Below are 60,948 nucleotides of genomic sequence, written 5' to 3' on the forward strand. Positions count from 1 at the left end.
TGGCACAGGCGTAACTGGCTTCCTAAATTCTTCCCAGGGGAGAGGTGACGTCGTCCAAGGCCGCTTCTCTTTTCCCAGAGCTGCTGGGGCACCCATCTGCCCCTGGCATGGAGTGAAACCAAACAAAAAGTTGGTGGCAAAGGGGGCGGAGCAGAGGAGTGAGAGGTCGGCCGTCCTGGGCTGAGGGGGAGCCAGCCGGTCCCTGCATGGTGCCATTGCTAAGGGACTGTGTCATTCCCGTGTGTCCTCCGCCCACCCCAGCCCCCGCGTGGCTCGGGGCTGGTCTTGGGTCTCACCTGCCCGCCAAGCCACATGCTGAGTGGGTTTGCTGAGAGAGGCTGACAGCTCATGTCAGGTGACTGACAGAGTTTCAAGTTAGTGTCTGTTTCCTAGGGCGGCCACACAAATCACCACAAACAACAGAAATTTATTCCCTGCAGTTCTGGAAGCCAAAATCTAGAATCAAAGTGTTCCTTTTGGAGCCTCTGAGAGAGAATCCATTTCACACTTATTCCAACTTCTGGTGTTCCTTGGCTGTGCTAACATCCCTCTAGGCTCTGCCTCTGTCTTCACATGGCCTTCTACTCTGTGTCTCAAATCTCCCCTGCCTTTCTCTTGGAAGGACACTTGTCATTGGATTTCAGCTAAATCTATGATAATCTCGTCTCAAGATTCTTTACCTAATGATATCTGCAGGGACCCCTTTTCCAAATAAGGTCACATTCACGGGTTCTGGGAATTAAAATGTGGACATAGCTCTCTGGGGCGAGGCCACCATCCAACCCACTACAGTGTCCCCCCCAAAGACTGTACTTTGGCAGCTGTCTCCGCCCCCAGAAGGGTCTTGTGCTATGTGTGATGCAATGTGGAGGAAAAGCACTGGCTTGGGGTTGTAGAAAGGACCTCTGAGACTCCGCTCTGCCACTCACCAGCAGCAGCTCCGGGCAAGTCACGCAGCCTCTGTGAGCCTCAGTCTTGTCATCCTTACAGTGGGGCGACAAGAGGGTTGACTGCTCCTCTGAAGGAGTGGATGGGCAGATCCCAAGAGGCAAAGGACAGAAAACCACTTTGTAGAGAACCAGATAGCTGTGAAAAGTTATCGTGATTCCACTTGCAAACAGATGAGAGCAGATGCAAAACCCAGCCACGCCAGCAAGTAATCAGAAGTATTCACTCTTTCTGAGTCATCTCGTGATTTCTCTTCGCTGCACTAAGAGCAAAAACTCTTTGTCCTGGACTACAAAGTTGGCTTCCACAGTTCCGTGCTGTCCATTATTGCCTGTTTTCCAGAAGGTCTCCAAATCTTGTCTCTGCTTTCACATTGCCCGCCCTCTCCAGGCCTAGCCTCACCCCTAGCCGCAGTGCTGGAACGTGAACGGGAGTCCAGAAGTCACCAGGGGAGTCCTGCACTGAACCCTCTTGCCAACCCAATCCCAGTGATGCCTGCTTGGCTCACCGATTTCCCAGACGGTGGGGGGTGGGATGTGGAAGAAATAATCCTCTGCCATAGAGGCCCCCCAGGGTCTTTCTTGGGGCAGGAGGGGCTCGCAGGGCAGCCTGTCAAGGTCCAGGACTGGCAGGTGCAAAGCATGTCTACAGGCCCTTGGAAAGTAGTAAGGGGTACAGATTCCCCATCCTGACCACCCTGCCCCTTCACCTTCAGCACCTGTGGCAGCCAGTGGACAGCTAAGACCCGAGACAGTTGGAGGGTCCAGGTGTCATGTGACTGGCCCCACAATTCCTCAAGAGTGCTTTGCCAAAATGGGCCCAGGTCCAGCCCCAACTCCAGCAGGACCCAAAGTTAAGGCTTCTGGTATGATACGACCTGGAATGAGGGCAGGGGTAGGTGGGAGCAAAAGAGTGCAGAAAGGGGGCGTCTGGTCACAGGGATGTTAACAGAGCACACGGATGGAATGTAGACCAACAGGACAAATGTTTACTGAGCCATTGCAATATTCAGGGCCCTGCAGGAGGCTTGCAGGTGATGCGAAGAGTTTACTGCGGGGTGGGGGGGGCTGCACGAATAGCATAAGAGAGGTACAAATTATACCAAAAGTTGGGGGGCGGATGGGAGGACTTTCAGCTCAGAACCTCCGGGGAGCCAGTGGGGGGAAAGTGGAACATCTGAGATGGGCTAGGTAGGCAGGATCACGACGAGACTGAACGCACAGAGATGAGACAGCAGCCTGCCAGGCAGAGGGAGCCAGCATAAGTGACCAGTCATGGCTCCTAACTCAGATCCAGATGGTGGCAGCCTACAGATCTGGCAGCAGCCCGAAGCCCAGGGCTCTACTGAGCACAGATCTGAGAGGTGTCTGGCTCATGGCTTGTGATTGGTGCTCCTTATAAGAAGGCAGCTGGGCTGGACTGTTCTCAGGAGGCCTTGGCCATGGCGATGGGGCAATGCAGACAGGAGGCTCTGCCACTCAGGAGGCTCTCAGCTTGACCCAAGGCCCCGGAGCGTCACGGCTCCCCATCAGCTCCCATCCACGGCCTGGCAGGCTGCCGGACCAGCAGCTCGAGAGCAGAAGCACCGTCGGGGGGCCAGCTGCTCTGGGTGTGGCTGCCCTGTCTGCAGGCGAGGGCGGGTGACTCATCAAATTACCATCGAGGCTGTGCGGGGCTGGGGTTGGGGCTGGGCAGGTGACACTGAGGTAGAGATGGGGAGAGCACGACTGCCCAGCTCTTGGGGCACATACCCCATGCAGCTGCCAACTTCGAGGCTCCCACAGCCTTTCCCTGGGCTGCTGCCCTGCCCCCCCAAAGGCTAGCCATTCTTCCAGCACAAAGCAGCAGAAGGGGCAGCTCCAGGAACCGCCACCTACTGGGCTCCTCTCCTGTTTTGGCTTCCCTTCAAACTTCAGGCCTATTGCCCAACCCCCTACTCCCATCCTCCCCCAAAGGGAGGAAGGGACCGTGCCCCCCATAGTGGGGGAAGCAAGACCCAGACACCCAGGCCTTCACAGGGCCATGTCACCCTGCCTCTCTGTGCTCAGCTGCCTCTTCTGACAAATGGAGGAGCTAGACCAGATGGTCTCCGAGGTCCCCTCCACCTCTGAGGTTCTGACGTTTCCAAGGGCAATCATGGCAGAGCCGCGTTGTAGACAGCAGTACTGGGCTAGGAGGGGAGGAGAGACGGGGGCGATGAGAAAGAGGTCGAGCAGAGCCTGGCAGGAGGTATGGCCCAGCTCGAAAGAGAGGGAGGAATGTGTGAGGCTCTGAGGTTAAGGAGGAGAGACGCACGCTGGGAACCAGATAGTGTCAAGTGGAGGGCAGAAGAGAGGGCAGTCCAATAAAAGACCAGAGGCACTACAGGAGGATGGAAGGAAATTCTGTTTACCATTAAGCCCCTGCAGCGTACCAAGCACTGGGTAAGATATTTTATACAGGTTTATGGTCCCAAGAGCTCTGGGAGGTCAGTGTGACTAACCTAATGTTACAAATGAAGAAACTGAGGTACCGAGAGAGGTAAAGTGTCTTGTTCAAGGTCACATGGCAGCAGGAGCAATACTGGGTGCAACATTTGCTCTGCTGGCTCCAAAGCCCCATTCCTGCTTTCCCACGGTGCCTCCCTGGAAGGGCCCTGGGGTCTCCGCTCAGCTGGCTTCTGCTCCTGCCAAGAGCGGAGGGCTTCCCGCCGTCCTGAGGCTGGGACTCCTGCCAAGGGTTTGCAAAACATCATTGCTGGCCTGGGGGGAGAGGACAGATGGAAAGGCAGGCCCCGGGATGCTCGTGTAGGGAGCACACAACTGGAATTTGGGATTGGCCGAGGGGTGGGAAGTGGAGCCCGTCTAGTGCTGACAGCAGACAGTTGGGACACGGCTGTGTTATTCATCACCTTCCCTCCCGCTCTCGCCGCAGCTCCACCCACCCCGCCCAGAGAGACCAGAATGGCAGCTCTGAGACAGTGGGTTCTGCCCTGTCGGGGAGCTCTAGGTGCACACCCTGCCTCTCCCCTTAGCTGGCCAGCCCAGCCTGCCTTGGACTCATCCAGGCCTGGCTCAGCCAGCCTCTGCACCAGACCCCCTGGTCTCTCATCTCCTCAGCAGGGCTGCCTGCCTCCTCTCCCTCCAGAGCAGAGCGGCCCTGGTGTGAAAGTGCACAGGCCACCCACCTTGCCCAGGTCACCCCCCTTGCCCAGGCCTCCATGGATGGGAAGATCCAGAGTCACGTGCTCTCGTCGTCCAATCAGAGTGCTTGCCAAAGGGCTTGGGGCGTGGCCTCCGCTGTTGCCATCCCTCCATTTTCCCCGTATTCCTGTTCAGGGCTGGGAGGCTCGCTCTCAGCACCCTCTGGGCCTTCCAGGCATAATGGTCCTGCGCCACGGACCTACTGCAGGCACCCACAGTCTGGTCCATTCGTTCCCCTGTACCCTGAGGGCAGCAAGAGTCCTGGATTCAGAACGTGTTTACTACCGAGTTTCATCCATTCAGACGCTTGGGAAGATGGCTTCCTGGGTGGGTTTCTCCCGCGATGACGGGGACAGGGCAAAGGCGTGAACACATCCTGACTTCCTGAAGTAAAAGTCCCTTAGGAGGTGAGAAAGGCAGTTTCCCTGCACTCTCATGGAGCTCAGCACCAAGGTCCAGGGGCTGCGCGTGCCTTCCCGAGAGAGTACCCCCAGCTGAGGAAGATGAGTAGGAAGGTCATAAGAGAAACAGGCCTTCGGAAAAAGGCAAAGGCTTGACCTGGGTGCGTTGAGTCTAAATCATCCAAGAGGCCCCATGAAGAACTTGCTCTGGAGCAAGAAGGGAAATTCAGTTCAACAAAACCCACGTGTCCCCGCAATGGGGACAGCAGGGAAAGGGAGCTGAACAGCACGCACATGCCTTCCCTCAGGCCGCCCAGGCAGGTGAAGACACAGGCAGGTTGAAGACAGTGACGTGGGGACAAGAGCTTTAGCACAGGTAGGCACCAGGTCCAAAGGGCCCCAGGGGAGGGTATTGATTATAGTCTGGGAATTCCTCAGCGGGGACCAATAGGAGAGACATATTGACAAGCGGCAGGAAAGCAGGAGGTGGGAGTGTCTTGTCACCTCCTTGCTTAAGGCCTCTCAATGGCCTCTCATCCTTCTCAGAAAAAAGTTCAAACCCAGACAGCAGTCTGGAAGCTCCAGCATGATCCTGTGCGGTCCCCACACAGTGGCCGCTAGTGAAACGCGGCTATCAAGCATTTGAGACACGGCTGGTGTGTCTGAAGAACTGAATTTCTCATTTCCTTTCATTTTAATGGATTTAAATAACCTGCCCAGAGGCAGAACGTTTCCCTCATCCCTGCAATTTGTAAGGGACAGCAAGCCCACCTGCCTCTGTGTCCCTCTTGTGCACACCTCCTCTCCTTCCCCATATTGGGCCTCACTGGTCTGTCAGATCCGAGAATGTGCCAGGGTCATGGCCTTTACACGACGGTTCCCTCTGCCTGGAGCACCATCCCCCGCTCCTGAGGTGGGCAGCTCCTGTCATGCAACAGGGCTCTGTTCTGCACCAGCCTCTCATTCGCATCCTTCACAACACTTAATATCATCTGTAAGCATTCTGCCAGCTCATTTACAAGTTTACTCTTAGTCTGCCCCCCTTAGAATGGAAGCTCAGAGAGAGCAGGCCCCAGGCTTTTGCCCTGGTTGTGTCCCCAGGGACTGGCACGGTGCGTAGCCCATTTGGGCGCTCAGGACACGTAAGTGATTGGCTGAGAGGGCCCCATGCAGAGGAAGTCACATGTGTGCAAAGGCAGAGGCAGGTGTCTGCACGGGGCATGTCGGTGAAGGGTTGGTGAAGGGAAACAAAATGATAAGGGAGACGATTTAAGGATTGGGGAAGTGGCAGTGTGGTTCATCAGGGAGGGTTATAAGGTGCCTGAGTTAAGCCCCTGGGGAGCCTGCTAGCTGACCAAAGGAACTCGGCTCAAAAAGGCTGGACACAGGGAGCTGGCCCCTTGGCCACCATGGCTGTCCATGAACTTGAAGGTGTCTGGAACACGGGTCAGTTACAGAAGAACTGTGGCTCCGTGATGGCAAGCTTAGGGGTCCATAAAGGAAGGTTAAGGCTTCCGACTCCCTAGGGCTATCAGCAACAGTCTGAGATAGAGGGGGAAGTGGTCCAGTCACCTGGGGGGGCTGGAAACAGAACAAGGAGAAGCTTCAGTCCAATCATTCGGAAGCAGTAGGGGCCCCAGAGGCCTCCTCTCAGCCTTCACCGGGCCCAGCCAGCCCCTCCTCCTCCCATCTCTAGATCGTAAGCTCTCTAAAGGCAGGACTTTTGTCTTCTTCACCACTGGAGTCCCCATGCCGGGACAAGCCCTGTCACATAGTAGATGTTCAATAAATATTTACTAAGGGGGGGCCTGGGTGGCTCAGGGGGCTTAGCTGACTCTTGATATCAGCTCAGGTCTGGAGCTCAAAGTCATGAGTTCGAGCCAGGATGGGCCTGGGACCTACTTAAAAATGCATCTGTAAATAATACATACACACATACATACTTGTCAAATATATAAATCCATGCCGCATTTTTTAATGAATGAAACCTGAGGTCACAGTGTGTCTTACTTCCAAGGGCACTGGAAGCCCTGAGTGTTGAAAGTGAAATCTGGGTCACGGGTAGTAGAGGGAAGGTAGCAAAGAGAATCAGAGCCCCATTCATGCTCATTCATTCTAACACCTTTGAGAATGAAAATTTCCTCATCTTGTTCCAGAATCCAATCAAAATTTACTGGCTTCAAGATGCTTTCCCCAAATCACCCCACACCTTCTAAACTCAAATTAACCCCTACCCCTTAGAAATTTTTAATCATCTAAAAACATGTTCTGAAGGTCACCTGAAAGCATTTCAGAGCTCAGTTGATGTGACACGGTCTCACTGACATCCATCTTTCACCTTAGGACTGTTACCCTCGTCTCTGGCCTGGTTCTGAAGCAGGGCCCCACACGGAGTGAGGTTCAAGCAGGCAGAGGAGAGAGGTGATGGGAGAAGCTCTGGCCTGGGGCTCAAAACCGTGCACTTGGGCCCCAACCCAATCCTTCCAGCCTGAATATACCTTGTGCGTCTCGGACCAGACAGTGTGACTGACCCTCTTCCATTCTTTCTCCCAGACAGGAAGTCAGACCTTGGTCCAAAGCAAGGCTTCACCACTGACTTAACCTTTCTAAGTGTGTTTCCACTTCTGCAAAATACTATCTCCTCAGGGGTTATTGGGAGGATTATAACAAATAACAAAATGCCAAGCGGACCTGCTCTCGGCTCTGCAGTTGTTAGCCCTCCTCTGTCCACCACTGGGCTTCCCTTCTCTCTGATGTGGAGTGGGAGGACAAAGGAAACGTTGTTCAGAGGAGCTGGATTCTCCTGGAGTTCAAGATTCTCCTGCCTTACAGAGCCCCATGATTGACATTAGAACCCCAGAGTGTTAGGGCGAGGGCCGATTGGGTGAACTATCAATGTATCTCCACTCTTTACAGACTTTGTGCCAGCCCAGAGGCAGGGACTTGTCCACCTTCATGAAGCTAGTTAGTGACCCAGCTGGAACCTGTCACCAGGTGGCCTGACTTTCGTGCCACGTGATGGAAATAGATCCTGTTAAAAGATTGATCCGTGGAAGGCTTTTGAGCCTGCTACTTGTCACAGGGAAATCACCACCATGGGGTGCCCAGACTCTGGACCCTGGATGCCTGGGTTTGGCCTCATCTCTGCCACTTACCAGCTTGGTGGCCCCACCCCCACCAAGCCTCAGTTTCCTCACCTGAAAAAGACAGATGATGGCCCTGATACTGATTCCCACCATGTAGGGTCACTATAAGGATTCAGATGAGATGGTCCCTGCAAAGGGCCCAGAATGATGCCTGGTTTATAGGCTTGCTGCTTGTGGAGCATGGCGAATGTTTGATATTATTATCAATGTATCAAAATAATGTCAATATCAAAATAATAGAGAAGTATCTAGAAAAAACTGAACTTCATATCTGGAAACAATTTTAAAGGTGATCGGTTTCGACTTCCAGGGATAAGTATGGCCTTTCATAACAATATAGGCTGTGCCAATCACCTCCTTCGGGGCCCTTCCACATGCCAGAGGTAGCAAAATTATCATTATTTAAAGACATAATTAACATTTATTATAGCTAGCATATTAGGTTTTAGATAGGCCAAATGCGTGATACAATGGAGTTGTATTTTTATGTGCTGTCATGCATACTTTATAGTACATTGGGGCCCTTATATAATCCGTGAGCACTGTACTTTAATGCCCATTTTATAGGACTTTTATAAGGGAGGTCAGATAGTGTGGAGGGAAGAGCAGTGGCCCAGGAGTCACCAGGCCTGATTAGAATGAAGGCTTTGCTGCATGTTAACTGGGTGACCGTGGGCAAGTTACCCTGTCTCCTCATCAGAAAAATTTGGAGACTGGGCTGGATGATGTCCAAGGATCCATCCATCCCTGAAAGCCTATGGCTGGAAGCAGAATCTTAAAATTTTAAGGGATGATAGAGGTGTAAAGGTGTTGAACCTTTGTATCTATGACATATTGTTGGTCACCTCTCTGACTGACTTGATGCTAAGTTCTTATGAACAACAAACCCTCAATTATAAAACTATTTCTATTGGAAACTATGATCTGCTTTACAACATGCTGCTCGGCACGTGGCTACCCCATGCATTATGGGGAGAAGGAGGGGCTCCCTGCGTGTAACACCCACTTCCCAGGAAATGAGCAAGTGACCTTCACGAGGTCCCTGAGACTGTCAATCTAGTTTTGCGATCCTTTGTCCCATAATTCCCAGGAAGCGTAGCCTCTGACCGCTCCCTCCTCTGCAGATCGAAGGCAAACTAAAAACTGAAGTATGTAAGCCATGAGAGGCAAATACAAAGGACAGCTCAAGGGACAGCTGTGAGAGGGTAACACCGCAGGGGAACTCCCCAAAACTAAGGAGCTGATGGGCTGCTCTGCTACACAGTTCAGAAATGATGTCCAGAAGGAGACTCCGGAGTCATTAAGAAGTGTGTGAATTCCGTGACTGTCTTTTGCTTAAGGAGGAAAGGCAGGGTGTGATGTCTTTTAGGAAGCGTTCCATCAACATGGTTTTTGAAATTCTCAGCTCCTGGTGGGGTTACCTGCTTGCCTGGGACCTCACTCTGTGAACGTCACTATACAGGTGCCCCCAGGGGTTTGTGTGTCTAGGAGAATGCGCACAGAAGTCCCAGAATAGTAAGTCCGTGTAGTGGGGTAGTTTTATGGGGCAGGCAGCCTTCCAGGTTTCCAGGAAGGATCTGAGTAGGATACAAGGTAGACTTAATTTACCTTAAGTTGGCTAGCTCTCATGCATCCATTCAAAAGTACTTTTTATTGAGCTCCTAATATGTGCCAGCACCATTTTACAGGCTAAGTCTGGAATTTCAGAGAGGACCCACTGTTCACATGGCGTTTTCCTCTGGCATGCCCACACATGACAGGTGTACTACTGTGTGGTTTTCTATCTCCAGTCTGGTCCTTGGGACTACACGGCTCTGCCCCCACCCCACCCCACCCCCGTCCCTTCAGGTGGAAGCTGCCTAAGACTAGAATGGTTGTCTCCACAGGACTGAGCACTCCCTTTGGACAGAGGCTGTCCTCCCCCACAGGCCATGACCTCAGGACAGAAGAAGGTGGATTTCTGGCTCTCCCGGGGGCCTGGTCAAGAAAGACTCCTTTTCCTCGAGAGAAGTCTCCCTGGGTTCCTGAGCTGAGCACATACTTTCTCCATGAGCAAGCAGGGACAGGAAAGAGGGGCGTCTCCCTGGGGGCCTCACCTCCTGCACGTCACAGGGGAGGGAAGCGAGAGAAAGGAGCGGAGGGCCGGGAGACGCCGAGGTCCCACACTCGGGACTCGCAGCCCTGCCCCCCAAGAGCGCTCGCTCCCGCAGCGGCAGCGCCCTGCAGCTCGGCCCCGGCGGCGGCGCGCAGCCAGTGGAGTGGGTGGTGCAGGGCAGGGGCGGTATATCCAGTCTGACCGAGGGCGGGCCTCGCCAGTGCCAGCAGAGGGACAAGCCGGGGCGGAGGCGCCAAGAGCCGCCGCCGGGAGCCTCACCAGGACCACTCACTCTATGGCCCTCGGGAGCCGCTGAGCGCAGCAGAGCAGCGCCCGCCCGCCCGCCCGCCGCCCGCCTGCCGCCCGCCGCCCCTCGCCGCCCCTCTCGGCTCTCGCAGGCCCGGCCCGCGCCTCCCGCCGCCATGAACCACTCGCCACTCAAGACCGCCTTGGCGTACGAATGCTTCCCGGACCAGGACAACTCCACGCTGGCCTTGCCGTCGGACCAGAAGATGAAGACCGGCACGTCGGGCAGGCAGCGCGTGCAGGAGCAGGTGATGATGACCGTCAAGCGGCAGAAGTCCAAGTCTTCCCAGTCGTCCACCCTGAGCCACTCCAACCGAGGTAAAGGTTCGGCGCCCGCGCAACCCGGGCGCCCTGGCCCCGCGCCCCGCGCCCGCGCGGCGGGGTCCCAAGGTGGCGCGCCTCCCGGGACTGCGGGGAGGGGAAGGAGCGCGGGATCTGCGCGGCGGGTCCGACGGGGTGCGGCGGCGGCGGGGGCGGGCAAGCGGCTGGCGCGAGCCCCAGGCTGGGGGCGCGAAGGCGGGTTTGCGCGGCGAGGGGAGGGTCACGGCCAAGGCCGTCTCTCCAGCGCGCGCAGAGGCTGAGGATGGCCCGCGGGCCGGTACACCCGGCCCAGAGTCCGGGAGGCTTTCTTACCCCAGGCTGCTCCGGGAACAGCACCCCCCGCCCCTCAGCTCGGTCTCCCCCGACCCCTCACTCCCCGCCCCTCCTTTGGGCTTCGAGTTCCGCGGCGCCATCGGCAGGTAGCCAGGTAGCCGGCGCCCAGGCCGGCAGGTCTCCCGCCCAGGTGGGACCAGTGTGTGGCCGCCGGTCCGGGCGAGGGAGTCACGGTGGCGGGAGCAGGAGCTCAGGAGAGCGCAGCGGGACGGGGAGGCGCGGCAGGGAGCGGGGACCAGCCCTTGGAACGCGCAGCGCGTTAGCGGGAGCCTCACGCCTGGAAGAGGCGAATCTGGTTGGAAGGTCACGCCAAGACTAGTGCGCTCCGGAGGCTCCCCCAGGCCGTGAAGGGTGGCTGCGGATGCCCTCTTTGCTCAGTAGCTAATGCAGAAGCTTTCTTTCCCACCGGATTCTCCCTGCCTCACTTGGCTTAAGTAGGAAGGAACAAGTGTCAGGAGGAGGGTAGGAAATGAGGTTGGCAAGGCTGGAAATCCCAGAAGGCACCCAGCGCTGAGACCTCATGGTGAGCACTTTTCCAGTTCAGGTGCTCAGCATGACCAGCCATCAGTGCCCTGGTCCCCACTCCCGGTGAAGAGGTCCCCCACACCGGGAGGTTAGGAGAAAGGGATAGGACTCCTGAAACTCAAGGAGGAAGGTATAATATCTGACAGGGGCATTTGTGGAGAATTTATAGACCACATACTTTAATACAAAGGATTCCCGTAAGAATTCCACTCAAACTAGCAAACTTTCTGTTTATTTGTGTGTTTAGGTAAATTTAGTAAATGCTAATAAAGATTCTACAGACTTCAAAGCAGCACGGGTCAGCCAAGACTTATTTATGGAGCCAGGCCTCTAAGAGAGAGTAAGGGGAGTGGGGGGTAGTAAAGAGGAAGGAGGCAAAGGAGACAGACCCCTGCCCATCCCACACACACACACACACACACACACACACAAACCAGCTCAAACTTCCTACTCCGGCTTGGTCTCTTCCTCTTTCTCTCACTCCCGAGTGGCCCCTTTGTAGAGCTGAGGGAGAGAAAATGGCTGGCCAAGGATTTCCCTGCACCCCGAACCTTAAAGGTCTTTGCTGCCCTTTGTGTGCCCTTTGCCCTGGCCTGGACTCCTGGTTGCTCTCCTGCCACACTTCTGCTCAATGTCATCCAGACTCCGGAGCATTTGCTTCCTCTTGTACTTAGTGCTTTGGTAGCTGCTGACCAGCATTTTTTGGAAGTAGGTTTGGGATTAAAAAAAAAAAAAGTGTCCCCATTTCTGGCCACAGCCCAGTCACAGCTCAAGACAACCTACTCTCTTCTCGGCACAAGACTTAGCTGTCCCTCTCCCACTCCCATGCCATCCCCCGCCACAGCTCCAGGAAGATCTCAAAAATCCCGGGTGCTCCAAACACCCCTTCTCCTTCCCAACTATGGGGATGCGGGCAAGTGCTCTGTTTCTGACCTTGCCCTTTGAGGGTAACACCTACTCGATGGGATCTCCTTCTCACCATCCCAAGGTCCTCCAGGGGACTCTAGCCAGGTGAGCTTCGACTTCCTTAGCTAATGCCTCCCTCTCCAGAAACACGCTTCTCCAAGGACTGACCCCGTAGGTGTGTCCCCTCTGCCCTCGGCTCTGGCAGCTTCCCACAGGGACAGTTTCCCCAGAGGCATCCTAGGTGGAAGAGGCGGTTGGGTCACTTGGAGCTGGTGTTTCTGGTTTATCTGGCTTTGTTTTCCTCAGATTTCCCCCCTCTCTTCATCAGAACCGCCCAGGCATTCCCTATTTGCTCAGTGGCCATTCCTGTTAACTTTTCTCTCTCTTTTTGTGTTGGTTTGTTTAGCACACACCTGCTCTGGTTGCTGGGAGGGGCGAGCTGGGACTTGTGGAAGGACCATACCCCAGGTCATTGCCTTAACCAACTCCCCAACCCCATCCCGGGCACACTAGAATTCTCCTTCAAGAGAGAAGAGTCGAATTCTCTAGGGAGTTTGGTTCTCTTGAAACCCCAGAATCCCACCAGGGCCCCTCGGGTTGAGAACACCCACCCCAGAAAAGGCAAGCCACACCTCACAGGTTCCCTGGCAGGTAGAAACCTCTCCTTGTACCCTGTAAAGAACAGTCAGGAATCGGCCACTGGTGGTCCCAGCAATAGAACCTGCTTTCTCCAGTGTCTGTCCCCAAGAGGGTTCTCTTCTGTCTTGTTGGCAAGACAGAAGTCCCCAAGTCCCAGTCCCCAAGGGCTGGGAGAGGAGCCCCTTGAAAGGAGCCTGACTCTCAACACCTATTTCCACCCATGCTTTCCCCAAAACCAGCAGATGAGATAAAGGCCTCGCCCTGGTCAGGACGTCCCCAGGGAGGGAGGAGGGGGCTCGGTTTGGGAGACCCTGCAGAAGGAGGCTGTTCTGAACCTGCCTGCCCATCTGGGCATTTTTCTGAACTGACCGCTAAGTATTGCTGCCCTGTGTTTCCAGAGTGTCCTTGTGTCTGCACAGCAGGGCGTCTTCTCAGACTATGGGAGGCGGAGAAAACCGAGGCGATGATGGGGCTGTTCAGCCAAAGATTTTTTTTTGCTAGGGTCTTCCCTTTGCTAGGGAAGATTTTCCCTTTGCTAGGGAAACTTGACCGGCCTGGGACGGGAAAGTCCCCACAGGCGTTTATCCTGAGCTGCCCTGGTGGGGGGGGGGGGGGGGGAGGGTCAAGGGTTCGTGCATCAGTTAGGCAGCCCACACGGAAATATCTTTCCACATTCCGGTTCTTTAGAACTTCACTCGGAACCTCTTCCTAAAGCTTAACCTGAATCTCATTTGGTCCAACTTCAGTGCCACCGTGAATACACATCCCACAGACAGTCTAACGACACCGCCTTTCTTTTTCGTATCACTTCTCATTCCAAAGAAATGTCAGCGCAGCAGCGTCATTGTCCTTGTTTGTTCCATTCCCTGCTGAGACGTCCGTGATTCCTCACTTTCAACCTTCTCCTTTCTTGTCTCTAACATGGCCAAACCTGTATTCCCCCCCACCCCATCGGAGATAGGGTTGGGGCCACGCTGAGCTAGGAAAGGTGCCTGTCCCCCACTTCGTCATTCTGCATCTGTCCGTCATAGTGCAGTTACTACTTAAGGCTGTCCTAGGGGGCAGGCTTGTGCTGGCTTGGTGGCCGTGGTGTGCACAGGTGAAGGTCCCTGCCTCGGGACCCGCCTTTGTTGGCCTTTCTGTATCTGCTTTTGGCTGTGTCTCATCATGAACCTCTGCCCGTGTGAGGTTCTGCTCATTCTACTGTCTTGAAAGTTGCCCGTTCCTGACCGCAGACCATGAACGGGCATCACTCCTGGGGTTGTTTTCTCGGGTCCAAAGCTGGCATGGGAGAGGGTAAAGGGTGTCTGAGCTTTAACTTGTCCCAGCAGCGAAACATCCTCATTAAACTGCAGATGAACCGATTCCTATTTCTTTACAATGTATCTTGGCTCGAAGCTGAGGTTTTACCAGAATTTCCGTTCGCCTGTTACAACACATAGAAAAACGCCAGGTATTCCAGAATGTTGTACAGCAAATGCTGTTTCCCTGGACCCTGCTCCTTAGTTAAACTCATTGGCAGAAGTTTAAAAAAAAAAGAAAAAGAAAAAGAAATAAATGTTTCTCCCCATACGCTAGATTGTAAATATCAACAAGCCAATGGTTTCAGGTCTACAAATCTGGAAACTATTTCTACCATGGGGATGGCCCCTAGACGGTGTGTGATGTTTGGACAAAATAAGATGGAAGAATGGTAGCTATCCTCAGGTGAAGTTCTTTGCAGACGCGCACTGCACACGCACACACACTTACATGCATATATACTCACACCCATGCACATACATGCATGTAGGCACATTCTTGCGAACACACAGACCCCACCTTGCAGTCTGTCAAGGGCAGAAGTCCAGCCTGGTGTCAGGAAACCTGAGTTCTACCTGGACGGATTGCTAGCTGGTGTGTGACCTTGGACAAGTCATTGCCTCTCTCCGGGTCTCTACAACTGTACGAGATCAGATTAGAGCATCTCAAAAGTGTGCTATGATGGTAGCCATCTCTGGAAATAGATCCCATCACTCCCTACCTCGGCAGACCGTGCCCCCACACTGTCTATAGCTGTCCTACAAAAAAACTCGTCCCCTCAGTGAGAATCCCATGGTTTCCCTCTTGTAAACATCCTAACATACCAGAAGCCGTCCACTCTGGTGCTCTCAAACCTGACTGCACACTGAAACCATCTGGGAATTTTTAAAAAGGCCAATGCCTATGTCCCACCTCAAGATTCTGATTTCACACACGTACACACACACAGGCATAAAGACGGATAGTCATCTAAGGTGGTGATTGCTGATGACCGTGTTTTAGTCTGGATCCCCAGCCTGGGAGCTGTGTCCTGTTCTGACCTTTGTCCACACGAATCCACCACCCTGCCCCCATGCCGGCTCTGTCCCCACGAGATGCTCCCACTCCCTGCCCAGGCCTTGGGTTTCGTGGTGACCAGGAACAGAGGATCAGAAAGAGAAAGGGGGGCTGTAGCAGAGCTGGGCTCGAGAGTGTCCCAGCAAAGCTGGGGGGAGAGCCCTGTAGCAGCATCCCTGTTCCATACATATGCCCAGGAGAAGGGCAAGAACCATGCCAAAGTGCCTGGTGAGGTTGTGCTGAACTCCTTGCCCTTCTTAGGTGTGGAAGCTTCCAGACAGGAATGTCCACAACACTCCCAGCTGGACTGGGCAGAAGGAAATGGGAGGACATCTGGCCATTCCCCTCCCTTGGGCACCTGAACGTTCCCATGGGCACCCCTTTCTGCCCAATCTTGAACCTCCCAGAGGTATATCCTCCCAGAAATGTCTTCGGGCAGCTCTTCCTAGTAACTCATTTAAATTCTTCTTGCGATGGGTCTAGCCTTACTGAGCACCACGAGTAGAAGAAATTTCCAGGGGTGAAATAAGAGCATTTTCAGGGCTGAAAGATAATGAGCTTCCTTTCCCAAGTGTTCTGTGTCGAGGAGCAGATGGGCTTTACATCAGCGTAGAAGCCAGAAGAGACATGGGCCTTATGGGACACAGAGCAAACAAGAGACTCACATCCAGTGCAGCCTGCGCTGTAACAAGGCCTCCTGACCAGCAAGGGAGAGGGATCGGGGGAAGGAGGGAGGAGAGGAAAGCGGTTTCAGATGAACTCTGTCCCTGCGGGCAGCCTGTTGGTCAGGCAGGCAGAAGTCTTGAGTGCCATGTCCAGGCAGACCCTGGTCCTGGGGTCAGGAGTAGGGGGCAAGCAGAAGATCTCTTGCTCCAGGGAGTTCTCAGCCTCCTTGCTTTCTGGGAGAAGGGCCCATAAGTACATGTGTATGTACACACACACACACACACACACACACACACGCCCGTGTACAGAAACCACACTGAGGAACACACAGGCCAGCACGGAGTGAGTAGAGCAGCTGGCCAGAAAGCCGAGCTGGTTATGCTAGAGGGTTTGGAGTGCCCAGAGCTGGGTGTGGTCACCTCTAGAAGAAGCTGATTTTGGTGCGAGGTGTTGAATGCAGGGAGAGGGTTTGGCTGAGAAGAAGAGAAAGAATGTTTCAGGTGCGGTGGGTGTGACCCATTTGAAAGCTTGGAAGGTAGAAGAGGATGAGTCATCCCTGCAAGGGTTGGCCCATCCCTGCCAGAGAGAGAAGCCCATGTATCCCAACAAAGGAGCTTCCTTCCATAAAGCTTTGGTAGCCAAGAAAGCTTGCACTGCCCCTGTGACACCAGAGAGAACCAGACCCTCGTCATAGGCAGCAAAGGCAAGCGGCATCCTGGGACACTGACGATCTGAGTGGTGGGTTTTTTGAGATGGCTTTTCACCCTGAAACTCTGACCCAGATGAGACAAGCTGTGTGGACAGAGCAGCTGGAATTGATGGTACGCTGGAGAAAGCAATATGTTCTCTGAGACCTTTGCTCTTTGACCTCGGGGTTCTGAGGGTTGACAGATGCCTCCTGGGGTCAAGGCACAAGTTTGTCTGGTATCCAGCTCTGCTGAGAAGCCGTCACCCTTTGCTTCTGGCATATGCACCCTTATGGAGGAAACAGTGGGAATGCGGGCGCTCAGCTACAAGAGTCCGGGGTGGTTCTATGGGGTGAGCTGGGTGCTGGGATCACCTCCCCTTACTCCCCCTGACACCAAGACTCAGGGAGGTAGATGTGCCTCTTCTCAGCTCCTCTCAGATCCTCCATCTTCCTGGATTACCCCACCCAGCAGGACGTCTTTGGGTGGGAGAAGGGCCTGATTGAATAGCCTTCAAGGACCCTGGTCCCATGCTACAATCAGGGGGACATGGAGCCTCCAGGCATCAGGCACCTAAGCCCCTCAGCCATGAGGGGTGAACTGGTTGACAAAAAGGACCCGCTCAGTGCAAGTTTGGCCTGGCCCCAGACAGAGCCATGCCCTGTGCCCAAGATCCCAGGGAAAGGAGAGACACGATGCCTGCTTCAGTGCCCGAAGTACATGACGGTGGGTACTGGCACAGTCAGATGGAGAACTGACTACACCTCACAGTGCCCCTGTTCTGAGGAGGCGGTCAGCCAGGGGTGATGGGACCAGGTGGAGTTAATCAGGAAAGGCTTCCTAGAAATGAGTTGTGAAGAAGTCAGGGGACTTGACAGAGAAGGGAAAGTTGTCAGAGCTATTACCTTCACTGTCATGGAAAACCCCCATGTTCTTGCTGTTGAACCTGACTTTCCAAGGGTAATGTGTACCAGCCAGACACCCTAGGGTCAGGAGAGGGGAGCAGCACTCTTATTAAAAGAGCTTACCTCACCTCCTACCTGCATGTTTTTGGTCATCGGGCACAATGCAAAGTGTGACCTCAAGTAGGTAACTTCTCTGGACTCCTCTTAGACCCTACCAGAACCTCTGCCAGAGAAGCAGTGCTGGCTGGTGTGATGGCAGCCTCTTTGTCACAAGGAAGCCAAACAAGGCATCTTAAGGTGGGAGTCAGGTGATCTTAACCCCAATTGCAGATGGATCTTAGGGATTGCCTTCAGCAGCCACCTGGAAGGGCCTGGAGGCCTTGGTCTCACCAGAAGTGAGTGCCATAGCCCACACCTGTCATCAGTAAAGTCACCACTGGGGCAAAAGTACTGGCTTTTGGAAGGATAGAGCATTCCAGAGGTCTTATTCACCCCTGCCTCCATGGCAGAGAACTCTGCCTCCCACATGGAGAAGATCATGTGAGAGGGAGGCGGGCAGGTGCAGGGCATGGAGGAGATGCTTCATCTGATGACCAGCAGTGATGTCACTGTCACTGCTAACAGATTCCCTTTTGAGAAGAAGTGGAGACCCCATGGGAGCCTGCCTTCCACTAAGCCTCCTGGGTTATGCCTCCCCTAGCAGAAGGCCTCCCTGGGGCTCCATAGAACTCTTTGTCTGTCACCTTCCAGATTTTCCTTCTAGAAGCTGCTGGCTGACCCGCAGCCGTCCTTGGGTGAGACGTCCCTGCTCCCGGGCCAACAGCCAAGTGACCTCTGGCCCGTGAAACCCTGGAAGGGATGATAGAAGTAGGCTGGATGGAGGAGAGTCAGATGAAACCAGCCATCAGCCACCTCAGAGCCCGACCGTGCATGCCTAGGGTCCTGCCTATAGCCTCTTCCCTGGTGTTAGCTGGTTCTGGATCTCAGCCCATGAGACTGCTTCTAGACTCCTCCTGACAAAGCGCAGCCTTTCCAGGGAGGGGCAGCTTCCCGAGAAAGGAAGAGGAACCAGCTGCCTGCACTCAGTAGGGAGCTCGGATGAAGTCAGAGGCTCAGGGAGAGTCCCCTCAGGAGCCAGGCCTGGGCCCGCAGGACACCTCTGGGAGGACCCTGAGGCAGGCAGCAAAGGAAGTGGTGGTGTAGGCTTTGATGTCTCCCCATCTTCCTTGCAAACTTCTATGGATGCCATGGGGCACGCATGGGTCCCTGTAATCACACAGCCGTGGAACGCTGGCACTGTATGGGGCCTTCGGGGCATAGAGAGGCCAACCCCTTCTTTTTACAGAAGCAGCAGCTGAGGCCCAGAGAGAACAAGTGACTTGGCCAAATGTCAGAGCCAAGACCAATGTCAACAGCTCTGGGCTCCCAGGGCAAGTTCTCTCTGCCACAGCCGATAACACTAATGGCCTATTGATCCTCCATGATGGCGGGGGAGGGGATGGGAATCAGGGCCGGTCATCCCTCCTGTGTGCAATGGGGCAGTCCTCTAGGTGGCTTCAGACAGAAGAAAAGGCACCGAGCAGAGACACCTGGCACATTCCAAAGCTCCCCCCCCCGCCCCCTCCGTATTCCTTCTGTCAGTACTACCCCGCCCCCCCCACACCCATTACCCTAAAAAGGCTTAGGAATCTGAGTGGGTGTGGCAGAAGGGAAGGAGCTAATTTGGCCAGGTAAGATCACTGTCAAACCCTTCCCCCTAGATGGGGCTTCTGATGCTGGAGTCTGACCATCACTTCTGAAAAGAAGTGCCCATTCCCCTTAGGAGGCTCTCACTGGATCCCACTTTCCGTTTTTCCCCAGAAAGCTCATCGTGTAAAAAAGTGTAGGGCAAGCCTTGCTCTGGACGCCCAGGCCATAGAGCCCTGGCTTCCCCCTCATGCAGATCCCAGTGTAGGGAATGGGACAGCAGGCAGGATGTGACTCAGGGTCCAGACAGCAGAGAAGGATGTGTTTAGAGGTAGAAGAGATCACCCTAGGCAAGGCTGGACAGAAGAGGCTTCCCCAAAGGGATGAGATCCCGAGCTTGGCCTTGGAAGATACGTGAGATCTGAATGTTGTGGCCGAGAAGGGAAGGCAGACTCGGCCAGGGGCATGGTGTGAGCAAAGTCATGGCCATGTCCCAGTCAGCTGTGTTTCAAGGACAGTAAGGCAGCCAACAGACCAACTTTTGCAGAGTTGGGGGACTGTCCTTTAGGGCCCACCTGCCACCTGGTGAAGGGGAGAAGGGAAGGCAGCCCCACCAGGAGCCCAAAACCCAGTTCGGATTTCTATGATTCAAAGCCATTTTGCCGCTAATAACCCTAATGACACTCTGTCCTCTTACTGAGCCTGTCATTTGTGGGTCTCCAAACACTCTGAAAACATTAATTAATCCTCACTGGGGCCTTTGAGGTTGGTGGCCACCCCCCTTCCCCATCTGGAGCATGTAGGAGATGAAGGAAGGGACAAGAGATCGTGTCATCGCTAGCAGCGGCTGGACTGAGATTTGGAACCAGAGTCTTGCCCTGAATTGGCCTCTCGTCAGCTCTCACTGGTCTGTGGCTCTGACCTCAGAGCTCTGGACCTGGAATGCTGATATCCTGCCAGTCCTCCCCCAGTGGGGAGCTTATCCTTGTGGAATGTGGATTCGTGATTCCCCAGAACCGAATGGCGGTGCTCCATGGCCCTCCCGGCCAACTCCTGGCTTGTAGGTGTCAACGACCCCAAGCAGCAAGGAGACATTCAGTCGGCCCAGGAAGGGCTCGGCCAAGATTTGCAGAGCTGTCCCTGCAACAGTCGGCCTGGGCCCTTTCTTGGCCCTGACCGTGGAGGAGGTAGAGTAGAGAGACAGAGACAGCAAGCAGATGATGTATTCGTTATCCTCCTCCTTCAAGAGCTCAGCCCTGGTCTCTTCCATGGGGCATGGTGGACCCAGATACCGTGGGGAGGAGAGGCGAGTGAAGAGCATGGCCACCCCTGTCCTAACCCCCTGCCTTTGTCCTCAAGGTTCCATGTACGATGGCTTGGCCGACAATTACAACAACTATGGGACCACCAGCCGGAGCAGCTACTACTCCAAGTTCCAGGCGGGGAACGGCTCGTGGGGATATCCGGTAAGGAGCTGCTTCCATTCAAAAAGACCCAGAATGTTCGTGGGGATGGTTTACGGTTTGTGGCGGAGCAAACCTGCATTGGTTGCTGAGAAGAGTGACATGGGGTGGGAAGGGGCTGCACTGGTCCCTGAGGTGAGGCCCAGCAGCCCCCACCAGGTCCTTTTGCTTGCCCATTACTTCGTGGATGGCTCTCAGTATAGTCTGCTGTTTGGGCTGATTGGATATTTCCAGATGTCTCCAATGAGAACATTTTAGAAAAAGCATTTTAAAAAGGGCATGTGTTTTAAGTCCATTTTCTAGAATGTCTGCTATGATATGGATTTGAGAGGGGTTTGAATTCTTAAGTTCCATTTATGGATTAACTTAGAGATCTTGAGGAAAATCCTAGAGGGGCCCTTCTGCTCAGTATGTGCCAATGACCAAGGACGCTGCTCTAGAAGTCCCCTGGGGCTGGGAGAGCTTGTCCCCTGCATTACATGCTGGAGTGGAGTGTTGAGTTTGTAAGTTGGACAGGGGCACCTGGCCAGCTCAGTTGGTAGAACATGCAATGCTTGGTCTCAGGGTCCTGAGTTTGAGCCCTATGTTGGAAAAATGAAATAATGTGCATGAAAAAAAAAAACAAACTGATGATCATCAGTCTTAAGGTTTTTGTTTTGTTTTGTTTTGTTTTTAACTAACAAAGGTAGAGTTATTCTAGATCTTTTAATCCTGGCCCTGTCAGTGTCTTTCTGTGTGATTTCCAGCTACTATGCCCACCCATCCGTTATGAACAAATATTTATTTAGCCCTACCCCTGCACCAAGGTCAATGGTAAATGTTCTGGTTTAAATATATAAGCCACTGTAGGAGTTTTCCTCTTCTTCAATATCAGAGGTATTGGGCTAAATGACACCTTGGTTTTCTCCCTGTCTCCAAAATCTGTGACTTTCACTTATTTATTTCACTTATTTAACATTATCCTGTATGGTTCTTGGGAATTCTTTTGTGAGACATTATGCACATGGAACGAAAGGCTGCTTTTCTGTGGGAATCTGGGGCACTGTCTTCTTGGGGCTCCAGGCTTCAGTGGCATTTGCTTTGAGTTCACATTGTTTACAGGTATCACCCCTGAGTTTTGGGGTCCTGAGCAAGGGAGAGGGTGGGTGGTTTAGGAGTCAAGGGTTCTTTTCGTTGTCAGTTTGATCCTTCCTTCCTAAGTTCTTGTTGGGGCTAACTGGGGAGTATTCGTCTTTCTTGTATGTTCCAGGTTAGGGACCAAAGGGAAGAGTTAACCGGGTTTCCTGCAAGTTTATTTCCCTCCCATTTTTCTAATTTTTGATGTCAGTTGATTTCCTCAGTACAGCATATAGACAGTTGGCTGAGCCCAGAAGCTGACAGATCAGGCACAGATGTGGATAAAGTGCTTTGACATCAAGAATGATGACCAGACCAAATCTGACTTAGAGAAAACGACTTAGTAGAAAGGCTTATATGAGACCCAGGGAAGGCAGATCCCTGGACTGCACCAGCAGTAGGAATGAATAATCCTGCCGACCCGCTGGATGGTACAGGTCTTTACATATATTTCGATACAATTCAGAGCCTCTAAAGCTTAGTTGGGTTAGTCCAGTTTCTACCACTCCATGGCTCTGTGACTTTAGATAAACTTCTTAACTTCTCTGAGTCTCAGTCTTCTCATCTGTAAAATGGGAATGAGGATATCTGTGTGTATACTTCACCCACAGGTTGATGTTACGTTAACAGGGAAGTGTTATCAGATGGGCAGTGTGAGGTCATTACACGTGGAAATTTGTAACCAAGAGCTGCAAAGGAGCTCCTTCAGGGGTCTTTCTTTAGAAAAAAAATCTCCACATGGCCCATGTTTGGCATTTCTTCTAGTTAATCAACTCCATCTTCAATAATCTCAACAGCCGGGGCGCCTGGGTGGCTCAGTGGGTTAAGCCGCTGCCTTCGGCTCAGGTCATGATCTCAGGGTCCTGGGATCGAGCCCCGCATCGGGCTCTCTGCTCAGCAGGGAGCCTCCTTCCTCCTCTCTCTCTGCCTGCCTCTCTGCCTGCTTGTGATCTCTCTCTGTCAAATAAATAAATAAAATCTTTAAAAAAAAATAATAATCTCAACAGCCTTTGATGCTCCCAAACTGCCCCCACCCCTCCCTGTGCCTGTTTTCTGACAATCCACGAAAATTCCTTCCCTTTCCCGCGCCCTAAGGCCCAGCCCTCCTTGCTCCTTCTTCACTGGCGGGACTTCAGACATGACTCATGTCAGGGTAGCTGCTGAGGCACGTCCTGTCTCCTCTCAGCTCAGGAGAGGCTATGGGAACGGTGAAGAGCTGAGCACACACGAAGATTTGGCAGAGGGAGGGGGCGAGGTAGGGAGGAAATGGAATAATTGATATTGGAGTCAGGCATATAATCAGCCAAGGACGGGGCAAAACCAAGTGGGGCCAGGACTTAGGGAGAAGGAGAGAGGGACAAAAGGTAATAGAGCTCAGTGGTGGTGAGATAATCTACGTCTGAGGGATTTTCCCATGGCTGGTACAACTGGCACAGGACCATTTCCTCCCCTCCCTTCTGGTGAAACCAATATGGCGGCACAAGTCAGGGAATGAGGGGAGCAGGCTGTGCTTCGTCTGCACAAGCCTCGTCAGCAGGTTTCAGAAGTTGCTGAAAGCTGCTGAAGGACCGTTTTCCCTCAGATACTTCACGTCCACACTGTCAGCCAACTTGCATTGAGCAACTCTGGGGCAGGGCAGGGCAGGGAGCGAGACGCGCACTGTGGACGCCCAGCTGAGGAGACTCGCTCTTCGCCCTCAGTGAACTTGCAGTCGAGTTGGGAGAAGCGTGGATGTCGGAGGACAAGTTGAATGCAGGCAGGAGTTTCTCTCCTGGACTACTGCAGCAGTTCTGCGGTTGCTCAAAATATTTCCAGACCCTCTAAGAAAAACATTTTTAAACACAACTATCAGTGTCATTTTAGGAGCCATATAATATAAGAAAACCAGCCTCATTTCTTTACTGTCATGACCTGTGTTTCACCAGAAACAATATTAGCCACTTTGAGCCCCTCACTCCCCAGATTTGGCTCCAGTTCCAAATATCAAATGAACTTCAAATAACAAAGATCGGTCACCATGAAGTATATATGTTATTTAAATATGCAAAGGATCTGCGGGCAGTTCCCAAATGAAAGTTCTAAAAATCTTTAAAAAGCAATGGTGTTACCTTGTGATTTGACCTTATATTCTATATCAGCAATAGTCTTCTAATTTAAATAGACATAAAACTATACATTTATAGTTGATGATCACTTATATCAAAAATTAAGAAAACTGAACAGAGAGAGTCTTTTTTTTTTAAGATTTTATTTATTTATTTGACAGAGATCACAACTAGGCAGAGAGGCAGGCAGAGAGAGGGGGAGCAGGCTCCCTGCTTAGCAGAGAGCCCGATGCGGGGCTCGATCCCAGGACCCTGAGATCATGACCCGAGCCGAAGGCAGAGGCTTTAACGCACTGAGTCACCCAGGCGCCCCAGAGAGAGTCTTATCATAAAATAAAACTTAAAACAAAGTTAGTCTGATACACAAAAAGCATCAAGGACTTTAAAGAAAGGGGAAGATTGATACAAAGAAAGTCATCGACCCAGTCAACTCTCTGTCGGCCATTCCAACCTCCTCCTCCTTCAGAGACGTGGCAGGAGCCCCAGGGTGGCACAGACCTCAGGGAGAGAGAAGAGTTAGGGGAGGTGGGCAAAGGATGGGGCACTTTTTAGCCCCGCTGCTCAGTATCTTGGATCAACAGACTGTGCCGTGCTCTGGTTCTCAGAACCAGACTAGTGAAATATTAGGGCCCCAGGGAGGCTGACACTTTACAGCTGAGGATATCCAGGTCGGGAGAGGGTAAATTAGCAAGAGTCACGTAGCCGCTTAATAGGACAGCAGACTAGACCCCTGGCCTCCTAACTCATAATCTAATGGAGTTTTGCTCTCATTACTCCAGACTTTCGATAGTCTCTTTATCTGAGGTTTTTGTTTTGGTTTGGCTTTGGTTTTCGCATCTCAATATCTTAATACCACAACCACGTTTTAGGGACCTGCAAGAAACGTAGCTACAAGTTTAGATCCCTCCATTTCCTCCCTCTCCTGTCCCCCAGTCAAGCCTACGGTTTCCCTGAGCAGCCAGTCTCACTCAAAAGCAGGAGAGCAGCCATTTTTTCCTTCCTAAACTCAAGCTGGAATCACTCAGCTCTAGGGGTTAATGGGGGTCAGGGCAGAGGCGCCAAGTAAAATGCAATAAAATGCAATACTTGGGACATATTTACACTAAAATGTTACTTGTTGTTTACCTGAAATTCAGATCTGGTATTTTTATTTGCCAAATCTGGCAACTCTAGGTCAGGGTATCTTCCCACACATTCCCCATATTAAAAACAGGACTTCCTTAAGTGATCCTCTCCTAGGCCAGAGACGCAAACAGAATTACTTCAGGCCATAGCCACTGGTGAGAAAGTAGAAGCTGTTTGACTCCTATTAGGGGACCTTTTATGGGTCCCTTGAATACCTTCCTCTGGGTCAGCTGAGACCAAGTTGAGGGGAGTAGAGAGCTTGAGGCCCTGGAAGGCATAGCCCTTCCATTCCAAAGCTGAAAGTGGGTTCCTACAACAGGGCTTTGTCCTAGCTGAGGCAAGTGGACAATTTTGATTTACAGGGAATGTTTCTGGATTAAGATAATTATCTCCTTTCCTACCATCTCCAGCTTGAAAAGGTTTTCCTACTTACAAATCAGGCATTCAGGTCTCCTGGGAGGTCACATCAAGTAAAATGTTCTCCGTTTAGGGACTGAACTAGCCCCTCCCGCCCAGGACCTGATTTCTTTTTTTTTTTTTTAAAGGTTTTATTTATTTGACAGAGAGAGATCACAAGTAGGCAGAGAGGCAGGCAGAGAGAGAGAGGGGAGGAAACAGGCTCCCTGTGGAGCAGAGAGCCCAATGTGGGGCTCGATCCCAGGACCCTGGGATCATGACCTGAACTGAAGGCAGAGGCTTTAACCCACTGAGCCACCCAGGTGCCCCCAGGACCTGATTTCTAGGAGAGGGAACCCATGTGGGCATCGTCAGCCAGGAGGTCTGGGCTAGGGCACACCTGGGGTGCCGCCATATTGAATCATTCATCCATGCTCAGTTAAATTCAGCCCCATGCTCCTCAGGGTGAGAAACCCCAGGAGTATAACCAGGGAAAATTCTGCTTTTGTCCTGTTTATGGACCCCATTTCTCTACTTTAAGCCAGGATTCACTGGCAGATCTTTCTCCTGAACCATTCTTAGCTGAACTTGCCTAACTGACGTGTCAGTATTTGATGATCTACCCATGACAGCATTTTGTGGACAACATGTTAGAGACCCTGACCCTGAGAAGAAGTGATCCTGCCCAGCCCAGACCTGAAGCCACCTGGGTGACCCGCTTTTACAGACAGAGGGTTGAAGTTGCATGAAGCTTCCATAGGGGATGGGAAACCCAAGCACAGTGTTCTCTAGTTAGCCATGTGGTTGGAGTGCCCACAAAAGCAGGTCCCTGGGCCAAGTACTCTTACAGAGGAGCTGCCAGAAACAAACGTGACAGGATCCTTGCCCTTGAAGTAGAGAAAGAGACCATCTTCACCAATCCACAGTTAACATGGTCTGTTCCCCGCCAAAAAAAGCTTGGTGTAGAGGAATAAGCCTTGCACTTTGGCCAGGAACTTCAGATCTAAATCTTGGCTTTGCCCCTTAACTGGCTATGTGGCCTGGGCTGGTTCTTAACCTGAGTGAGACTCAGCTTGCCCATCTCTAAAATGGGTGGGAATTCCTGTTCCAAAAGGCAGGAAGGGGATATGGCTCTGGCATGTCAGATCTTTAAGGGGAGGCCTAGATTCTCGTCTCAGCTGGGCTGTGACCAGCTAAGGGATCCAGGGTGGTCTTCACCTCTCCAGACCTTGGCTTTCCCATCCAGGGAGGAAGGCACATTGGGATTAGATCCGAGACAAGGACGCATTCAGCTCCAGCTTCTCAGGGGTCTGTGTGACCTGAGAGCTGAGTAGCCACAGGGCTCCATAGCCAAAGCTTACATGGAGGTCTCCCGGAGAGCAGGGGCTGGTCCTCCCGCTAAGACCCCCACCTCAGGCCCCCGGAGGGATACTGGCTTCTGCACTTCCTCCCCGCTTTCATCTGAGCATCTCCAAGCACCAGGAGAACAGCAGTTAATTAACCCTTGCAACAGGATGGAAAGGTGGTAGGACCTCATTTACTTTGGCTTCACAGAGAGGAAACAGACACCGCCAATGGCTCCACCTCATAACGACCCTGATGTAAAACTCAGTCTCCACCTCCTCCCCTGCTCCCATTTCTCAGCTCTGAATGTCACCTGGGCCACCTGGGTTCCTTTGGCTGTGCCTGCCAGGCCTCTGTTCTTGAAAAGTTCAGGGGAAGAAAGATAGAGGGGATACAGGCTCCTTCTCCCAAGCGGGCACGGCTCCTGCCCCAAAAGGGAGTGATTGATGTGTTTGCCAACTCAGTGTCCCTGCTGCCAGCCCGTGACTCACTCCCACTCGGCCCTAGGAGATAGGAGGGTCCCACAGGGCCCCAGGCTCTCACCCAACAAGAAGAGACAATGATCCTACTTGCTGAGGGACAGAATGTGCCCGAGAGAATAAGGCGCGGGAGCAAGAGCGGGCAGGGCCGGCTCCCGGGGCACCCCTCCCTGTGGAAAGCAGTAGCTTGGCTTGTAGTGTGTTTTCACAGACACCTTGCTGAGGCTAGAGACACTCCTATGCAAGAAGCCTGTGGCCCACACCTACATCTGGAGTGTCCCTCAGGGAGGGGCCCTCCTTCCTAAGCTGTAGTCTACCAGAAGGGCTCTGCTTTCCACGTGAGGAGTTCCGCTGCCTTTGAGTTGGAACCTAAAGGGAGGGGGAGGGGCAGAGGGAAGGAGGAAGCCCCAGCCTGGGAACATCACTGCCCTGGGGACTGTTGCTGAGACTCGGGGGCTCCCCGGCTGGGCCTCAGGCTGACCGTCAGCAGACTAGACAGTGGCTCAGAGCATCTCTTCACAGCTCTGACATCACAGAGCCCGTGGCCTTCTTTGGGAGAGAGAAATTGAGGAATGCCTCACATGTCCACGCCACGGGCTTGCAAAGGGAGGGGAACGTGGTTCCGGCAAGTACATGCCAGCGGCGTCCAAGGGTGGGCTCCAAGTGGAGAAAACCAGGCCAGGCTACCGGAGGAGCTGAGCTGAGCTTGAAGTGGGGTGTGAAAGGAGAGGAGGGCTGCCCTTCGCAGAGAGAATGTGGGCAGAGGACAAACTCTCCTAGGCCTGGGGCTCGGTCTGACAGTAGCGTCTGGGCCCTCTTTTCTGACTGATCACCCCCAAGGAGGGCGGCTGTGTGCATGTTGGCAGCTCCAGGGGTCTCGTAAGCCTCCCTGGCCTCCTGCCACCGATTCCTGGGGGTGCGGGACCTGCCATGACCCTAAGCTCAGTGAGGATGCTGCCCACCCCTGCCTTGTGCCCCTGAGGGGCACCAGACCCAGAATCAGGCAGTGAGGATCCTCATGGGGACAGGAGGCCAGACAATTTGGCCAGAATGCTCAGGGACAGAGGTCAGGGTCAGGGAGTCAGTGGGGCAGCCAAAGAGGTGGTGGGCAGCATCGGGCTTTGCCAGCCCTGGACACGGTCAGCCGCTGGCCCTCCTCAGACGGTGCCTCTCTCCTCAGGAGAGATGGCAGAGCCTGGTTTACATCTTCCTCCAGCTCAGTCTCTCAGCGAGCCCCCACGAATACTTCCATTCGGTTTGCAGAGAGCTCTGAGGTGAGGGCGAGACGCCGGGGTGCACGCTGTGAGGCCGCTGACCCCCTGGCCCCGTAGAATGGAAATGGCTTCTCCCGAGAAGGAAAGTTGCATGAGTTGGTCACTATTCTCACCTTCCCTCTCACACACATACTTAAAGTAGACCCTCTGGGACTTTAGAGGGAAGATCGGAAGAATCAAGGATGATTGTAAACTTCTTTATTTTTTCCAGAAAAAAAAAATTAGCGGAGTTTTGTTTGGGTCCTGGTGTTTTGTGTGGTTGGTGGGTGGGTGGGTTGGCTGGCTTGGGTTTTTTTTTTTTTTTTTGGTCCTGGCAAGAACTAATGTACTCAACCAACAAGTCTTTAAAGTCCTGACACTATAGTTAACAACAACTCAAGGAGGAAGCAAGAGCATCAGAGAGGATAGCATTCAGAGTGAGCTTGAACCCTGCAGGCCTGCATTCCCTCAGCTGGAAGTGGGGGGGGTTTCCTTCCCCAGCTCCAGCCCCTGGCCCTGGAAGGTGGGGCCCCAGTCCCAGAAGGAGCAGCAGGTCTGGGCAGGACCCCCCCGACCCAGGTTCTGGGGTGAGCAGGCAGGTGACAGGTGGCCAGATGGCCACAGTGCTCCCACCTTCATCTGCAGCTGTCTACCACAGGGAAGAACTCCGATCTCCAGCATCCCCATCCTCACTAATCCCTTCAATTGGTAAATTGAATTTACCCCCAGTGCTCCTGTTTTTACTTCCCCACTTGATTCCTCAGTCTTCGTGAGATCGGTAGGTGTTCTCCTTCTTCTGATGTTCTGTGCAGGGAAATCAAGCTGCAGGAAAGTGCAGGGACTTGCCCGGTACCCCACAGGCAGACTTGGCAGAACTGAGTCCAGAGCCCAGTGGGCTGGAGTGAGTTAGGATCAACTCACCCACCATCCAGGGCTGCAGACGCTCCCAAGTGGGGGAACAGGGGGACCTGAGCGGGACCCACGAAAACTCAGCCCTGGATTGATCTTCTGATGCCTCTTTTCTGGTTTGAGAGTTTTCCTTTTGTCACAGAGCTCAGCGAGACAAATGCAGCAGCATTTCCCAAGTGGGTGGAAGAGCTCTCCCCACCCTTCGCTAGGGCGAGGCTCAGCATTCTCCCCCAGGGCCCTGGCAAGTCTCTACGGAGGCCTTCCTGCCCCAGGAGAGCCAGCTCAGCTGAAAAACAAAATCAAATCAGGTGGGGAGTGGAGGAGGGGAGGGGTTAGAGACGCAGCTGGGAGGAGAAGCAGCTCTGGGGCTCTAGACTTCCAGTCCTCTCCTCCTTCTCCCCTGCAGGGCACCCAAGGGTATGGAGTAAAGGGGATGAAGGTGGGGTTTGTGGAGTTTGTTCAGAAGCACTGAGCTAGGTTGGGAAGGAGGCTGTTTGTGACTTCAGTGGGGGCTGAATCCTAGAATGCCGAAGTCAGAAGAAGCCTTATAGGGCCCTCTGTAGCTGAGGAAACAGGATCAGAAAGGTGCGGTGACTGCCCAAGGCTGCACAGCCAGACAGGGAAGAAACAGGACTGGGCCCCGGATCTCCCTTGGACTCTTGCCTAGAGCATCTTGTCACACTGTAGTCTCTGGATACCCTTGCCACCATGGGCAACAGTGTTTCCCAAACCTGGGTCATTTGCGATCTGCTGTTACAATATTTATGAAATCATTGACCAACTATGACTTATTTCTAATGTGCTTACTTTTAAATTTCAAAGGAAATTTTGAAAGGAAAATTTATATCACTAAAAAGTGAAAAAAAAAACAAAACAATATTCTTTGCCATAGATGAAGGAGTCAGGGCCAGGAAAATTTATATCACTAAAAAGTGAAAAAAAAAAACAATATTCTTTGCCATAACTTATAACCAATAATAATAAATAAAATTAAAACAAATTTATTTAATTCCTGCCAGAGAAACCCCCCCCCCCTTTTTTTTCTTTCTGCTCAGAAAGGGAGGCTGGCAAGTGTTAAAAAAACATGCTGGCACCAACCTAGACTTTCTCCTTGTGGTGATCAAATGGAAAAAGGAAGCGCTTTCCATGCGCTCTGATGTGGGTTATTGTGGTGCCTTAAATGCTCTGACGTCACCTCACAATCACCAGCAGTGCCTGTCCCACCGCTGGGGAGATTCTGGGTCACAAACTCATCGTGCAGGATAATTTTCCTAAAGCTGGTCCAGCAGGTCAGGTAAAGCTGAGAGCCAAGGGAAAAAGCGACAGAATACATCCCCCTCCCCAAGGTGACCAGTCACATGCCAGACTGAACAGTTTGTTTTTAACGGAACATTTAAAAGATAATATATTTTTTTAACCTTTTGACCCGCCTTCATCCATTTCTCCAGCCCCACCCCCACCCCTCCCAATTCTGGCAGCCACCAGTCTGTTCTCTGTATCTACAAGCTTGGTTTTTATGTATTTTTTCTTGGGTTTTGGGCTTGAGGGGGATGGATTTTAGATTCTACATATAAGAGAGGTTATATGATAATTGTCTTTCTCTATCTGACATAATTCACTTAACATAATACCCTCAAGATCCATCCATGGTGTGGGGAATGACAAGATTTCATTCTTTTTATGGCTTCATAATACTCCATTGTTTATATATATATATATACGCCACAATTTCTTTATCCATTCATCCATTGATGGACACTTAGGTCATTCCCATGTCTTGGCCATCGTAAATACTGCTTCAGCGAACACGGGAATGCACATATCTTTTCAAGTTAGTGTTCTCATTTTCTTTGGATAAATGCCCCAAAGTAGAATAACTGCATCACACAGTAGTTCTATTTTTAATTATTTAAGGAAACTCCATCCTGCTTTCCACCAGTATGCATTCCCACCAACAGAACACAAGGGTCTCCTCTCTGCATCGTCACCAACATTTATTTCTTGTCTTTCTAGCCATTTTAACAGGTTTGAGGTGATACCTTGTGGTTTTGATTTGTATTTCCCTAATGATGAGTGATGTTGGGCACCTTTTCATGTACCTGTTGGCCATTGGCATGTCTTCTTACGAAAAATGTCTATTCAGATCTGCCCATTTTTAAATCAGATTTGTGTTTGTCTTTTCCTGTTGATTTGTATGAGTTCTTTATATATTTTGGGCATTAACTCCTTATCAGATATATGATTTGCAAATATTTTCTCCCATTCAGTAGGTTACCTTTTCATTTTGTTGATGGTTTCCTTTGCTGTGCAGAAGAGCTTAGTATAATGTAGTCCCACTTACTCATTTTTGCTTTTATTTCTTTTGCTATGATGTTAGATTCAAAAAACTATCACCAAGATCTATGTCAAGGAGCTTACTGTTTTCTTCTAGGAGTTTTACAGTTTCGGGTAAAGATGATGATTCTTTTTTTATTTTAAAATTTTATTTTTTTATTTGGGAGAGAGAAGGAGTGAGCCCAAGTCAGGGGAGAGACTCCCAAGCAGACTCCATGCTGAGTGCAGAGAATGACCTGGGGCTCAATCCCAGGACCCCGAGATCATGACCCAAGCCAAAATCAAGACTTGGACACTTAACATACTGAGCCACCCAGGCACCCCAAAGATGATGTTTCTGACTGAATGTTTACAGTTCTCTGAACTAATTGATGGCTTGGTCAGTGCTAAACTCTGTGGGATTACTCCCTGGGGCCATCCAGGAGAGGGTCCCTGGGAAATCCTGGGCCTCCTCCACATCTGCCTGCAGCCCTAATCCTCTCTTAGAGGCCCCATGATGTTGGGACCAAAATGGGGGTGCTGTGAAAGGAAGCCTGGGAGAGTAGTGCAGCTCAGGGCCAGCGAATGCCCCAGCCCTCCTTTCTCCTCCCTCCTGACTGCCCCTGAGGCTTGAAGCAGGGTAGCCCAACTCCCTCAATGTGAAGAAGGTCAGTGAGATTTGGCTAATTCCAGGAACTCCAGGCCCAGCCGTAGTCACCGGTCTTGACATGACACCCTGCTTGCCCAGCCCAGTCTGTGTGTGCTCAGTGGTGCATTGGAGCAAGGCATAGTTGAAAGGGTATCAGTCACTTTTCTGCACCTTCACTCTTGTGGTCCTGGCCAGGACAGACCAGCTGTCATGACCCCAACGTCTCCTGGCCCACTAGTGTCCTTGGAACAGAGGGACTTCTAGCTCAGGTCTTTGGGCAGTAAGGTTGTGTCACACAGCTAAGGAGCTATACTCTTCCTAAATGTCTCTAAGGATCTCCCACAACAGGCCAAAAGCAGGTGGCGGAGACCTCCTATATATGCAGCCCCTGGGCAAGGAGCTTCCTAGGAGTCAGGGCCAGCAACTAGCCAGAGATACAGGAGGCGCGTTCCTGCAGAGCGCCCCCTAGCTGCAGGGGCTCTTGGCCATGTAGTCTTCCTTCACGTCACCAGGCTCTGGCAGCTGAGTGGCTGGAGGACAAACACCAGGAGAGAGGTCGGAGACTGGAGTCTTGAGTCACGGTCTGCCACATCTTAGTTGTATGGCCTTAGCCAACCCTCAAGTTCTATGCAGTTAATAAATGCTCACAGAGAGCACGAGGATGTCGCCGTCTGCCCTGACACTTCACTGGCAAGGCACAAGGCAGGGGTGCCGTCCCACAGGGTCTCCAACAAGATGATGAATGGGAAGCTCTTTGCATTTGATTGAAAGGGTATCAGTCACTTTTCTGCACCTTCAGTCTTGTGGTCCTGGCCAAGACAGAGCAGAACGTCATGCCTGCTAAGGTGTTCTTACAATTACGTTCAGGAACTTCCAAAGACCTTCCTGACCACAGTCCACCACCACCAAAGTGATGTGTGTCTGTGTAGGCGGGTGTGCGTATGGGAGCACACATGGGCACACAGGCCCACCTTCCAGAGTGGAGCTCCACCACCCGAGCCCGGGGAGAGCCAGCCACACTCTTCCTCCTTCCAGGTGAAATTCTTGGCCTTTTCATCAGTGGGAGTAATTTCCTTCCACTAGCAGGGTCTCCAGGGAGCTCTGTTTGGGGCCAAGTAAGCATCTGCCCTTGAGGATGTTCCCACCTCACAGCCTTTGGCCTCTTCTTCTTATGTCTGGATGTACCCCGTGGCCTCATGTGTGGGGGGCAGTGGTTAAGGAGGCCACTGAGCTTCCCCCAGACCTTCCCCAGTGCTGGCATGGGGTGGGCGGGTGCCCGGCTTAGTGGGATCTTCCTGACTCTCAACTATGCTCTTCCAGGAGCTGATGTGTTCTCGCAGATTCCAGGAGTTATTTCACGTTGAAACTTTATAGGGCTTCTCCCCAGGATGAACAGCTGCTGGGACGATGGGGTCAGCCCCTGGGTTCAAAAGGCAGAAGCTGTGGCCACAGAACAGGGGGCTCTTGGAGGGCAGGATAGTCATGCCTCAGACTTATCTGAGCATGAGCCTGTGAAAGAGAGGTGGCCGAGGTTCGGGATTCCTCTGCCACGGGGCCTGTTCTCACTGGTGGTAAACACCTGCTGGGGATTTCTTTTTCCAAATATGACAGAGAGTGTACACATGAAACGCAAGTCCTTGTTTCCCAAACCCATCCTGAGAGTTCCAGGGCCTAAGAAAAACCCATTGCTCAGCTGTGAAGGGGGAGAGGTTCTGGAGAAGATTTTCAGAAAATCCACGTTTTCCCCCAGGCTAGCAGTGAAGCAGGGAGCCGGGTGTGGAGACAGAGCTGGGTGGGGGGCACCGCAGTGGTCTGTTTGGCCGACAGGTATTATGGAGCACCAGCTCTCTGCAAGGGGCTGGGTGCCCAAGCACACTCTGGGCCCAGGTGCCCGATAGCACCAGGAGCCTCGGTGGGCCTGACCCTCCCACCAACCTGGGATGCAGACTTGGAGCCTAGAGCCCATCAGGACAGGATGCCTCTTTCACTGGAGCTGTGAGCTCCCTGGAGAGAGCAGCGCCATCTTGAAAGACCCACAAGCCACAGCCTGGAGTTCGCGATTTTTAGGATCTTACCTAGTTGGGCTGCCGTTGTCCAGATACTTTAGAAAACTTGTTCCGAATCACCCACTAGTTTCATACTACTCCCCTGATCAATGCCAGCTCCCAGCTTCCACCTTTCAAGATGACAAGGGACACTAATCATTACTAAGCAGATCTCTGATGAACTCTGCACTTTCAGGATAGGCACCAAAACTTTCATGGGTTGGGGTTCTATATATATAGGATATATATATTATAAAATATATATATGTACAGAACTATATATTTTTAATATAATATATATAAATAAGTATTTTAAATATATATATAATATATAGAAATATATATTTTAGTATTATATATTATATATAGAAATACATATTTTAATATAATATATACAGTATATATTAAAATTCAGGTGGTAGAAGCTGCCCAACACCTGACATCAGGCTGTTTCCAGTTCCTGTTGTGCCTCGTCTGATAGACACCCACCAGCCCCTGTCCTTCAGTTTGCAAACTGGAGTTCCTTCCTGAGTAGGCACTGCTGGACTCAGGATGCTGGGGATGGAATCATGGGAGAGCTCCTCCCCGCCCTAAAGGGCTCCCCAGCAGGGACCCACCCACCACCACAGCCTCCAAACAGAACAGGCCTGCTCTTTGCCCGGATGTCAGGGTTTTGTGAGTGGTGGGCGGCTCTGCTCTCCACACGCTACACAAAGCCACGTGCCAGAGAAAGAAAGGAGGACTAGCCCAGGGTGGGACCCTCTGCTCCCCGCCAGAGAGGGAGCAGAGCCCAGGAGGAGACAGGGATCAGCATTCCTCCTGCCCAAGTCCCACCTTTGGTGACTCAGGCCCAGCAGCTCTCGGTTCTCGGTGCCTCCAGCTGCTGAGTAAGCAGCCATCTCTGCCCACAGCCCCCCGCCCAACCTCCTGTGCCCTGGGGCCTAATTGCCCCCTCCTGGGCAGCCCTTGCTGAGAGAGGACCTGTGCTCTCCAGTCCCCCCAGAAGAAGAGGAGCAGAGCTGCCACACGCATTGTGAAGCTCCCTCTCCTCCCGGCCACCCCCACCCCCGCCACCCTGAGACTGGCCAGCTGTGCCCAGTCCTGACTAAAATCCCAGGAAGATGAAAGAGAGCATGCCTACTGCACCAGGGCCCGCAAATGGGCACTGCGGGGGGACCAGTAGGTACAAGGGAAGTAGCAAATGGAATCTGTCCTCAAGGCATTTTCAGTGTGAGTCCCTTCTCAGGAGGGGCTTCCCCCGGCCCAGGAGGCAGAGGACCCCATGCAGTTGTGTGTGCGCCCGCGCTCTCAGGAGCAGGGCGTTGGAGAGTGCACTGCTGAAGGCTGCCCTGCTGGGCACCGTGCTGGGTGTGGGACTCAGAGGGAAGAGCAGGGTGTGTCCTGCCGGAGAGCCGGTTTGACCAGCCCCACCTTGCTGGCAGAAGCTTGGTTTCAAAATGCGCTAATAGCTGGGGACACAGACACTCTTTTCATCTTGGTCTGCCCAGCACATGCCTGACTCCTTCTGTCTGGTCAGCCAGAGCTGGAAAGGAACTCTCTAGGCTTAGCCAACCAGCTAATAAGGCCCAGGTCGAGGGGCAAAGGGAAGAATCCTGGACCCGCATAGCCTGAAGCCTCACTGGGCCGCCCTCACAGACTGGCTTGCCTCATCTGGAACCCTCTGCCTTCCTGGTAGCTTGTTTCATTGTCAACGACCCCCTATGGCCCAGGGAGGCTGTGGGAACCCCAGTGCCAACCAACGGCCCTGATGTCCATCCCTGGCACAGATTCCCATGGCAAGTCAAGGCCCTCCTTTGGGCACTTCTAGTGAGGCCAGCCCTGTTCAAGGGCCCTAGGCACAGTGAAGGGCGTCTTTGCCCTGGAGAGCTTGGGGAAGATGACAGAAAGCATTAGCGACTAAAGAACACATAAGGTCACAACCATTGGGAGTGTGCAGATGAAGAAGTCTGGCTCTGGGCATGACAGATATCTGAAGAAGGAACCGTGGCTGGGTCAGAGCAGGCTTTGTGCAGATGACTGGGGAAGAGGTCTTGGAGAAACATAGCATTTGGGAGGAGGGACAAGGAAAGCTATGCAGGATGGAAAAGAGGCTGGGCAGAAGCAGGATGTGGTCGATGTCACCAGATGGCATAAAGGGGTGTATTGGGGAGGGAAGAGGTGACTGGACAGGCAAGGGGACCAAGCGGATGAGTTCTCCTTGCAAGAAGCACAGAGAGGAGCACCTGGGTGGTTCAGTGGGTTAAAACCTCTGCCTTCGGCTCAGGTCATGTATCCCAGGGTCCTGGGATCAAGCCCCTCATCGGGCCCTCTGTTTGGCAGGGAGCCTGCTTCCCTTCCTCTCTCTGCCTGCCTCTCTGCCTAGTTGTGGTCTCTGTCTGTCAAATAAATAAATAAAATCTTTTTAAAAAAGAAGTTGAAGAAGAAGAAGCAGAGAGATACCGTGGACTTGTAAAGCAAAGAAAGCTTTGTCTGAAGAAGGTCAAGTGGATGGCACCACCAGGAAGGCACCAGGGCCCCAAGGGCTGGGTTGGAAGCTGGCGGGAGGCACTGGAATTGTCCAATAGTGACCTGAGGCTTACTGGGGCCACAGTCTGGGCAGTGGGAGTGGGAAGGGAGGAGTCAGAAAGGAGTCTCAGTTGGAAGGACAGAAGGATGCCATCTCTTCCTAAATGACTGGTCACTGTCATGTCCCATGATCTAGGGCCAACAGGAGCTCTTCCAGTTTCGGGGCCTCTTCAGACTGAATGGGACTTTCAAGGGGAAACTGACTATGTTCAGTTCTTTGAGGCCCTGGGTCTTCGGCTGTGTTAGTCTAGTTATCCTCCAGGACTCAGTTTCCTTGCCTGCAAAATGAGGGGGTTGGCCTCTGAGCACTTCCTGATATGAGGAGGAACAAGAAGAGGGCCTAGGGAGCATTCAGCAGGACATAAAATGCCACAGTTTTCCAAGAACAAAGGGGAGGAGGAGAGAAAAGTGGGTGAATTTCAAGACCTAAGTCATTAGCAGAAGGGAAAGCAGAACAGGGCCGGGCTAGGAGAGTCTCCTCGCTCAGGGTAGCTCTCTCTGTGCCACCTGGAAGGTGGTTCCAACTGTTGACCTCCTGAAGAGCCCCACTGGTCTTCCAGGTGGAGTAACATGTCTCCCTGGACACACCCTGCCCCCCCGCCCGCCTCCAGCTGTCCAGCCCAGCCTACTCTCTGGTTGAAGGTCATCTCTGCCCCCAACAATAGTCAACTTTCTAGCCTCTGGAATGTTCTGATGTGTGATGCATGGACCATACCACATGAGGCTGGAGTTTCCCAAGGAAGCATGAGCTAACCAGACAAGGGGCGTGTGTCTGTGTCTCACTATCCTTTGTATTCAAAGCAGAGGATGCTGCCAGCAGATCACTATCTGGGTATGGGGGTGTGCCTGGGAGACCCAGCACTGGCAGTGAAGCTTTCCCACCTGCTGTGGGCACCTGGGTGCTCACTCCCCTCGTGTTTTCCGCGTGTTTTCTGCAGCTGCTTGCTCAGGACCTGGAAGGGAGGGTTTGGAAATGTGTGGGGGCATTCTTGCTAGTCATGATGACTGCGAGGCACGCTAGCATTAGGGCCCCGGGGGCCGGAGGCAGCGTAACATCCTGTCGTGCTAGGGGGAACCTGCACAATGAAGAACTGTCCTGCCCCAAATGCCGACAGCGCCCACGTAGAGAAACACCACGTCATTCCATTCCGTCATGGAGCCGTACAGGCAGGCCTCACTCCTCTTTCCTTCTGAAACCTACTGAGGCGGGTTCTGCGGCCATTGGGTGAGACTGGTGTGGGGCTCTGAATACCCATTTCCTGGACCGGCCTGGCCTCCCGTGTCCGTCCCTGTCAAGTGTCAACCTGGTGGCTCCTTAGGTCTGGCTGTGGTGAAAGGCCACCCACGGTCGGATCCCAGAGGCCCCCAGTCTGCCTCCGGTCTGAGCATCCGAGGGATACAGATGTCCCTACTAAACAAACATTTAGGTCACGCACTGTCCTAAGCACTTTACAAACATTCATACATTCATTCACTGGATTCTCCCCATACTGGGTACAATTATAATCCCAATTTTACAGATTAAAAAAAAAAAAAAAAAAAGGAACTGAGGTGTGTTGTGTTCAAGTAAGTTGGCCAAGTCCCCCCATCGGGCAGTTGACATGGCCAGGGCTCGGCCTCAGCAGTGTAGCTCCAGAGCCCGTGTCCTTGACCACTGAGTCTGCCTCTGCCCAGGGAGCTGGAAGAATGGACTGGAGTCCCAAACCTTCAGCCTGATGGACAGCAAAGGGGAAAGGTCACAGGCAAGGAGGCTGATGACAGCCTGCTTTGTCTGAGCTTTGGAGGGAAAGCCTGACCCCCGGACTAGGAAAGGGAAGGGCCTGGCAAAGAAGAAGCGTGGTCCCCACTTGTCCAAGTAACAGTAAAGTGACGGGAGTCACCCAAGGCTCTCCTCAGCCTCCAGCAGCCATAACACAAGGAGCTGGGGTGGGGCTCCCAGGAATGGGTGACGCCACTAAGATGCGGCTGGTGGGGGGAGGGCAGGAAATGCAGTCCCACAGGGTGAGCCCTGCCTTCTCCACCACACCTGCTCCCCGGCGGGCGCAGCCGGCGCCCTTCCCCGAGGCAGCCCACCCTCGCCGAGACTTGGCAGGGAGGCCCGTTGCTCCTTTTCCCAGCACAGGAGCGGCCCAAAGCCTCTGTCAGCCTTCATCAGCATGATCACACGGTCGCTGGGTTTGGTCCAGGATGAGCGTTTGTACTCCTCATCAGGTGTCTGGGCTGACGTCGGGAGTGTCATTTACTGAGAACAAGAGAGTTCCTTGTTGCATTTCCATTTAAGGCTCCCCGCCACATGGGAGTGCTCAGCCTGCCCTGCTATCATCACCTTCCCCCACCTTCCCCCACCCTGAGAGGATGGAGGGCTGAGGGGTGTGGCCATGGGCCTGAAGCAGGGGAGGCCTAATCGCACATTTTGTGCAAGGTGCACATTCCGTGTCAAAAATGCTCAGAAAATTGCCTCACTCCCTTCCCTCTGCCTGTTCCTGTTCACTTCTGCCTCCCCAAACACCTGCACACCTGTTCCCTTTGGGGTAGGCTGGTTGGACCCAGTTTGGGGAGGAAAACTGTGCCGCCCTGAATGCCCAGCTGAGCATTTAGGTAGAGGAGATGAGAGCGCCATTGTCAAGATGAACAGTTTGTGGCTTCTGACTTTTGGATGCCACTTCTGACTGGGACCTTGACCCATGGGTGGTTTCCTGCTAAGACTCTCCCGGAGGGGGGGCTGAAAGGGGACCGGCCAAGAGAAGGCCCTCCCCAGCCTTGGGTGGCTCGATCTGGTGTGGAAGAGAATAACCCAGTTGTCTAACCACCTCCCCCCGCCCCCCACACACACAGGGGGTGAGGCAGGCAGACTCTGGGCAGCTAGGCTTGGCCCTGGCTCATCCCAGCATAGGTGAGGTCCAAGTCAGCCCCTGTATGGAGACACTTCATCTCCACAGGCCCGGTGTTACCCTCTAGTCTGAGGACAAGTCAGAGCAGGCAGACCCACCACCAGCCTGGAAGCTCCTGGGAAAGTCCCCCTTTGACAGATCTGTTCCGAGCTCCTTCCCACAGAATCTCCAGCTTTGTAGGCTCTTCCCAGGGAGGCCACATCCCCAGGTGAGCTCGCACAGAGCCCCTGGGGGTTGCCTCATTTCCGTACGTTTTCCTGTCAGACGGAACCTCCGCCCAGCCTCTCCCTCCTGCAAGCCTGACTAAAAACCCAGGAGGCCCCCCCTCGCACCCTACCCTAAGCCCCTGGGCCTGACTCCATGCACACCGGTGCACTTGCCATAGAAGGCCCAGGAGCAGAAGCATTTTTTCCCTCTGGCCTTCGAGGGGTTCCCCCGGAGGGCCTGTTACCCTTTGCTTCTTGCCCAGCAGAGGGGAGGCAACATGAGGAGTTCAGCAGGGAAATAACAGTGGTGAACAGTCCTGGCCAGAAAAAGAGACGTTTCTCCCACTCTGAGTACAAGTGGACAAAGAAAGAAGGTGGGCCATGTTGGAAGCTGCCCGTGTCTGGGAATGGCACAGGGCCACAGGGCAAGGACTTGGGGACGCAGGGGCAGGTCCAGTGTCACCCTTCCCTCCTGAGTTAGAAGTCCCCCGTCTTCTCTGGGCCTCCGACTCCCCACCTGGCCAGGGCCATCCACGTAGGACTGGATGAGTGCCTGCACCCCCATAGTAAGAAATGCGTTTTCCAGCCCAGCCCAGCCCAGCCCAGCCCATAACACAGCACGTGTCTCTACTGCACGCCTTGCACTCTGAAGGCTTCCATTCCAGCATCTACCACGCTGTCCTGGTTTTTTAAGCGAGAGTCACAAATCGGCTAAATGGATTTCACAATCCATAATGGGTCACAACCTGTGGTTTGAAAAAATAATATGTCAGATGATGAGGCCAAGAGGCCTTCCACTCTGAACGTTCTGGGATTCCATGAACGTTATTACGGAGGCCGGGGAGGACGGGGTCCCGTGGCCAGCTAGATCAAGAAGCCCCGGTCGGGAATCCCCACTGAGCCTTACCCCCTTTCTCTGACCAGATCTACAACGGGACCCTCAAGCGGGAGAACGACAACAGGCGTTTCAGCTCCTACAGCCAGATGGAGAACTGGGGCCGGCACTACCAGCGGGGCCCCTGTCCCACGACCGGCGCAGGCAGTGACATCTGCTTCATGCAGAAGATCAAGGCGAGCCGCAGCGAGCCTGACCTCTACTGTGACCCCCGGGGCACCCTGCGCAAGGGCACTCTGAGCAACAGGGGCCAGAAGACCACCCAGAACCGCTACAGCTTCTACAGCACCTGCAGCGGCCAGAAGGCCATCAAGAAGTGCCCTGTGCGCCCGCCCTCCTGCACCTCCAAACAGGAACCTGTGTATGTCCCGCCCATGTCCTGTAACAAGGACCTGTCCTTTGGCCACTCAAGGGCCAGCTCCAAGTAAGTGCTGCCCGGCCGGGCAGGGGGCCAGGCTGGGGGGTCAGGTTGGGGGCAGACTGTCCGCCTGGCTGCACACTGATGATAGAAAGGACCACATCAGTCCCCAGGGTTCCCTTGTCCCTTCCTGGGGGCATTCCTGGAATGGACTGAGGAAGTCCTCAATGTGAAGGGGGAGACAGAGTTCAGACATTAACACAAATGCGTGGGGTATGTAGGTTCTAAAAGGTCACAGGTTATGAACAGGGGGGGCTAATTAGAGAAGGTTAGCTAGACCAGTGGTGCTCCAAGCAGCATGTGCCTCGAAATAGCAGTGACAGCATCACCTGGGAACATTTTTGCATTGTCCCCAGACCTACTGACTTGGAAACTCAGGGAAAGGCCCGGCAACATGTGTTCTAGCAAGCCCTCCAGGGGACGGAGAGTTTGTGACCTTAGGCATGCAAGTCACCGTCTGTGTTCTGGAAGAGCAAAGGAGTGTCTCCGGATGTGGCCAATGGGCAAGGGGGTCATGTTCCACCTTATAGGACAACAGACAACCAGGACAGACAGACATTGAAACTGAGGAACTGGATCTAGAGCTGAAGAACAGAGGATCTCTCTTGTCCCTCCACCCTGGAGGCCCAGGGAGAATGAAGGAGATGAAGCACGTGTCCTGTAAAGAGCCACAGGCCAGGGTGGCTTGGGGATGCGACAGGGTCCTAGGGGTCATTGGGCCTGCCCTCCAGGACTCAGAGCTCCATAGACCTCCAAACTATTCCTTATCACCACCTAATGGTCATTTATTCATTTACTTGGCAAACATTTACTAAGCATCTACTATGTTCCAGGGTGTGTGGTAAGTGTAGGAGACCCAGCCAGGAACACACAGCCCAGAGCTATCCTAGAACCACACACTCACCTGATAAACTTCTCTTCCTAGAGCTCCAGGAGCTTTGCTTCGTCTCTAAACCTCATAGCCCCTTCTAGACAGGTGCAGGAACTCCCGAGGAGGAAACAAGGCACAGAGACGTTAACTCACTTGCCCAAGGTCACACAGCTGCTGCAGCACCCTGTGTTCTTCCCCAGTCCATCGCACTGTTTTGATAATAAGCTGAACCCCATTGTAAAGCTGGACCTCCCCTAACTACTCGGAGGCCGTCAGGTATATTTAGGATGAGTTGGAGAAGGACTAAGAAACCCTTTCCCATGGAGCAGGACTTGGGGCGGCAACAGGCCCTGGCTTATTGCCCCAAACCAGAGGCCCTGAGAGGACAAGGTCTGGGCAAGACACGGAAGGGGATGTATGATGAGCCATTTTGAGCTGACGTTTGACTGGCAAACGTGACATTTTCTCAGCGCAGGGCGGGAGGGCTGCTGATACAAGACCAGAGAGCTCTGCTCCGTGGGAGAATTTTCCCCCAAATGGAGTTAGGATGCCACGCTAAAGCCACGAATATTTAGTGAGCATTTACCGGCAGGACTGAGCCTGGTACCCACGAGAAGGCCCCTCTAGAAGTGCTGAGGAGATTCCTGGTGGGGTGGGGCTGGCTGCCCCAGGAAGAACTGCTCCCGGAACTCTCCCCCTCTGTTGGGAACCAGGACACAGGTGGAAAGGGCAGCCCGAGAGTCGACACCACAGGAGCTGGAGAGGTTCCTAGAAGAGAGGTGTCCTTTCCCTGGAATGTTCAGGGAAGTGGGACTTCAGCGAGGCACATGTGTTATGAAGGGAAGGGACATGGCCACACCTGAGAGCCATGTGGGTGCTCAGTGGAAAGATGAGTCTTGCTGGAGCCGACCTCATGAGGGGCTGGAGCGTGGGCAAGAGGGTAGAGCAGAGCCAAACGATTAGATTGAAACGTGAAATTTTTTTTGTGGCTCAAAAAGGTTGACTATCAGCCATTTCATACGGTCCAGCTTAACACGTGCCCTTGGATATTAGTCTAAGCAGTCTGCACTTGAACCTGCAGGATGGGAAGGCACTGATGGGAACAACTCAGCGAACTAGGTTTTAGGAGTGCTAGTCTGGTAAAAGGGAGGAAATTTTTGGATGGGGGAGCTTGGAGAAGAGAGCCAGTTGTGGGGGTCTTTTGCGGCAGTCCTAGTGAGAGTGATCATGGTCAGAAGGAAGGCAGTGGCTGTGAGGGTGGGAAGAAGGAGCAGAGGTGAGAATTGTTATGTAAGAAAATTAGCTGGACTTTGGGAGAGATGGAGGCATTGATGGTTGGATAGAGAGAGAGGGAAAATGGAGGAAGGAAGGAAGGATGGATGGATGGATGGATGGATGGATGGGTGGATGAGTGGATGGACGGATGGATGGATGGATGGGAGGATGGATATGTGGGTGGATGGATGGATGGATGGATGGGAGGATGGATATGTGGGTGGATGGATGGATGGATGGATGGATGGATGGACGGATGAAGGGGTGAGTGGGTGGATGGATGGACAGGCTATGGCAGCTTGGGCACATGGGGGGAATTCTGAGCCCCTAATCCCCGGGGCTCCCAGTCTACCCTGGAGCCCACCCCACTGCCCATTGCCCACAGGATCTGCAGCGAGGATATTGAGTGCAGTGGGCTGACCATCCCCAAGGCTGTGCAGTACCTGAGCTCCCAGGATGAGAAGTACCAGGCCATCGGGGCGTATTACATCCAGCACACCTGTTTCCAGGATGAATCGGCCAAACAACAGGTAGCTGGCTGCACACCTTCCTCCCCCTGGAGGCCTGGGCAGGGACTGGGCATGTCAGCCTGACCCCATTTAGAGATGGGTGGGGGTATTTGTACTCACTCCCTCTCACCCGGCCTGGCTGCCTGGGGCGAGGAGTGTGCTTGGCCTCACCTAAGATCACAGCTGGGCTTCTTAACCCTCTAGTAAGTGGACATTAGTCAAGTGTGTCTCCCCTACTGGTCACATGGAAGAAACAGTCATGGGTTCAACAGACATGCCCTTTCTCAGATGCCACTAGAAAACATGACTGCTTTCCACCCTTTAACTCCCCTCCCCACCATCTGTCTGTCTGTCTCTACCTCTCTGCCTCTCTGTCTCCATATCTCTCCCCCTCTCCATAGCTTGATCCTCTTTCTCACCAGGCATCGAGGTGGGGAAACAGGGCTTATTCATGCCTCCTGAGCCTGGCTGGTGGGAAGGATGCCTCTGGGGCTCTGCAGCTCAGCCCAAGGGTGTAGTGCCCTAAACAAACGGGTTTTCCAGAAATTCCATGATCCACCCGCATCCAAAATCCTACCAGAGGAGAAGGAGTTCCCCTGGGAGGGTCTCCCTTACGTTTGTCCTGGTTTAGGATTTTGAAGTATATTTATATCTGTCTCCTCCTCTGGTCCTCACCGCCGTATTTCAGAGGAGGAAAGTGGGGCTCAGAGCAGAGGGGCGCCTTCCTGAGGGTCTCCTGGCGAGGAGGTGGGGGACCTCGCCTCTGAATCCATCTTGGCTCCTGGTCTGGCCCATTGCTATGATTCCAACCTGCTCATTCATGTTGGTTGGCTTGAGTCTTTCTGAACTGACGGTAGACTTTGGGTCTGAGAAGACTCACCTTGAGCAGAGCCATGAGATCAGCCTCACCTCCCTGACCAGGCAAGGCGGCCCCCTCATCCCAACAGGTCTATCAGCTGGGAGGCATCTGCAAGCTGGTGGACCTCCTCCGGAGCCCCAACCAGAACGTCCAGCAGGCTGCGGCTGGGGCCCTGCGTAACCTGGTGTTCCGAAGCGTCACCAATAAGCTGGAGACCCGGAGGCAGAATGGGATCCGAGAGGCTGTCAGCCTCCTGAGGAGAACCGGGAGCACTGAGATCCAGAAACAACTGACCGGTAGGGAGCCCCTGCTGTGGAGAGCTCGGGGTTGGGGGTGGCAGGACTGCTGGCTGCAGCCCCAAGATGGGGTGTGGGGCAGCCCCTCCAGACTGGCTCAGAGCACAGCCATGCAGACTTGACCTCAGGCTAAGGTCTTGGGAGCCTCCATGGTACTGGCCTTGGCCAGATTAGTGGTGTCCAGATGGTGTATACCCACAAGGGGTCAAGGTCTTTCTGAAGATAGAATTCAAAGCGTGGAAGGCTGGTGGCCAGGCAGGACCCTTGTTCATCAGAAGCTGGGATCTGCAGGTGACGGGGAGGAAGGGAAGTCAATGAAAGCAGGAACTAACAGTTCTTAACCACCTTCCTGTGTCCAAACAATATGGTAAGCACTCAGGTCAGGGGCACAAGAGACAGAAGGAACTATGAAACCCTCAGACTGGACGGGGAAGATGAGACCAGGCACAGAGTAACCAAGTATTTCTGGAATAACTTTTAGGAAGAAAATAGAAAACATTAGAAGACTCTACATGCTAACATTTATATTAAAAACCATGAATCAGGGCACCTGGGTGGCTCAGTGGTTAAAGCCTCTGCCTTCGGCTCAGGTCATGATCTTAGGGTCCTGGGATCGAGTCCCGCATCGGGCTCTCTGCTCGGCAGGGAGCCTGCCTCCTCCTGTCTCTCTCTGCCTGCCTCTCTGCCTACTTGTGATCTGTCAAATAAAAAAAAAAAATCTTAAAAACCATGAATCAATCCAGTGTTTCTGATCACCTTCCCTATTCATAATTTTGACCTGGATAAAGAACTCTAGATGCTCCCTGCTCTCACAGAACCTGCAGTCTTGTTGAGACGCTGGGAAGTGGGCTCAGGAAACAATCAGACACTAAGTGAAATAAACCAGGCCTACTTGGAAGGTGACCTTTCAGTAGGATTCATTTGCCAAAGCAGGCTGGAGGCTGGGGGGTGGTCCCCTGTTGCCTGGGGTCTTCCTTGGCCTGGCCTGTGTTGACTGTCCCCAACCTGTAGGACTGCTCTGGAACCTGTCCTCCACTGACGAGCTGAAGGAGGAGCTCATCGCCGATGCCCTGCCCGTGCTGGCCGACCGGGTCATCATTCCCTTCTCCGGCTGGTGTGATGGCAACAGCAACATGAGCCGGGAAATGGTGGACCCTGAAGTCTTCTTCAATGCCACGGGCTGTTTGAGGTGAGAGAAGAGTGTGCCCGTGGAGTCTTTTGGCCCCAGCCCTGGGCTTTGCCCAGGCAGCCCCATCTCGGGCAGGACTCAGCCAGGGAAGAGAACATAGAATGCAGTCTGCCTGGCACTGGTCTTCACGGGCAGACTCCAAGAAACGGAGCCCCAGTGTTCCTGATGTCCCTGCACCCAGATAAGGATCGGGACTCCATGACCGCCTTTAAGGAACCACAAATGACTTCGTTAGAAATCTAAGAGTGGAAGTGCCAGATCTGAATACCCAAACTGCTTCAACCATTTCCCTCTCCTCCGTTTCCCAAAAATCCATTTCTGGTACTATTTTGAAGAGTGTCCTTTTAAACAAAAGGCGGCTGATGGGCTCCTAATGAGTCACTTCCCAGCCATGGTGCTAACACCAACTGCCACATTCATCGGCATGAAGATGGCACGGCTCTGCCCAGAGTCTCCTGCGTCCCCCCTTGGCAGGGAGGAGGGATGCGGGTATGCAGTTACAGGCTGGGTTGTGGGTGCTGGTATGGAGGTAAAGCCGTGGAACGGATCTCCTTTGAGGATCATACCCTGCTCTGATGGCGTTTGTCTTCTCCAACTCCTGGGTGCTGCAGAGTGAGGGGTGCAGTGTCTCAGCTGGGGCTCCTCCCTTTCAGCCTCCAGCAGTGGCCTCCAGTGAGCAAAGATGGGGTGTTAGGGACCTGATGGGGCTGCAGGGCTATTGGTGGCAACAGGAACTACACTTGGAGGGCACCAGGCAAACAGGCCTAGAAGGAGCCCCCTGCTGGGGCAGAACACAGCTTCCACAGGGAGGGGGCATGTGGCCCCAGCCGAGCACCCCTTGGCTCCTTTCCCAGATCTAGCCCTGGGCCCCACAGAGAAACTGGCAGGCGAAACTTCCAGCCCCCGTTCAACAGGTGCCCACTAGTGGTAGCGCGTGTGTCTTGGGCTGCTAGCTGCATTAGAGCCCTCAACGGTCATAAAAGTTACAGGCCTGGGGCCCAGGTGGGCGGAAGGACGGGTGGAAAGAGCTCAGTTCAGACGAGAGCCCGTCCAGCCTCAGCCACGATGGGGAGGAATTGCCTGAATGGTCTTTCCTTACTTCTTCCTTACCTTTCTTACCTTCTTCCTTACCTTCTTTCCTTACCTTTTGCCCTTTTGCCCTGCTCTCATCCTACCAAACCTCCAACCTCATCCTCATCCCCTCGGCCCCCCTTCTGCCACCTGCTCTCCTCCCTGCGTGCCCCCCAACCACTCTCCACCCCCACCCCTCCTCCTCTGCCTCTTCACCCCCTCTCGGCTCTCTCCCGCAGGAACCTGAGCTCTGCCGATGCGGGCCGCCAGACCATGCGAAACTACACGGGGCTCATTGATTCCCTCATGGCCTATGTCCAGAACTGCGTGGCCGCCAGCCGCTGTGATGACAAGGTGAGTGAACCCAGGCAGCACCCCACTCCAGCCCTGGACCCCAGTCCTCCTCTCGGAACAGCACTCCAAGGCCCAAGGCCTCCCCAGAATCAGTGAGGGCAGCTCCTTGGGCTCTAGGTCCTGGCATTTTTCTCTCCCAGGCTCCACAAGGCAGGTCTGCCCTTGAGGTAGCCTTTAAGGTATGGTCCAGTGACAGGACAGAGGCCCAGAGACGGGCCAGGGAAGGGGACGGCTGGCTGCAGAGTGCTCTGCTTGCCAGGGACAGTGGTTACAGGGCAGCTCCCCTGTCCCTCAATTAGAGGCTGTGTGAATGCGGACACTTCGTGACATCTCTGTTCCTCAGTGTGCACTTTACTCCAATGGAGATGATCATATCCTGTCTGCCTCCTGGGTTGGTTTAAGGCTCAGTTAGTTCATAAGCAAGACTCAAAGTGGGCCTGTGGCCAAGAGAGTGCTCCGCGAGCAGTTGCTGGCACTAGTGCCGAGCCCTGCAGACGGCCTCGAGGAGCCCCACTGATACCCCGGGGATCCTCCCTGCACCAAGGCTCCCTCTGCTACACTGGTTTCCCACTGCCCCCCAGTGAGGCCACTGGCCAAACCGCCCTCCTGTCCCCTTTGAGCTTTGGGACACACTAGCACACACAGACAGGAAAAATCACAGAGGGAAGAGGAACTGAAGGCTGGATGTTTCCATCACAGCAGGACAGCAACTTGGGAGAATAGTGAGTTCCCACAGTCCCCGGGTGACCAGGGGACTGTCTGAGCGCCATGGGCTCTGGGTCTGGCATACAGTTTCCCAGTGGCCCGCTCCTCCCCTGGAAGTGACAACAGGGCCTCAGGAGAGAGTCCCGCGGAGGCTCAGCCAGCTCCCAGGGGTCATCATGTTTTCTTTTGCTGCAGATGCAGCATCCCCTCTACCTGTGTGACCCAGACCCAGTGACTCAGAGTCCCTTAAACCCTAGCAGGGCCATTGGACAGTCAGTCTGCTGGCCCAAACCCCAGCCTGTTAACTGAGGACAAAGGCAAAGGCCTAGGAGAAGCTGCCACGGCCAAGTCCCAGGTCCCGGGTCTCACTGCCTGTGTGGACTTGGGATGGGTCAGCATCTCTGCTGTTGGAAGCTGAGGACAAGCCACAACATGGGGCAGTCGTAGGGCTTTGGAACCTAGATACGTCCAGCAGCTCCTGAGGGAGAATGTGCCAGAACAGAGGTGTGTTCTTCAATGGTCCAGCCCGACCACCGGTACCGTGGCTGTCGCACAGAAGCGGTGGCCGCTCTCTGTCGTGTCCTCCTGTGTGGGGGGCCCTGTGACAGGCACTTCCGGGTAGGCCTTCCCAGGAGCCCTGTGAAGCAGGTGACTTCAGTCCCATTTTACGACTGAGAAAACCGGGGCCCAGAAGGTAAAGCAAGCCCCTCCAGTTCACGAAGCTAGGAAGCGACAGACCTAGGTTCGAGTCCAGACCCCAGGGAGCGTGACGGGGGGGGGGGGGGGCGGGATTTTCACGCAGGTCCGTGTTCCTCTGTCCTGGAGCCGCTGAGGGGCTGCCTCTCTCTCGTGAGCAAGGGCGGCAGGGGAGCCTGGGATGCCATCGGGGTGTTGGGGAGGCCCGGGCTCAGGTGCCACACTTCTGCTTGGCCCCCAGTCCGTGGAGAACTGCATGTGTATCCTGCACAACCTGTCCTACCGCCTGGACGCCGAGGTGCCCACCCGCTACCGCCAGCTGGAGTACAACGCGCGCAACGCCTACACCGAGAAGTCCTCCACGGGCTGCTTCAGCAACAAGAGCGACAAGACGATGGTGAGCCATGGTGATGACAGAGTCAGGGCCTGCTCCCCACCAGGCAGCCCGCTGGACTCAGCTGCCTGGTGCCTGCTTTCCTCTGTCCCCCTCAAGCCTGAAACCAGCAAGAAGGGCCGAGCCCAGGCCGGAGCCCTGGTCTCGGGCTGGTGTCGCGCTCTGGGAGCTGAGTCGAGGGCATTCGTCTGGCCTGCAGAGGGGATCTGTGTACTTGAGACTGTAAGAGCTCAGACCACCCAGAGGTCAAAAGCTCCCACCCTCCATTGGCAGAGCTTATCCTCTCTTACCTGTGATTGATAAGCTTGGCCCCATCTTATCCATTTCCCTGGAAAGTTTGGGGGAGGCAGGACTCTAAGCCCTCTCTGGCCTGGTTCCCACCAGCTCCCAGGCCTCCCAGGTCCCCCAGAAGCAGGAAGGTGCTGTGGAGGGAGGGTCAGTCTTCCCCACTGGGTACAACTGTGGAAACTGGGCTCTGGGCCACACCTGCTGGCCCAGGGTGGGTCCGACTCGGAGCCTGACTCTGGGAGGGGAGGAAGGATCGTGGTGTGAGACCCAAAAGCAGCTGGAAGGTTTGGGCAGAGACTGGCTGGCAGCACAATCCCCGGGACCCCGAGATGGTTCTCTGCCTCCCTCGGAGACAGCCCGAAGGAGCAGGTCCCCTGTCCTCACTCACTTATGCGGAGCTGCCATACTGAGAAAAGGGACACCAGGCAGGTGCTTCCCAGGCCCCTCCTGTCAGGACCCAGGACCCTGGAGCTGGGAGGCACACAGAAGGCTTGGGTTTGCTCCCTTCCCAAGGCCCCCTGCTGACCTGCCCTTTGTCCTCAGAACAACAACTATGACTGCCCCCTCCCGGAGGAGGAGACCAACCCCAAGGGCAGCAGCTGGCTGTACCATTCGGATGCCATCCGCACCTACCTGAACCTCATGGGCAAGAGCAAGAAAGATGCCACCTTGGAGGCCTGCGCGGGGGCCCTGCAGAACCTGACCGCCAGCAAGGGGCTGGTGAGGAGCGGTCCCTGCCCCACCCCCATTCCTCCAACTCAGGCCAGGCTCCGCTCCCTTCCCTGTTCTCCCACGAGCGTGTCCACCGTCTGAGTCCTAGCAAACACTGTGGCCTCCAGAGCTCAGCTCTGCAGGCATGAATAGAGGCGGTGTCCTCTGTGCTATGGGGGGGACGAAGGAGGAGAAATAGCCCCGCCCTCTGGGAACTCCCAGGCAGTGGCAAAACCAACCCACCCCTGCGCGATTCTGTCCGTACCCACTGAGCCCCCTTAGCGCTGTGATTCCTGCCCCACGCTGGCCCTGTCTGGGGTGGGGGACAGGGATGAAGGGCATGTTTGTGGCGGGCAGAGTCTCCTGGGTGTTGAACTGGCAGAGGGAAAAATAGAGGGTTTGGAACATGAATGGATCTAGAGGAAAATGTGGCAGGATCAGCAGAGATTTTGAAACCAAATATAGTTTGGAGGACACGACGGAATGGCCCTGAGCCATAGGAGACCTGTTGCAATCAACAAGCATTTAGATGGGGAGGCAGCCAACAATCCTTCATCTTTACTTAGGACAAAAGAGAATCAGTTGGAAGCAGGACCAGGGTGAATTGAGGTAAGGAAGGAACTTTCTTGACTATGAGAGGATGGGTCTGGGGGTCTTCAAGAACTCCAGACCAGCCGGGACCAGATTACAGCCAGGATGGCTTTGTTGCTAGAGCTGGCCTGCTTCTAGGGGGCCCTGGATGGTATCTCCACATGGCACGGACCCTCTCCTACCCATCTTTGTCCTAGGCAAGTACCCAACAAATATGCGTTGGTTTCCCCGTAGGTAGGGAAGTTGGAAGGTGGTTCGATGCTTCTTTAATTGACAAATATCACTGACCATGAGGTTTCACGCGAGTAGACACAGATAGGACGTGTCAGGAAGGCAGAGCTGAGACCCACAGCTGAGCGGGGTATCTGACCCTTCTGTTAGACTGGGAGCCGATTCAGGGCCCCTGGGAGCAAGGGGTCTGAGACTACCCTCTCATCACCCATCTGGGTTCCAGGCTGATCCCGGAGTAGAACTCAAGGTCAGGAGAGGTCGGGGTGCATTTCCGCCTGGGTGCTCTGTCTGTTGCCAGCGCATGAGCAAATTTTTGTCTCTCTTTGTTCGCGCTTCCAACACGAAAGAGAAAAGATTCTGGGTTTTTTTCATTTGGGATTACCTGGCTTGCTTCCACCACGGTGCCTGGGAAGCCACAGGCTAGGTCCTCACTCGGCCCTTCTTCCTCAGATGTCCAGTGGCATGAGCCAGTTGATTGGGCTCAAGGAAAAAGGCCTGCCCCAAATCGCTCGCCTCCTGCAATCTGGCAACTCTGACGTGGTAAGGTCTGGAGCCTCCCTCCTGAGCAACATGTCCCGCCACCCCGTGCTGCACCGCGCGATGGGTAAGCACCCTCCACAACATCTGGTCAGCCCTCTCCCCCAGGCCACCGGCTAGGACTTGGCAGAACCCCGCTTTCCAGAGCCTGCTGGAAGGTCCCCCTCTAAATTTTCCCTCGCATTCCAAGAGGGGAAACTGGCCCACGAGGGGCAGGGAGGTAGGAAGGAGCAGGTCCCCTGGAGATGGGGGTGGGGGATGCAGGTGTGCAGAGGTCCCATCTGGGTCCCAAGCCCTGACTTGGAGCTAGAATGGAGCCTTGAGGGGTCACCTATCTAGGAATCTGGTTGAGGGCAGCTGGGACTCTGGCCCCAGGAGGGAGCCCCTCAGCGTCTCTCTCCCTCAGTCATCTGAGCCTGTGCCTTCCACTGCTTTCTCTCAGGGAACCAAGTATTCCCAGAGGTGACCAGGCTCCTCACCAGTCACACTGGGAACACCAGCAACTCAGAAGACATCCTGTCCTCGGCCTGTTACACCGTGAGGAACCTGATGGCGTCCCAGCCGCAGATGGCCAAGCAGTACTTCACCAGCAGCATGGTCAACAACGTCATCAACCTGTGCCGTAGCAGGTGGGCAGCGGGCGGTCTCCTCCCCAGCCCCCCACACCCCCTCACCCCTCACCCCCGCCCCATGCAGAGCAGGCTGTCTTGCGACTCCTGCAAAGTCTCAGAGGCAAGGCAGAAGCAGCAGCTAGAATGGACAGGAGAGCCAGGGCGGGGGAAGCTTGGGTGCAGAGAAGTTCCAGAAGCCAGGAGCACTGTGGGGCTCAGTCCAACAGGCAGGCCCTGGGGCTGCACAACGGGGACAGAGGCAGTGTGTTCTCCACTGCGGGTCACCAGAGGACATTGGGTCCTTAGAGCATCAGCAGGAGGCAGGGAGCAGCAGACCCCACATGTGGGAACTTTATTCTGCTCCAGGGGACTTTCTCCTCCCAGGACAAGGGCTGGGGGACCTTCCCCCTTACAGCCCGCAAGGAGAATCCTAGGACACCTCTAAGTGGGCAGGGCCGTGGGGTCGTGCCCACTGCACAGAGCGAGCCTGATGGGGCTCCTTTCTCATGCACCTCTGGGGCCTCCCACGTCTCTAAGACCTGAAGGGGAGGGAAGGAGGGAGGAGGGGGCTCGTTCTCATGCCTCCTTGAGTCTCACCCCACAAATGAACTTCCTGCCTGCCCAGTGCCTCACCCAAGGCTGCAGAGGCTGCTCGCCTCCTCCTGTCTGACATGTGGTCCAGCAAGGAACTGCAGGGAGTCCTCAGACAGGTAAGGGCCCACACTGTTGACCCCTCCCCAGGAGGCTTTCCTGCACTTCCCCTGCACGGAATCAAGTCTGAGTGGGGCAAGGAGAGAGAGGCAGAATGGTCCGCCCCACCCCATGGGGGAGAGGGAGCTATACTCCAGACAGAGAGAATCAGAACTAAGAGGCCAATGTGCGTGACGATGAACTTGATCACACTCTGAACAAACCTCTAGGCTAGAATTCTGGGAGGATGCCTAGTGCCCGGAGGGCAGAGGGAATCGAGGAAATGTGATGTGCTCTGTGACGGCAGAGGTAGTTTTGGGCTGATTACAAACCCCTTGAATCTCTGTGAGAGTTTGTCCTTAGCACTGGGGAGCCATTGAGGATTTTAGGTAGAGAGTGTCATGATTAAAGCAACATTTGGAAGTCTCCCTCATCGCCAGGTGCAGGGCAGAGGGGGCCAAAAGATGCTGGGGCAGCTGTATTTGTCCAGTGGTGACCCTTGCTCCTCTCTGTTCTCAACGCCTCCCAACCTCGTCAAACACAAAGTCCTACCTTAGGTCTTACTTCACCAAACCTCTCCACACTGGCCTCTCCCACTCCTGCAGCCACCATTCTTTAGACAGAGATGTCAACAGTGGTGAGGCCAGAACAAGGACAGGACGCAGAAGAGACAGACTGGCCAGACTGACCGTGCTCGAGTGCAAGCCTGGAGAGCCTGTGGTCACATGAGCAGAAAGAGATCGGTTGGGGAGAGGCCAAGTAGGCTTTGCGGGGAGAGGGAGACCAGTCCCAATTTTAAGAGATCAAGTCTGAGGGGATTGGATTGGGGCGCGGGGGTGGGACCTGAGGAGAGAGGCCAGGCTCCCACCCAGACAGGAGCACAGGGCAGGTGGAAGCCCCAAGAGCAGGCAGGACCATCATGGGGCACAAGTGCATGGGTGAGCCTTGGAGAATAAGGGCAGAAGCTTGGAGAAGACCCTCACCTAGGGGACAAGGATAGCGAAAGACCAGGGAGCCAGGAGGAGCTGTACCACCTAGCCAGGAGGGGGCTGCAGCCCTTGTGGGAGGAGAAAGCCCAGGAGCGGGAGCAGGTGAGTGGCAGTTCCGAGGACCACTGAGGCAGCTGGGAGGGCGGAAACCAGGGAGGCCCCTGGATGTGGCGATCTGAAGTCCCAGGCCATGGTAAGAGCACTGTTGGCAAAGCAGGGGGAGCCCTTGGGGTCCCTGCCATGGGCAAGGAGGGATGGGGATGGGGAGAGATGGAGGAGGGCAGAGGGGAGAACCGCTCTCCTCAGTGTAGCCCAGAAAGGGGAGAGACAAAGGCATGGGTAAAAGGCCCCTGTTTAATGACAAAGGGGACCCAAGCATCTCTGTCATGAGATGAAGAATGGGCAGAGCAGAAGACAGTGAAGGGGCAGGAGGATGAGGAAGACCACAGAACAGAGAGGCCACAGAGGGTCAGGGATGGCCTGATCAGGTAGGAGAGGAGATGGGAAGACACCTGCCCTGGGGCAGAAGGAGGAACTAACCCTTCCTCCAGCAAGGCAGGGAGACAGGAAGGACCAGGTGGTCAAGGTCGACTGGGGAAGTCTGAAGGCCACGGCCAGTGGTGGTCCATGTCCTCTGTTGGACAACCCAGTGCTCTTTCCCAGCAATACTATGGTGTGGGCAGGCTTGGCCATATGGCAGCTGCCAGGGAGACTCCATAGAAGGGAGGTAGGTAAAGAGACTGGGTGAGAACTTCCTCAAGCTGTTCCATAGTGGTCCAGAAAGTTCAGCTCACCCAGAAATACTGACACGACACCCACCCTAAGGCACCCAGAGAGTCCCCTTGCCAGCATGCTTGTGTTCAGCGTTAGTGGGAACCAGCCTCGTCATCCAGTCCCTGTGGGTCCCTCTAGCCATGCTTCACAGCAGCTTGGACATGACAAGGGTCGAGTTTCTGTCCCCAGAGCTCCCGCACTTGCACTGCCCGCTGGGTCCCTGCAGCCACAGTGAAGCCAACTATGGGGCTTGGTTGCATCCCACAGAATGGGAGTTTGCCTTGATGCTGTGGGTCAGGGCAGGAGCAGGGCTGGGACCCAGGAATTCCCACTCCTGGGCTCTTTCCACCAAATCCAGCCAAGCTCAACAGGAACGAGCAAGCCGATCTGTGTTGGAAAAACCAACGTCATATGATTCAGGCCCAGACCAAGTAGGCCTCGGGCTTTGAACCACCTGGTGTCTAGATCCCTCATGTTCCCACAGGCCAGTGAGAGCTGACAGACTCTCAGAGCCCTTCTCAAGGGTGTCTGGGCCCCGTCTGCTGTCCCCATGCACTCCAAAGCATTTATTGAGCACCTGCAGCATGCCAGGAGACATAACAGAAACAAGATTCCGTCACTCCCCAGCAGGAGCTCAGGGACTGGTGAGGCTGCAGGTGGGAGAGCAGACAGGTAAACCGAGCCCACGGCGGCGGCTCCTCGCTACCAGCACCAGACACCTCTCTGGTAGATGTGTCCTCGTTACCAAGAGCTCGGTCAAGACTTGGGGGAAAAAAAAAAAGAAAAAGAACAGGGACAGTCAGAAGGAGGAAAAACAAACAGCTTTTCTAATCTGATTTTGGTTATCGTTCTGTGTATAGAGTAATGAATAAGAGCTTAAATCCTTATGCCTTAATTCAGATTTCTGCAGATCTGCCTAGGAAATTCAGAAGCGCTGGTGGGAGCCCAGACACCCAGACAATTTACTGACCCATGGATGTCAATGGCCTTATGTTTGGTTGCACATTTAATCAGGCCAGGTTTAGCCCTGACACACATATCTAATGAATCCAGAGGGCTCTGGCTCAAGGCCAAGGACACTCTGGGAGGGCAGTGTCTGGCTCAAGGCCAAGGACACTCCGGGAGGGCAGTGTCTGGCCCCGTGAGAAGTCACATACTCTCATCCTAGAGTATTTCACGCAGTCGCTGTTTCTTTCCCCTGCAGCAAGGCTTGGATAGGAACATGCTGGGAAGCTTAGCCGGGCCCAACAGCCTCAGGAACTTCACCTCCCGATTCTAAGAAGGGGCTGCCCCAGCAAGTACAGATCGCAGGTAAGGATCGGCTCCCCCAGGGCAGAGGCACATCCAGGACACCTGCAGCAGCCTCAGCTGGTCTCAGAGGCATAGGCCAGGCCTGTGCTCCCCAGGGGTACAGAAGAATCCTTTGATCTGACAGATAGCCTAACTGTGGCCGACACAAGGCCTGTGATGACAGCTGTATAGGCTACTCAGCCAGGGCACCATGGGCTGTCCCACTACAGTACGTTAGGGATATATGATGTCCTGATAGCATCAGCAGGCCAGAGGTCTGGGCAGAACTTCTAGGTACGGCTGTGTAGGTTACGCACTGCACAACCTAGGTGGTGCCCTACACGTGGATATGGTATGAATGCCCCCCGCCCTGCAGTGATACAATATGTCAGTCTGGGTTTGCACACCTACAGCTCACTTTCTTATCCTTTTCATAATTCACTTTCCAGTCTGCACATGCCTAATGTGGATAAGCTTGTTTCCAGCTGCTGATTCCAGGGACCAAAACTCAGAACCAGTATCTATGACAAAGGCCTGCAAGCCTTAGCTTCCAGTGGCATCACCTGGTGCTTCCTAAAACACGCACTCCTGGCCCCAATCTCAGCAGTTCTGACTCTGGAAAGTGCATTACTAAACAATCATCCCAGGACTTTCTGAGGCAGGTGACATCACCAACCTTACCTAGAGGGTCACCAGAGATGGCCCTGGTGTGGAGCCATCTGCAGAGAGCCAGGGGCGAGGACAGGGCCTCCTGAGCTGAAGGAAGCTTCTCAGCACCCTGGCTCTGTGCCAGCATGCCATCACCTGAGGAGGGTCCTGGTGGGGGAGGTGGCTGTGACCGTGGTCCAGGCAAAAATAAATACGTCAGACACCTTCTCCTGGCAGAAGAGCTTCAACAACATGAGGATGGGAAAAGAGAGAAGACAAAAGTCAATAGATTCTCAGCAAGTGACATCTGGACCCTCAGCACTGTACGGGGCCCGGTGCTGGCCCAACAGGGTGGGCGTGGCGGGAAGGGACAAAGCTGACACACTTCTGACTAGCAAGAGCGACCTACAAATGTGTCAAGGGCGACTGGGAATGCCCTGGCTGGCCTGGGGAAATATCCTTGGGGTTGTGGGTGAAAAGGGGGGGCAGCATTGGCTAGACCTACTGGTGTGGGGATGTCTCCCTGGAAATGCTAACCGGATGACCTCTCCTTTTCCAGAAATGATACAACCCAGCTGAGATGACCTCAGGCCTTGCTGGAAGGGTGATTCTTCGCACCCTGTGCAGTTTTGGAAAAGTTCCACTGCAATTGAAAGCAAACCTCAAAACTGTGGCTGATGAAAATATTTTTAGATTTTTTTTTTTCCTTGGGGGAACTGGCAGGCAAGGGGGGTTGGAAAGGGTGGGCAGGGGGACTTTTCTTGAGTTAAAGGGGCTTATGTTTCATGTCAATACTTCTTTCGCTGAGAAATGGTATGTATATATATATGTATAGTGTAAGTGTGTGTATGTGTGTGTGCACGCGCGCATGCTTGTGCGTGAGTGCCTAAAAGCACGACCACAAACTTCAAGGAGCTAAGTAAGCTGTTTCTGCCGCTCATGAGGTGGTCAAAAGGACTCTCACTCTCCCACATTTCCTCCACGACTTGCGCTCTTGGTTGAGCTGTCCGTAGTTCCCAAAATGTGTCATGCCAGGGCAAGGGGCCCGCACCAGGGTCAGGTCCACGAGAAGCCTAGAGGGAACCATCCCTGGGGCAAGGGGAGGTGGGAGAGGAGCGTAACCGGGGCCGGGGTCCTGCCGGAAGGGAGGCTGGCAGGGCTGTTGAAGTTCAGTGTAGCTCATGGGAAACTTTAGTTGTCTGATCACGCCTCCCTTCCCGCAGGGCCACAGGACCTGGGGCTGGATGGGGTTGGGGCTCCAGGGGATGGGCAAGGACAGTCACGCTTGCTTTGCTATCTGAAGTCTGCTCTGGGGGCGTAGGAGCCAGTGGGATGGGACTGGCCATGGTCTTGGGCTGCCATACCTGTCAGAGGGGGCTCAGCCTACAAAGCCCCTGCCTTTAGGGGCTTGTCATCTGTTTGTTTCGGGAGAAAGAAGGCAAAATGATCCTCAAAGCCAAAGAGCTATTTGGGGAATGGCTGTTAGGTCTTCCTTCATATTCCTGGTGGGGAGGGGGACAGGCTGGGTTGCACAGGCAGCTGTGCCAGGCTCCTGAGGGACAGTTGGCGGTTTGGAAGTTAACCAGGAGCCGACTTCCCTGCTGAGACCCAAGAGAGGGAGTGTTCTGGGTCTCAGGAGACTTGGAAGATGGAAATTTGGATAGACCAGGAAAGGAAGCTGGTAGCCCAAGGCTGATCCTACCTTCCCCTGAACCCCAGCCTTCCCATCTCCACTCTGTCTTGGGGAAAAGCACAGAGGATGTGATAGAAGAAGCTTGTCAGGGGCACCTGCCACCCCAAGGCCCCAGACTCTTGTGCATTTCAGAGAAGTAGTAGTAGAAGGACCTCCCGACTGCCTCATGGGAAAGCTCGCTGTCAGCAGCCCTCGGTATACGCTGTAGGGTACAACAGAACATGGGTTCCCAAGGCTTCCTGACGTCTGCCTCCGTCTCCCGTACTAACACTGTTGGTGTCAGCTAGGAATTGGCTGCCTGGTCCACAGCCTTCTCTAGAAGAATAAAAGGTGCTTCTCACTCTTCTTTCCTCCTCATCAGCCTCATCAGCCTCCCAGGCCCCCTGCTCCCCAGCCCCCATCCAACCCCACTTCTTACCCCAGCAGTCAAAACCGAAAAGTACCCTTCTGGACGAAGGATGTGCCTGCTAAGACATGTAACAGACTGCGGCCCAACCTGTGATAACAGGCCATTTAATCAGTGTCCCCTGCTGCTGTGGGTCCGCGATGCCCTTCCCCCTTTTTGCTCATGATGGAAGGCCTCCTCCTGACTCCCTCTCCCTCAGGGGCCACATGGGGGTGTGGTCCCACCAGGCCGTCCCGGGCGAGGGTTCTAGGATGACTCCTCTGGTGACCAGGGCTCAGAGGAAGTCATTTCTTTAAAAAAAAAAAAATAAAAAAATACGTGCAGAGCACCAAGATATGCCAGGCAGTGTTGTAAGCCCTCAGCATACATCCACGAACAAACAGACCACAGCCCCGTCCTTGTGCAGCTTACATTCTCAGAGAGGAAGGAGGACACATGGGGTGCTTGACTTTGGGGATCCCCCTCCCAGTGTGAGAGGATTGTCCAGTCAGGGCGAGAGGGGAAGAGCCCACGACCAGTGAGTCTGTGGTGAGTGGCCCCCAGGGAAGTGCCCCTTCCCTTAGCGCTGCCCTCACTTTCTGCCACTCCGCTCCTCGGCTGGACTTGTCACCAGCTAGGGTGACGAACCAGGTGGGCCCAGCTCTCTGCCTTGGGGAGGAGCGGGCTAAGATGAACAGTTAGGCCAGACCTGATTTTGTAATCTCTCTCGTGCTTTCTCCGGCTGGCCAGCTGGGCCCGACACCTGGGCCTCTGACCCGTGGCTGTCCCTTTGGAAGAGACAGCACTGAGAGAGTCCTGAGGACGCATCTCCTAGTCAGGGAGGAGGGGTTTGCCCAAGGATGGCTTGGTATCCTCGGCCCACACCAGCCTCACACTAGCAGAGCTGACACCCGAAGCAAGGGATTCCAATTTGGGGCCAATGAGGAAGGGCATAGACCACTCCATCTCTGCCTGTCCCGGCCCTGACCCCAGGATCTCCTGTGCTTCAGATAGATCTGGTCATTGGCTGCCAGCAGCCTCTCCAGAGGGGTGGCCAGACCAGTGTCGCAGACCCCATGCTTTCCCTCATGATGCAGTGAAGGGTTTTCTCCAGATACGGAGACAGTGATAGTCTCTCTTGTCCACCCCCAAAGCCTGGCTGAAAGGTGGGATGGTCAGGAAGAGGAAGGCTGGGAGGATGGCATGGGCAGGGGGAGATGGGCAGAGGGAAGCCCGGGGGATGGTACTGGAGGTATCCTGGAACCCATCTAGAGTCCAGCCTTCCCTTTGCCCCATGTTTGTATAAGGACCTCGCACTAGCCAGGCCCAGTTTCCCTGTGTGATGCACTATGTATTTGCTTTTGTGGAAATATAGGAAATCAATAAATTGCTGGCATTTCTTTGAACTTCTTGGAACAGTGGGTTATTTGGGGGTGCCGTTGAGGAAAGAAGAGCGGCTCACTCCCTCCCAGGCTCTCCTCTCACTGAGCCTGTGCCGGGCTAGGACTGAACACCACCTGAGGGAGACGGGGACCACCACACAAAGGCCCCTGCCCCATGTCCACACATCTGAGCCCCACAGGGGCTCCATGACACCAGCACCCTCCCTCCAGCGGGAGGGAGTACGCCCATATCACAGAGCTTGGAGAGGGAAAAGGCGCCCCACCCATGAATGCACCAGGCAGAGCAGCTGTAGGGAAAGGAACTTCAAGGGCATTAGAAGAACCCAAGTTTACTGAAAGTGCATCCTACCTGCGTCCTGTATGGGGCACTTGGAGCATCACAAAAGCAGAAGATGCAGTGGGCCCCGGCCACAAGAGGGCCATACACCATAGACCATACACCATAGACACACATGGGGAACTTTCTAAGACACAGCTGATAAATTCCAAGTGGTGGTCTGAACATAACCACTGTAGGCCATCACTGAGTGTCAGGGCCCTCTAGGTGGGGAAGGCTGAGAAAGCTGAGGAAAGTGTTAAAGAGGAGCTCTTC

At 54.1% G+C, this 60,948-nt stretch overlaps 1 protein-coding gene across 1 annotated transcript; it reads left to right on the top strand.

Annotated features, from left to right (window-relative positions):
* Positions 1 to 9,804: 9,804 nt before the first annotated feature.
* Positions 9,805 to 60,359, top strand: PKP1 (plakophilin 1). The gene is made up of 14 exons (XM_047705605.1): positions 9,805 to 10,396; positions 20,463 to 20,569; positions 40,908 to 41,302; positions 43,828 to 43,972; positions 44,899 to 45,106; positions 46,118 to 46,295; positions 47,606 to 47,720; positions 49,363 to 49,518; positions 50,347 to 50,523; positions 51,787 to 51,940; positions 52,316 to 52,502; positions 53,110 to 53,194; positions 56,142 to 56,248; positions 57,435 to 60,359. The coding sequence occupies exons 1-13, from the start codon at positions 10,195 to 10,197 to the stop codon at positions 56,214 to 56,216; spliced, it is 2,184 nt and encodes a 727-aa protein (XP_047561561.1). The 5' UTR covers positions 9,805 to 10,194; the 3' UTR covers positions 56,217 to 56,248; positions 57,435 to 60,359.
* The last annotated feature ends 589 nt before the right edge of the window (positions 60,360 to 60,948 follow it).

This window comes from Lutra lutra, chromosome 15 (genome assembly GCF_902655055.1).
Source record: "Lutra lutra chromosome 15, mLutLut1.2, whole genome shotgun sequence".
Classification (NCBI taxonomy): Eukaryota; Metazoa; Chordata; class Mammalia; order Carnivora; family Mustelidae; genus Lutra; species Lutra lutra.

Bases quoted from the DNA above. Each gene is read 5' to 3' on its own strand.
- PKP1 (XM_047705605.1), top strand. From the start codon at position 10,195: ATGAACCACTCGCCACTCAAGACCGCCTTGGCGTACGAATGCTTCCCG. The intron at 41,303-43,827 runs GTAAGTGCTGCC...CATTGCCCACAG, and splicing joins CACTCAAGGGCCAGCTCCAA to GATCTGCAGCGAGGATATTG. The intron at 46,296-47,605 runs GTGAGAGAAGAG...TCTCTCCCGCAG, and splicing joins AATGCCACGGGCTGTTTGAG to GAACCTGAGCTCTGCCGATG.